The sequence below is a fragment of the Sorex fumeus genome, unplaced genomic scaffold (genome assembly GCF_029834395.1).
Source record: "Sorex fumeus unplaced genomic scaffold, SorFum_2.1 ptg000012l, whole genome shotgun sequence".
In the NCBI taxonomy this organism is placed as follows: Eukaryota; Metazoa; Chordata; class Mammalia; order Eulipotyphla; family Soricidae; genus Sorex; species Sorex fumeus.
In genome coordinates, this window is record NW_026606069.1 from 2,818,178 (window position 1) to 2,890,266 (window position 72,089).

The 72,089-nt window shown below is 44.5% G+C and overlaps 3 protein-coding genes and 1 pseudogene across 3 annotated transcripts; 3 read left to right on the forward strand and 1 right to left on the reverse strand.

Moving 5' to 3' along the window:
- The first annotated feature begins 14,580 nt into the window (after positions 1–14,580).
- On the forward strand, positions 14,581–15,141 carry LOC130020509 (collagen alpha-3(VI) chain-like). The gene has a single exon (XM_056111107.1). The coding sequence runs from the start codon at positions 14,581–14,583 to the stop codon at positions 15,139–15,141; it is 561 nt and encodes a 186-aa protein (XP_055967082.1).
- Positions 15,142–18,040: 2,899 nt separating this feature from the next.
- On the forward strand, positions 18,041–29,433 carry LOC130020510 (collagen alpha-3(VI) chain-like). Its single transcript, XM_056111108.1, has 7 exons — positions 18,041–18,106; positions 18,413–19,061; positions 19,722–19,925; positions 20,006–20,628; positions 23,448–23,638; positions 25,149–25,323; positions 29,371–29,433. Exons 1-7 carry the CDS (start codon positions 18,041–18,043, stop codon positions 29,431–29,433), a joined length of 1,971 nt encoding a protein of 656 aa, XP_055967083.1.
- A 3,360-nt stretch (positions 29,434–32,793) lies between these two features.
- LOC130020511 (tripartite motif-containing protein 75-like) lies at positions 32,794–34,215 on the forward strand. The gene has a single exon (XM_056111109.1). The coding sequence runs from the start codon at positions 32,794–32,796 to the stop codon at positions 34,213–34,215; it is 1,422 nt and encodes a 473-aa protein (XP_055967084.1).
- Positions 34,216–48,807: 14,592 nt separating this feature from the next.
- On the reverse strand, positions 48,808–49,917 carry LOC130020512 (ribosome biogenesis protein NSA2 homolog; annotated as a pseudogene).
- Between the last annotated feature and the right edge of the window lie 22,172 nt (positions 49,918–72,089).

Genomic DNA, 72,089 nt, shown 5'->3' on the forward strand with positions numbered 1-72,089 from the left:
GCATAGCTTTTTCGGTTCCTCTTTGGGTGACCCAAATAGAGTTCTCATCCTGTTTTCATATGGCCCAGGTCTCTGAGGCATATGTTAGTGCAGGAAGAATGATGGAGTTGAAGAGATGTGCCCAGAGCCGGAGGTTCTTCGTTCTCTTAGCTATTTCTGCGATGCTCTTGAAGACATTCCATGCTGCTCTCTTCCTCCTGTGTAGCTCAGGTACCAGGTAGTTCGTCATGTTGACTTCTCGACCTAGGTACATATAACTGCTGCATTTGGAGATGTTCATTCTGTTGAGAGAAAATGAAACAACAGGAACTTGTCCATTTTTCATAAACATTGTCTTCATGAGATTCAGCTGCAGTCTGTTCCACACTCACAGCTGAAATTGGCCAGCATTTGTGTCGCTTGGATAATGTTTGGTGTTATTAGAACGATGTCATCAGAGAAGTGGAGGTGGTGTATTTGCTAACCATCTATCTTTACTCCCATTCCTTCCCATTCCAGTCATCACATGATGTTCTCACTGTTGCTCTTCTCTATTTGAGGTATTCCTTTACTGCTTCTCTGCAGTTTTGTGGGCTTGGACATTAGCTTGTGGTAACCTGAGGCGCGCGCCAAATGACATTGGATAATGAGATCGAGAGTTTTCGAAGACAGGAATCTTTTTGTGGTTCTTTCTTCTCGTCATTCCTCGCACAAACATGGAGGTGCTGGACCAGTTGATTGTATTCCTTGTTGATGTTTTCAAAACCAACCTGGCCGTGAGCATTGTTTCATACAAATACCTAACATCCTGAACGAGATGCTTATGCTTGAATAGATGTGGTTTACTGCCGGCAGTTTCTATCTTTGTCTATGCACCAACATCCAACAATGATCAACAGGAAATTGAGAAATTCTGCATGATGCTGGAGAAGTTCTATAAAGAAGACCACACCTTCTACAAGATCATTGTTGATGATTTTAATACCAAGATAGGACCTCGAAGATCGCCCAAGGAACTCCACATTGGGACCCAATGTCTAGAATGGAACGAACAGGGTGAGAGACTGTTTGAGTTCATCATGTCGACCAAGACCATCCATGGTAACTCACAGTTCCAGAAGGCTGAATCTAAATGTTGGACATGGGAGTCTCCTGGTGACAATTTCACAACAAAATTAACCATATCATATTCAATCAATGGTGTTGCTTGAGTCTCCTGTCCCCGCGCCTTGCTGTTCTCTCTGGGGCCCCTTGGAGGGGAATGGATTGAGTTTCCCTCCCTGCTACGAGCAGGGCTCCGGCAGCGGACGACCTCCAGAACCAGCCACCACCAGGCTGAGACCACTCTCCACATGCATGAAGGTACCAGCAGAGGAATAAAGTCATGCGGGTTCCGGGGCTGAGATCTCCAAGCCTGCTCAGACTGGGGCTGAGCATCCTCCACCCAGATCCTCCATATTCCAGTAGGCAGGGGTCACACTCAGCTCCCGGGAGAGAACAAGGCAGAATCTCCTACCCTGTGCCTGAATGTCTGCACCAGGGCCCAACAGCTGAAGACCTCCGGACCCCAGCCAAGGCCATGCTGGGACCACTCTCCACACACTTGGATGAGACTCATGCATAAAAGAACTGGCAGAGGAACCCAGGTGTGTGGGACCCGGGGCTGAGATCTCCAAGTCTGCATGGTTTGGGACTGGACCTGCCAGTAACTAGACAGTTACACCCACCAACTGCCGTGTAACCCCAACAATGGCCAGGATCCAGAAATTATCACACTCAGCTCCCGGAAGCCAAATACCAGTAACAATGATGGGTCTCATTCTCCTAACCCTGAAAGAGCCTTGAATATGGCACTTTAAAAAAAAAATCTCAGGTCTAGGAAGGAGACGTTACTGGGGCCTGTTCGAGGCAATCGACGAACAACAGGATGGCCGTGATCGTGATCGTGAAGGGTTACACCCACCAACTGGCCCCCTGGCGTCGTATAATCCTATCAAGGGCCAAGACCCAGAAAACCCAGCTCCCAGAAGCACACGGCCACATTTGCGACTACATGACATCTTATTATCTCATTCCTACTTTGGACAAAATGACAGGCTACTGAATGTAACATGCCCACAGGGTAGAGTCTGGCAAACTCCCTGTGGTGTACCCAATATGCCAAATACCAGTAATAATGATGGGTCTTCGGAGAGCCCGGCAAGCTACCGAGAGTATTCAATATGCCAGACACAGTAACAACAGAGTCTCCAATGGAGACGTTACTGGGCCCGCTCGAGCAAATCGACGATCAACGGGAGGGCCTTTACCTTTACCTTTACCTTTACCTCATTCTCTTAACACTGAAAGAGCCTTTAATATGGCACTTTTTAAAAAAAAATCTCAGGGCTAGGACGAAGGAGACATTACTGGGGCCTGCTTGAGGCAACCAACAAACAACAGGATGGTCATGATCGTAATCAGTTTTGTCTGACCAATGTTGCTGTTGTCCCAAAATTCCAAACAGGATCGGACCACCGTCTTTTATTCAAAATTCTACTTCATGGCGTGGGGAGAAAGGACATCAAAGTTTAAGAAGAGAACTGCCAGAATGAACACCAACTGGGAGCACTTTGGCACTATTGCAGCAACATAGGAAGATGCCGTCATTGACAACATTGATGAGGAAATACTTTTTTATTTTTTTAATTTTGATTTACTTGTTTTTTGAGGTTTTTTGTCACACCCAGTTATGATCAGGGGTTACTCCTGGCTCTTCACTCTGGAATTATTCCTGGTGGTAATTGGGGGACCATATGGGATGCTGGGAATCAAACCTGGTGCGGCCGTGTGCAAGGCAAATGCTCTACCCACTGTCCTATCACTCCAGCCCCCTCAAATACTTTTTGATGGAGGTAAAAACTGGAAAGGCTGCTTTCCAGAGGAAATCCAAGAATGCTCTACCCAGCTACATGATCATTCAGATTGGAAGGAAGGATAGGAAGTTTCAAGGACAGGCAATAGCTTAGGGAATTCATAGCCTTGAAACCAGTTTTACAAGAAACCTTAAAGGAGCTTCTTTATTTTTAATTTATTTTTTTCTCTTTTAAATTTAATTTAATTTTTTATAAAGTTGTTCACAATATTTGTTGCACTTAATATTTCAACAAAAGGGAGTTTCTTTAAAGGACAAGATAAACTAGCACATAGCACTGTGTTGGCACTCATGATGCTGATGGCTGTCCTTACTAGATTCTGAGATATGTTCACTTGGAGCTGGTTAGGGGATTTTATTCATTTTCAATAATTAACTAACATCTTGTTCATTATGAATGTTCTATATCATAGTACTCTTTTCAATATTCATTTTTTCAGAAATACTTCATACATGCATAGGCCTATTCAGATATTCTTCAAATGTTTGTACTTTCATATTTTTTTAAATTTAAAAAACAAGAATAATTAAGTCAATATATTTTCATATTTCTATTCACTTTTACTAAATGTTATCATTATAGGCATTGTCTGTTTCATATAAAATCTAAAATGTATTTTGATGAGTTAAAAAATAGTTTAAGGGACTGTAGGGATAGTACAGTGATAGGGCACTTACCATTCATACTTCTCACCCTATTTCTATCCCAGATCTCCCATATGGTCACCAGCCTGCCAGGAGAGATCCTGGAGAGCAAAGGCAGGAGTAAGCCCTGAGCACTGCAGGGAGTGGCCTAAAAATGGATATGTCTGTATTATATACATATGCATGTTATATATATATATTTGTGTGTGTTATATACATTAATAGCAAACATTTTTTATTTTAAAGTAACGCATATTTAACATTGTGAATACATTCATAAAATAGTGGTAGTGTGTTCATTAGTTTGGAAGATTCTTCTGTGTAAATAGTATATACATGTTAATCTCATATTTCCAATCAAAAAAGAGGAATAATATGGGAAATTATAGACATGAAGAGCAAAACTGCTCTCTTTCATGGTTGATAAAATAATAATTTTTAGAATTAAAATATAAAATCACAGTGTTGGTATCTTATAATGTGTCGCATGGCCGTGCAGTCCAGAAAGGGTTCTGGAGTGTGGCGGTGGCTGGGTGTGGAGTTAGTGGAGATAGTAGAGGTCTGCCGATGAGGAATTTATGTGGTACTGGTGGTAGGGTCGGTCTTCTGTGTGTAACCCCGGGGTGGCCGGCGGTTGGTGGAAGCAGACAGGGCAGGTTAGGGCGGGGCTTCTGATTTTAATCCCTTGGTCTCTGGAGATTGGTGGGAGCAGGCAGAGGTTCTCTGTTCCCGGATCCTGTTCTGTGGGGCTTCACTCATGCGTGAGTCTTAGCCCAACCGTCCGAGTGTGTTAGCAGCTGGGTAGTGGAGATAGTGCAGGTACACATCATAAGACACTTAATACCCATCTTCCAAGATTACCACACCATATTTGAGAGGGTTCAAATATGGTTTGAAAAATGGAAACACCTGCAGGGGTGATTAGAGGCCACCCTAAAAGCCTCTATCATTCTCAGAGAGCCTGGCAAGCTACTGAGTCTATCCCGCCCGCACAGCAGAGCCTGGCAAGGAATCATTATGTGTATTCGATATACCCAAATCAGTAAATACAATGGGTCTCATTCCCCTGACCCTGAAAGAGTCACCAATATGGCAGCGTTAAGAGGATGAGGAAGGAGAGGCTGATAAAATCTCAAGGCCGAACTAGTCTGCCAAAATGAAGAAGACAAAAATGACTGTACTTTCAATGCACTTATGCTGGCATTGGATGCACCCATCGAGGACCTGATGGTACAAGTGTGAAAGATCAAGTACATCATCAATGGTCTGATTGAGACGAGAAGGCATCAATCACATCACGCTGTTTTTGACAGTGGCGAAGAACTGTTCCTCGGATCGTGCAACAAAGGAGGCGTCGATGATGTTGGTGTCCTTATGAACCCAAACTTGGCCATGAGCATTGATTCATTTAAATGCCTAACAACACGATTGGGAAGATTACACTTGAATAGATGTGGCTCACTGCCAGCAGTTTCTATCTTAGTTGTCTACCCACCAACATCCAATTATGATGAAGGAGAAATTGAGAAGTTCTATATGGAGTTGGAGAAGTTCTATAAAGAAGACCACGCCTCCTACAAGATCATTGTCGGTGATTTTATTGCCAAGATAAGACCGAGAAGATCAGCTGAAGATCTCCACATTGGGACCCAGGGCATAGAATGGAAGCAACAGTGTGAGAGACAGTCTGAGTTCATCATGTCAACCAAGACCACCCATGGTAACTCACAGTTCCAGAAGGCCGAATCTAAATGTTGGACATGGGAGTCTCCCGGTGGACAGTTCCACAATGAAATTGACCACATCATGTTCAGTCGAAGGTTTTGCTTGACCAATGTTGCTGTTGTCCCAAAATTCCCAATGGGCTCAGAACACCGTCTCCTTCATGAAAAATTCTACTTCAAGGAGCGAGGAGAAAGGGCTGCAAAGTTAAGGAGACTTCCCTGAAGGACCACCAATGGGAGCTCTTTGGCACTATTGCAGCAACATGGGAAGATGCTGTCATTGACAACATTGATGAGAAATACGATCGACTAACACAGTCATAGCACCTTCCTCATTGTGTGAGGAATGCCGAGAGAGAGAGATAGCCACAAAAAGACGCCTGTCTTTGAAAACTCTTGAGCTCATTCACCAACGTGGCTTGTCGCAAGCCTCAGGCAGCCACAAGCGAATGTCTGAGCTTGCAAAGCAGTGCAGAGAAGCAATAAACGAAGAGCTCAAAGCAACAAGAGCAGCAGTGCTGGCAGATGAGCAGAAGCTGGGAAAAGCATTCACAACGCCTTCCTGTCCTTCGCCAACTACAAGGCCAAAATGAATGCCCTCTGACGTCCTGAAGGATCTATCACATCTTCCAGAAGGGCAATGGAGAAGATTATCCATGACTTCTACTCAGATCTCTTCAATAGCAGTGTCCACCTGCCCACATACCAATTCTGCAGGATGGATCTGTCATTCCCAATGTTTGCCCTTCCAAAATCCGACATGTCATTTCATTGGTAAAGAAGTGAAGAGCATCTGGCACATACAAGGTCAGAACTGAACACCTGAACAACCTGCCATCAGTATTCATCAATACACTGGCTCAGTTCTTCACATGCTACCTGTCTGAATGCAAGGTTTATTCCAGTGGAGAACAGAAACGACTGTACTACTGTCCAAGAAGGGAGGCATCCACGACATTCACAACTATTGCCTGATCTGCCTGTTGTCTGTCGTCTACAAACTGTTCATTCAAGTCATCCTGAATAGGATTGGCAGAACACTAGATGAAGAAAAACCATGCGAGCAAGCTGGGTTCAGCAAAAGATTCAGCACAATTGACCATATCCACACAATAACCAAGCTCATTGAGTTCAAGATTCCACTACGTCTAATGTTCATTGATTTAAAGAAGGCCTTTGATTCTGTTGAGACTGAAGCGGTCATTGAAACCCTAGCCAAACAGGGCGTTCAAACTCAATACATCAGGGTCCCCCATGAGCTGTATTAAAGATTCACTACCAGGATGTCACCATTCTACAAGGAAGTGATCATCAACTTCAAGAGAGGGGTTTGGCAGGGTGATACCATTTCACTGAAACTATTCAGTGCCACCCTCGAGAACATCATGTGACAACTGGAATGGGAAGTAATTGGAGTGAAGATAGATGGTTGGCAACTACACCACTTCTACTTCGCTGATGACGTCATTCTAATAACACCAAACATTAGCCAAGCAGCAGAAATGCTGGCCAAACTCAACTGTGAGTGTGGAAATGTCGGACTACAGCTGAATCTCATGAAGATAATGTTTATGAGAAACAGGTTTTTTTTTTCTGACGTTCCATTTGCTCTCAATGGAATGAACATCTCTAAAAGCAAGAGTTATGTATACCTAGGTCAAGAAGTCAACATGACGAATGACCTGGCACCTGAGTTGCGCAGGAGGAAGAGAGTGTCTTGGAACACCTTCAAGAGTGTCAAAGAAATAGCTAAGAGGATGAAGAACCACCGGCTCTGGGCACATTCTTTCTATTCCACTGTTCTTCCTGCATTAACATACACCCTAGAGAACTGGGCCCTACAAAAACTGAATGAGAATGCTATTCAGGTCTCCCAAAGAGGAATTTAAAGAGCTATGCTTGGAGTATCACAGTTCACTCAAATGAGAGAAAGAATCCAGCTTTCCAACCTCCATTGACGGTCAAGAATCAGGGATGCTGTCTTGTTTGCCAAGGTGTCAAAAAGCAGACGGGCTGGATACATAATGAGATTTGGAGATGACTGCTGGACTAGAGTCATTACCGACTGGATTCCAAGTGACATTAAAAGATAGCGTGGAAACCCACCGACAAGATGTTCAGACTTCTCTGTCAAGACCCTGAACAATTGGTTTGAGGCTCTTCGTGTTCCTAGAACAAGCAGACGCCATTGGGCTACACTAGCATGCCACAGGGATGAATGGAGATGTTACGGTGCCCACTTGAGCAAAATCAATGAGTAATGGGATGTCAAGTGATCAAGTGATCAAGTGATAGGGTTGGGGCAATAGCACAGCACGTAGGGTGTTTGCCTTGCACCTTTTACTTTCAGGAATCACTCGTGGCAGTGTGCAAAGCAAATGCCCTACCAGTTGGAGCAATAGCACAGCGGATAAGGCATTTGCCTTGCACACAACTGTCCTGGGTTCGATTCCTTTGCCCCTCTCGGAGAGCCCAGCAAGCTACTGAGAGTATCTCACCCGCATGGCAAAGCCTGGCAAGCTCCCCATGATGTATCCAATATGCCAAAAACAGTAACAGCAAGTCTCACAATTTGTTTTGAGATGTTACTGGTGCCCACTCAAGCAAATCGATGAACAACAGGATGACAGTTCTACAGTGCTACCTGGCGATTCTCAATATTATTCCAGGCTTTGCATTAAGGAATCACTCGTGACAGTGCTCAGGGACTATTTGGGATGCTAGGGATCAAACCTGGGTTGGCTGCATGCAATGTTAGCACCCTCACAGCTGTGGACATGGACAGGGACATGGCCAAAGCAGGAGCAGTTTCATGCTACTGAGAGCATGGTTTGCTCTTGGTGGACTGGGTGAAGTTTAGGAATGAGAAAATTCAAAGACAATATTAAGACTTTCACATAGGCAAAGAGGTAAATAAATGGTGGCACAATCACAGAGTGGTGAGGACTAATCAACGTCATTTTAAAAAACAGTTTACTTCATTTATTGGGCTGGAGCCATGGAACAGCGGGTAGGGCATTTGCCTTGCATGCGGCCAACCCAGCCGACCTGGGTTCGATGTCTCTGTCCCTCTCAGAGAGCCTGGAAGCTACTGAGAGTATCTTGCCCACACGACAAAGCCTGGCAAGCTACCCGGGACCGTATTCGATATGTCAAATGCAGTAACAACAAGTCTCACAATGGACATGTTACTGGGCCTGCTTGAGCAAATCAATGAACAAGGGGAGGACAGTGCTATAGTACTAATTCGTTTACTTTTTTTTATTATGACACCACAATATACAAAGGTATTCGTAGTAGAAATTGTGGCTATGCCATTCTGACACCAGTCCCACCACAAATTTTATTAGCTGCACCCAGAAGTAAAGTATGCATTTTCGAGGAAAATTATTTTCAAAGTACTACAGACTCTGAAAAGGGGAAATTCTGGGCTTAGTGACCCTTCCCTAGGGAGAGAATGAACCCACAGAATAGCATGATACTTTGGTATTTTCTTTGTTTAGCACAGCAGAGAGGGCGTTTGCCTTGCAAGCAGCCAACGTGGCTAACCTGAGTTCGATTCCTCTGCCCCTCTCGGAGAGCCCGGCATGCTACCAAGAGTATCTCACCCGCATGGCAAAGCCTGGCAAGCTACCCGTGGCGTATTCGATATGCCGAACACAGTAACAAGTCTCACAATGCTACTGGGCCCACTCAAGCTAATCGATGAATAACGGGAGGATCATGACCATGACCGTCACATGATAACACTACATTGCTGAGGCCATTTTCCTGGCTCTGGGTTGAGGGATCACAGCTGGCTGTCACTTTACGTGCTCCACTGTCTCTCTGCCTCCAACACTGCTTTCTTTCTAGTTTATGGAACATTTCTACTTTCAGTCAAGAAAGGATGAAATTCAGTGCATGTAAACAAAGAGGAAGGGCTTGATACACAGTTAAATTAGGCTCCTGAAATAAAGACAGTTTCCCTCCACACATAGTTCTGTGGACTCAGAATAGAGCTATGAGGAACCCATCATCAACCAATCATTCAACCAACCAATCAAATTGATGAAATCTCTTCATCAATTCAACCTCTCCCTTAAACTCCATTAGTCATTCCTGGATGAGTCTCTCCAGCTCCACCACTGATGTATATAAACACACTGCTGGTTGAAGAACAAACAGTGCCCAGTCCAAGGCTGAAGTCTGCATCCTGCAAGGAGAGTAGTTCTCCACTAGCCTCAGGCACTGTACTAGGCCAGTCAGAACCAAGCTGAGTAGGGATCAATTAGGTGTTATGGGGGACCCGTGTGGGTATTGAGATTAACCAGATAATATTTTATACTAAATCCTAGAATTGAGTGATCACTCCTCTGATGTGAATGTGGTTCTTTCCTCATCACAGAGAGTGATGATGTGAAATAGTATCACGTGAGACAGGGGATCCTAATGTATGAAGCCCCAGAAGTTGATTGGCTTATTGGTAAATACTGTTTGGAGGGCGTTGAGTCCAGACATACATTGGATTCTCAGAGACCATCCCTGAGAAAACCATATTGAATGTAGAACTTCATTCAGGAGGTGAGAATGCATAACAGTCAGTTGCCCTCGCAATTTGAGCAGCTCACCCAGTGTGTGGAGCGTGAGCAAGAGGCCACACTCTGCAGGCTGGCACAAGAGGACAAGAGCCTGCATACAAGAGAATGCCACACACAGCACCAGGGAAGCAGCATGCTCAGAAAAGCTTGGCATATTACAGGAGGGAAGTTTTCACATAAAGCAGAATTCTAGATGGAAAGAATTTCTACTTTATCATTGAAGTCCATTGGCAGAGAGCCAGTCTGATAATGGAGACAGGGCAATTTTTCCAAATACATGTTACATCCAACAGTGACAATAATAAAGCCAGAATACATATAAAGAAATGAGGAAAGTGCTCTGGAATAAGAAAACAACTCAGTGTCCAGAGAAATTGCAGAAAGGCTGGAGTGCCTGCTTAGAACGGGGCTCTGGATGTAAGTCAGTGCCTTGTTTCACCGTGTGTGGGGCAGACCACCTGGGCAGCTTCCCAGCTATGGGGCAGCCACGGGCCAGGAGGAGAGGTGACCGCGTCCTTCCCACAGGGGCCACCAAACATCTCTCTTCTCTCTCCGGGGCCAGCCTGGGTGTCCACAGGGACGGCTTGGCATCTTTTATTAATTGGAATGGACATAATTTCCTGTGGTGTCCGGGTTCTCCTGGGCACGGTCAACAGCAGAACTGATTTAATGGCAAAGAGAGTACCAGGGAGTGTCCATCCGCCTGGTCAGGGTCCAGCACAGGGCAGGGCAGCGTGGGGAGCCCCTGAGGCCCCCAGCAGGATGGGGCGCAGGCCTTCCTGGGCACACCCCCCAAGGGGAGCCTCTGGCTTCTCCTCCCACTGCCCAGGGAGGCTCTTCCTCCGGAGATGGAACACGGCCACATACACTTTGAGCCAGCTAGGAGTCCTTGCCTTGGAGGATGGTTGGAGCGAGGATGCCCGAGAGAGGCCTGGGTCTCCTTCCCTCCCCGTCCACACCTTACGGTGCTTCAGGGAGGCTAGGGAGTGAATCGGCCATTCCTCCACGGAGCAGACCCCCGGGCTAGCTGGGGAGTGCCCTGGGCACCAGCCTGGCCTGGGCACAGGGACGCCGTGAGACCACAGTGCCGTGCGCGGGGGAACGCCCTGGGTGTCGCGTCCATCTGTCGGAGACACACACACTCATCCCACAGGTCGAGCAGAGGGCCTGTGCCTGGCAGCTCTGCTGGGCGTCCTCAGAAGGAAATGCTTCTCAGGGACCCTGGGAGCACAGGCAGCGAGACCCTGGGCATCTCTCCTGAGCTGTGTCAGCGAGGGTCCTCGATCCATTCCGTTGTCATCATCACCGTCATTGTTAGTGTCTTCATGCTGGGCCCCACCTGGCGGTGCTCAGGGCCTTCTCCTGCTTCTGCGTCCCGGCTCACACCACGTGGGACTCAGGGGACCACAAGGGACGCTGGGAATCCATCCCAGCTTGGCCAAGTGCAGAGCAGTGCCCTGCCCACTGGACTACCTTTCTGGCCCTCCGCTTCCTCAGTTCTGGCTTCGTCTCCTCTTTCCCAGCAGCTCACTTGGACCCCCTCCCTCATGGCCAGGCCACGGGGTGGGATGCCCCCTGCTCTGCGCGGACATGGGCTGGAGGATTTCGTGACCCAGCCACGGGGCTGGGTGATGGCTCTCTGCCCGGGTCGCCCTGTGCTCAGGGTGCTTTGCTCTCCTCCATGGTCCCAACGCGCCCATCCCCTGCAGGCCAAGGCCGCTCTGCTGATGGGACAGACGATGCCCCCCGGGTGCTGGACAGGGTGTGGGGGAGACTGAGGTTGGAGCCGGGGGACTGCAGGCCCCGTCCCAAGCAGACACCCCTGCTCGCGCCTCGCGTTCTCTGGAGACTCTCATGCCGCCATGTTCGCTGCTGGTGATTCTCCTTTCCAAATGTTACTCTGGAACAGGTGCCAAGTGTGTGCCACATAAAAGCTTACATGTGCTCCAAAAGCCTCAACTGCCTCAGTTTCCCCTTGGAGCTCTTAAACGCCCTCACGTTCAGTCGGCCCCTCCGAAGGTGATACCTCTGATCATTCCTACTAATCCACGGTGCTCCCGACGGGATAGTGGCCAGACCCTCAGCCACGGGAGGCGGCATCTCCTGTTCCCTTCTCGGGGCCGTAGGACACAGCACAGAGAAGCGACCGAACTCCCCTCAGAAGCGGGCCATTGTCTGGTTCCACTGGGCAGTGCTGCGACCGTCAGCACTGTTCTGTGTCCATCCCTGATGACCCGGCTGCTCTGGTTTCATGAATAAGGGGACACTGCGGTCCGCTGTGGGCTGTCTTTTGTGGCTCACCGTGGACCAGAAAGTTCACCCGTGTCCTGGAACATGTCAGGATTTTTCCTCAAGGGTGAACACGTGCCCTAATGTGGACACACTGCTGGGCACACCCCACGCTCTTCAGCCAGAGAACGGACACTTCTGCTGTCCACGGAAGATGGACGTTTATGCGGTGGCTCCGGGGGCTATGGTCTCCCTCCCCAGTCCTGATGTTTGTTACTAGGGATACCTACCCTGGTAGTTGCTGAGTTATGTGGCAGCCGGGTCCCCTGGTGTTCAGTGGGGCTGCCCCACTCCACTGTGGACCCCCCAGCAGCCCGCAGCAGTTTGATTTCTCTGCATCCTCTCCCCTGCTCAGCCCGTCATGTCCTGTCCCGGGGACCGTGGCCGTCTCCCTGGGTGGGGTGGGTAACTGCACGTTGGCTCTGTCCCCGTTTCTGAGATGAAGCCGTTCAGTGTCTCCCACAGGCCGGCTTTCCACCTCTGTGTCTTTGGAGAAAAGCACTTTTTATTTCTGCAGCGATGCCTTAGCCGAGCCCTCTAGAGTCGACCAGTCATCTTAAAGTCAGATTATTTAGGGGGTCAGAGACCTGGTACAGGAGTCAGACGCTTGCCTTGCCCGTGGCCAAGCCGGGTTCGATTCCTGAGCCCCCTCCGGTCCCCTGAGCCCACCAGGACTGGTGCCCCGGCAGGAGGGTGGCCGAGCCGAGTAAGCCCCGCGCCTGCCGGGGTGGCCCCAAACCAAACCCAGAATCAGACTATTTTGTTGCTGGGTCACAGGGGGCGTCTGGGCGGATGTGAGGCTTCCTTGGCGCGGGGTCTGCGGCATCCCCCCTCTCCGACACTGCCTCCTTCGCGGGCGTTTCCTTGCGCGAGCCCCCTCTCTTCTTCATGACCTGAGATGTGCTAGCGATTTTGGAGTCCCTACAGAGCCCAGTGGCAGCGAGCGGCCCTCTTGGGCTTTATTCTTGGCCTATAGTCCAGGCTTTACGTGAGGACCTTTGATGGCTATGACGGTTCGATCCAACCCGTGTCTTTTCTGTGTGGGTTCCCGGTTTTTGTCTCCGAGTCTGTGCAATCTCCCCGTCGGCTTCCGTCCAGGGGCGTCTCTCGGGCTCTCTCCTGCCCCCGCGGCCTCAGCCCGTCTGAGTCCAGCTCCGCCCTCTGCTCACGGCGGGCTCCGAGTCACTCGTTTGATTTTCTTCCTGACAGTTTCCACGAGGCTCTGAGCTCCTGGGGCTGAGGCTGGCAAGAGAGAGACTCTTCCTTATTTTGCTCCCACATTGCTGGGGAGGAAACAGGGGCTCAGGGCCCTGGAGTCCCGTCCCGGGCGGGCACGGGGGTGGGGCAGGGGGTGCGGTGGCCCCAGTGGGGGTTGGACCACCCCAGCGCTGACGGCTCTGCCTGCTTCTCTCCCCAGGTCCCTTCCCTCCGAGCTGCAGCCATGAGGTGTCAGCGGTGCTGGCCAGCCACGGCCCTGTTCTGCCTCCTCCTCACAGGCGTCCCCCCCGCGCGGGCCCAGCAGGGGCCAGCAGGTAAGAAGGAGCCGCCGGGCTCTGGCCCGCCCGGTCCCCGGCTATGGGAGGCGTGTTGGTCCCCACGACTTGGGGCCTTGTCTGGACAGTGGCGAGAGTGGAACGTTTGTGCTGAAAATGTTTCACCCTCCCCAGGGCTCTCTGGCGGCCTGACGCAGGGCAGGGCCTGCAGGCGCCACGGAACGGGGGTCCCAGCTCAGGGCCGCCCCACCGCCCAGGCGCAGGAGGATGCGTGTCCGGGTGACAGAGTTGCAGAAACATGAACCTTTACAGAGTCCGCCCTGGGCTCTACAGGGAGGTTCTGGCGGGCCCGCTGGCCGGTGCTGGCCAGGCGTGGGCAGTGAGCCTGCCTTGCACGTCAGAGCAAGACCTGCCTCCCGCTTCCTGCCCGGTGAGCAGACGCTTCTCTGCAGCTCTCAGACATGGGGCATGGGGGTCTCGCCTCTGGGGGTGTGTTTCTGGGGGGTCTCTGAGTAGACAGACAGCCTGGGCCCGGCCAGGCGCACTGAGGGACAGCGTGTCCACCTCGATCCCCGGCCCTGTCCCAGAGGGTCCCTGGTTCTGAGAGATGGACGTGGGGGAGCTTCTTCTCCAGCCAGAGTTGGGGGCACGGCTGTCCCGGCCTTGGGCCAAGGGTCCTCAGAGTTCTGCCACCCAGCCCCAAGCTCAGGATGAGAATCTGACCTGACGGCTGTGATTCGGACCGACGGACTCTGGGTCCGAGCAGGTGGGCTTGGGTGTGCTGAGGGTGACTAAGGGGCATGTTTGGGTCGAAGGACTCCGGGAATGAGTTCTCGGTCCTATGGGAGCCGCCTGATGCCCGGGTGGGGCCACGCGCCATGCTCCTGCCCGCCAGGTAAGTCCATCCGTGCACCTGGACGCAGGTGGGGCCAGAGAAGTCCAGGGCATGGCGGGGGATGCCAGAGCCGGAGAGCCTGAAACCTTCGTCTCTCTTTGAAGCTGCGGGCAGCGGCGCGGCGGCCGATGTAGTTTTCCTGGTGGATCCGGCCTGGAGCGTGGGGAAGGAGCACTTCCAGCTGGTCCGCGAGTTTCTCTGTGACGTGGTGCGGGCCTTGGCCGCGGGCCTGCAGGACTTCCGCTTTGCCCTGGTCCAGTTCGACGGCAACCCCCAAACCGAGTTCCTGTTGAACACCTACCGCTCCCCGCAAGAAGTCCTGTCCCACCTCTCCAACCTGTCCTACACGGGGGGCCGCAGCCCGGCCCCCGACGGCATGGAGAGCGCGGTGCGGGCCCATCTGTCGCGGGCGGCCGGGAGCCTGGCCGCCGACGGGGTCCCACAGCTGATCCTGGTTCTGGGCGACGGTCAGGGCCTGCCCTCTGCTGGGCTCCTGTCGGCCGATGCCGGCAAGGGCACCTTGGCCGGGTCAGCACTGTCACCACTCAGAATGCGCATGTCCCGCCTAGAGAACCTGATGGCCTTCCCCAGGCCGGTGGGCGACTTGGTGTCCTGGGTGTGAGCTGTGGTGGCTCTGCAGGAGGTCCCAAGAGACCTCATAAGTAATGCCCCCGCACCCTGCTGTCCTGCTGTGCTGCGGACAGAAGCCGTCACCGGCTTAAAAACAAAGGTTTGGCTCTTCCCTGCCCCTCCGAGAGGGACCCGGCACGTCTGCCGAGACCTGAGCTCTGATATCCCCGTGCCGGGGCCCCAGTTCCCTCCACACCTTTCACTTCCTGAGAAAAAGAACTGTCAGGGCCTGAGAGATGGCACAGCAGTGGGGAGCCCTCCCGGGCTCCATCCTGGCACCACACAGGGTCCCCCGAGCTCACCGGGAGTAACCCTTGAGCACCGCTAGGTGGGGCCCCAAAACCAAAAAGTGAGAACGAAAAACAAGTTTAGGACAATGCAAGGCTGCACGCAAACCTGGCCCCCATGGGAGATACAGGGGGGCTGGTAGCAGCACCCCCAAAACACGCAGATGGTGACCCCCAAAACAAATAGACGGTGACCCCAAAAACATGCAGACAGTGATCTGCCTAACATGACAGGAGAGGAAAATGCTTAGAAAGCAGACGGATGGCGCCCAGAAGGAGAGAGCGTTTGCGCCCCTGGGCAGACCCTGCTGGCCCCACCGGGGAGCCTGAGACTCAGTAGGACTTCGCCCCAAGTCGTGGGCAGAGCTGGGTCTCGCCCAGGCAGGCAGCCAACCGTGGGGGCTCTGGGCCTCGCCTCTCCCTCCAAGGGTCTCACAGTGTTGCCGGGACCCCCTGCGGCCGCCCAGGGCTGACCACATGCCCTCCGGCCGATGTTGTCATGGGCTGCCAAGTCCCTTAACCGCTGAGGCCAGCAGCCGTTTCCCGCGTGGAGTGCCCACAGACACACAGAGGTGACTGTCCTCTGGCCAGGTCTCGGCACTGCCCACCATACAGCGAGGGCAGGAGACAGGCTGGGTGGCCGCTGGACAGCTGACCGGCATTTCCTGGGGGTGTGCAGGGTGGGGGCACAGCCGGGGCCCGGAGGAGACTTGGGCCTTCTGAGACAGGGACATAGTGGGGGGACGTGGTGTCTCCGTAGTGGATGGCCTCGGCATCCCCACGAGCAGGGAGGCCTCTGGAAAGAAGATACAAAACCAAGACTGAAACCTTTCTTGGGCTACACGCATTTGGGTTTGCATCCCAAAGACTAGTCTGCTAGAGCCTGGAATCTACATCCCAAAGATCAGGCCTGGCTAGCACCTGAGATCTGCATGTCTGAGACCAGCCAGGTTTCTGTGAGAAAAGGAAAACTGCCTCTTACAATGTACTGAAATGACTTACTGAAGGCAGTTGGAAGGGGGGAAATGTTCAGCCTCGTCCAAGCTAGTCAGGACACACGGGAAAGCCGCTTCTAGGACAGATACTCATTTAGCAGAACAACCCACCCTAGAACGGAATTCCCTGGGCGTGCTTCTCCTCTCCTTGTCCAACAAGCATATAAGCATACATAATAGAAATCATTTTGTATGGACACAGTAAGAAATTCTTTAAGCTTATAGAATTGCTCTCCTAGGGCCATCTCAATCTCAGACTACCGTGCTCAGGCCAGATAGTCTTTCCTATCCCTAGCAGGGTCCTAGTCTTGCTGTTACTTTTGGATCATGAAAGCATTTGTCTATGATCAAACTCCTAACTTCTAGTTAAAAATCGTGGCACTTTGGCCTGGCCCATCTCGATGCCAGGGTAGCACATAGCTCACCACCTGCCCTGGTTCCATCCAGTCCCTCGTCAGGACCTTGCTCTTGGGATTCTGGGAAGTGAGGGCAACTGAGGCTTAAGTTAAGAAAGCAGATGCCCAGGAATGAATAATATTCGAAGCCAATTAAGTCCCAAGCTACAAAAGCACAATATGAATTATCTTCTTGTGTCTCTACAAAAAGGACATTGCCTTAAAGTAAACTATTCAAAAGATAGAAGGAGAGGAGAAAGGCGATATCAACTTACAAGTCCAGTGTCCTAAAAGACTCTGACCTTACAGATTAGCAGATTCTGATTAGGGGAAAAGCTGATTAACTGGTTGGGGAGGAGAGCATAGAGAAATGGTTACAGACAAACAAAGGAATGGGAGTGACTCAGGAGCACTGTGATGGGTGCAAACCGACCAACCTAAGCTCCCTGTGGCAAGGGAGAAAGGACAAAGCAAGTATCCTACACTCACACACACACACACACACACACACACACACACAGCACTCACCTATTCTCACACTCAGCCGTGTGCGGGTTGAGGAAGCAGATGAGGAAGGGGCCGCGACCCTTGCCCCCCCTTCTCCCTTTGCCCGGGGCTTCCTCTCCTGCAGGGACCTTTGTTTATCCTTGGGATGACCTTGCAGCTGGCAGGGGGGCACACTCTGCCTAGGACCCCAGTGGCGGCGGGCAGGGAAGCAGGAGTGCCCCCTGCAGGCAGGGCGGGGTGGCGGCCAGCCTCTGTCCTCTACTCTTGTCCCTTGTGGCCGGGCTGCCCATGTTGGGGAGCGTGAGCGGGGCGTCCCTGCAAGGCGTAGGGGTCCCGTGTCCCTCGTGCCCAGCCGCATATGTGTGTCCCGTGTGGGGACAGGACATGCTGGGGGGAGGTGCCTGAGACCCCCGCCTCGTGCCCAGGAGCCTCTGCCCAGCCCACCGCTCTAGTTAAAGGCTGGACGGTGGCAGCAGTGAGTGGATGCCACCGGGCTCTGCGTGAGGGCTCCTTGCTGCTGACGGCCCCTAAGTGCTGCCTGCCTGCATGTGCAATGCCCTCAGAGCATTGTTTTGGGAGCACTCAGTCCTGGCTCCCATGCCCAACTCAGGCGGTCACCTGTGCTTGGACAGTGGACAGCAGGCACGACTCACGGCCACCCAGGCTGTGCCCTGGCCTGACCGCTGTGCCCTGCTCAGGGTGCTGGGATGCCACAACCCCAAGAGCTAACGGGGCCAGCACGACTGCCCCCGTTGGACCCGGGCTTCCTGCTCGTGAGATTCAGGGGCCCCGTCACTGTGTCCCAGTGGAAGAGGGTGCTGTGGGGTCAGCCCTGCCGTGTCAGGGACTCGTGACCCCTAGGCCAGAGCCAGGGCCGCTGGGAGACGTGACCCGTCACCCAAACTGAGATTCGGAGGCCACAGTCCGGCTGGGTCTAGGGGACGGGCGGGGACGAGATGGATTTCTGTGCCAGGGTCGCACAGGGGGACCCGGGAGGTGGGCCGGCTGCAGTCTGTGGGGCGCGTGTGCCGTGGCCAGAGCCCCCTGCTCTGCGCCCACATTGCCTGCTCTTGTGGTAGGTGGCGGGGCCGCGGGACAGTGGGCGGGTCGGGCCACCACTGACTCCGCCCGTTGCACCCGCAGCCGTCGAGGTCAACAAGAGGGACATCGTGTTCCTGGTGGACGGCTCCTCACCGCTGGGCCAGGCCAGCTTCAACGCTGCCCGTGAGTTCCTCGTCAAGGTCATCCAGACGCTGGAGGTCGGCCAGGACCTCGTCCAGGTGGTCGTGGCCCAGTACGCGGACACAGTCCGGCCCGGGTTCTACTTCAACACTCACCCGGGCCGCAGGGAGGTGGTGGCCGCCCTGCGCAGGATGAAGCCCATGGACGGCACCGCCCGCTACACGGGCTCCGCCCTCGACTTCGTCCGCGACCGCCTCTTCTCCAGCACCAACGGCCACCGGGCCTCCGAGGGCGTCCCCAAGCTGCTGGTGCTGATCACAGGTGGGCGGTCGCTGGATGATGTAAGCCGGCCGGCCCAGCGGCTCCGTCGCGCTGGCATCATGGCCTTCGCCGTGGGCAGCAAGGCGGCCGAGGAGGCTGAGCTGCGGGAGGTGGCCTTCAACGCCTCCCTGGTCTTTGTGCCGGCCGAGTTCCGCACGGCCCCCCTGCACGCACTGCTCCCCCGCCTGGTGGCCCCGCTCAGGACCTTCTCGGGGATCACGGAAGGTGAGGGGCTGTCGGGGGCTGTGGGGGCACTGACGTGGGCGTGGGGAAGGGGCTTCTGGGGCCACAGGAAGTCGGGGGTCTGGAACCACAGGAGGCTCCGGGGGTGCGGGGTGTTGGGCCACGGGTGGTGGGCTTCCCTGGACTGTGAGAGGGGCAGGGCTGCTCTCTGGGGAGACGGAAGCCGGCCACCCTCTGCCCGCCCCTGGATCGGGGAGGGGGGTGCGGCGAGGCGTAAGTCTGAGCCCGGGTGCAGGGAGGGGCGCGGCGTGCAGGCGGGAGAGGCGCGGCCTGTGGGCAGGGGTCTGTGGCCAGGGCTGGGACACGCCCTCTGGCTGCTCAGGCCGCCAGTTCTCATCTGCTTGGGGCCTCACTGGGCTGCTCCTGGCCACAGTGCTCAGCAATACTGTGGGGCGGGGCCACACTCAGGCCCTGAGCCGCCGCCCCGGCTGCTGGTTTGCTGGTGTCTCAGGCCATGGGGCGAGCACTGTCCGCTGAGCACCGCCCGGGCCTGGCCTCCTGGTCCCCGGCTGTCCTGCCAGACTCACAGCCCTCAGGTCTGCGGAAGGTTGCGCATATCCGCGGGGTTGTCCCAGGCCGGGTCCGGGGCGGTCGGCAGCGCCGCCCCTCCGGCCCTCACTGGACGTGCCCTGTCCCTCGCAGAGAGCAAGCAGGACATCCTGTTCCTGCTGGACGGCTTGGCCAACCTGGTGGGCCAGTTCCCCGCCGTGCACGGCTTCCTCTACAAGGTCGTCGAGGAGCTGGACGTGCGTCCGGGCAGCACGCGAGTGGCCGTGGCGCAGTTCAGCGACCGAGAGGCCCACGAGAGGAGCCCTCAGGCCTGGGTGGACCGGACTCCTCCAGGGGGTCCGGGGCGCCTCAGAGACAAGTGCATTCCCGTCCCGAGTCACCCGCGCCACCCGCGCTGACGTGTCTCTCCCCGGCAGACGTGCCCAGCGACGCGGCCGACATCGTCTTCCTGATCGACAGCTCGGACGGCGTGAGGCCCGAAGGCCTGGCCCACATCCGGGACTTCGTGGGCAAGATCGTGCGGAAGCTCAGCATCGGGCCCAGCCGGGTGAGGGTGGGCGTAGTGCAGTTCAGCGACGAGGTGCACCTCGAGTTCTACCTGAAGACCCACAAGGCGCAGGGGCCCATGCTGGAGGCCATCCGCCGCCTGCGCTTCAAGGGCGGCGCCCCCCTCAACACCGGCAAGGCGCTGGAGTTCGTGGCCAGGAACCTCTTCGTCAAGTCGGCCGGGAGCCACATCGAGGAGGGCGTCCCCCAGTTCCTGGTGCTCATCTCCTCGGGGAGGTCCAGTGACGAGGTGGACGAGCCGGCCGCCGAGCTCAAGCGGGCAGGCGTGGCCTCAGTCACTGTGGCCAGGAACGTGGACTGCGAGGAGCTGCTCAAGATCTCCCTGAGCCCCGAGTACGTGTTCTCCCTGAGCACCTTCCGGGAGCTGCCCACCCTGGAGCAGAAGCTGCTCACGCCCATCACCACGCTGATGACCCAGCAGATCCAGCACCTGCTGGACGCCTCGACCCACCCGCCCCCAGGTGAGATGAGGGTGGGGGGGGGGCGGCGGGCAGGGCTGCACCTTCAGTCACTCTCCCAGGCCCAGGGCGTTTAGGGTCTAGGGAGCTGCCTCACTGCTCCAGCTGTGGCTAAATACTGGCCACGGGGGCTCCTGACCAGCCCTCAAGGGCCCTCGAGTGCAGGCTGCTGTTTGCTGAGTCGATTCCCTCAGGAAAGCGTCTCACTTCCTGTCCTCCTCCACTCAGCAGCGTCACCTCACTGAGGGGTCCCCAGATGCTGCCTTCCTGTTCCTAACTTCTGTCCACAGAGCACAGGGACATGGTCATTTTTCTGGGTCCTGTGGCACTTGGGTTGACGACTGTGAATGGTGCAGCTGGTGGCTCAGGGACTAAACAACCTGAAAAATGACAGTTGACGAGCATTTTCCTGGCCCGAGAGGTCTCCTTCCACCCTGTGGATTCCCACTTTGGGGCCTTCTCTCACCTCGTACCACTTTCCCCAGAGACTGCAGTGATTCCCACTGCTGCCAGCGGTGTCAGAATCTCCCCCCTGGGCCAGCCCTCTCCCTGTGCTGCCCTCGCTGTTGACCGTCTTTTGGAAACCGCCACTCTCACAGGTGCAGGCACTGGCTCTGGGGCGATGGCCCACGTGTCTCTTAGTCAGTCCTGCTGAGCGCCTCCTTGACGTGCGACTGTGCTGTTTCCGTGTCATGTTTTGTGATGGCTGGTGTCTTGTGCTTGAAGTTTTGGCTCTACAGTGCACAGTCTGGTCGCTGGGCCTCTCTGGGTTGAGCCAGACATTCCTACCAGCAGTGAATGAGTTATTTTTCCTTTTTTAAAAATTTTTATTAGTGAAACACCATGAGGTACAGTTGAGACTTATAAATTTTTGTGCTTGGGTTTCAGTTATACAATGATCGAGTACCCATTCCTCCACCAGTGCCCATTCTCCACCACCACTAATCCCAGTATCCCTCCCACCCACCCCCATCCCCCCATCCCACCCTGCCTCTGTGGTTATTTTGTTCTCTCTCTCCTTTTGGGTGCTGTGGTTTGCAAAAGAGGAATTGAGTGGCAATAATGTTCGGTCTATCATCTACTTTCAGCATGCATCTCCCATCCTGGGTGGATCTTCCCAACACCCTTTATTTAGTGCTGCCTTCTCTATCTGAGCTGCGTTTACCCCTAGAGTGTGCGGCTGGCCTCCGAGCTATGGAATAAAACCTCCTGGGAGAGTTCTTTTCTCACTATTCTCTCCACCAGCAGATTTTGACTACTATTTCTGATATGTGCCATTATCACTGATGTGAAATGCTATCTCACTGTCTTCTTGATTTGTATTTCCTAAATGATAAGTGATGCTGAGAAATTTTTCACGTGCCTATTGACCATCTACTTGTCTTCCTCTGAGACATCTGCTCATTTCCCTCCCTTAAAATGAAACTACTCATTTCCCATACATTCCTGTCCTATCCATTCTGCTATACCTATCACCATCTCATTAGTAGCCCTGCCATTTATTCTGCTGCTCAGGACAACAACTGTGATCAACCCTTTACTCAACCAGCCTTTTTGTCTAGAAGAATTCTCACAAAAATATCTATGCCTGAGAAAATTATATGGTGAAAAATGTCATTTTCTTCCTTATTAATGACAGTTTGGGAACTTCTATGGTTATTTTGAAGTAAGCAGAGCTTTAGTTCACAGTGATGCAAACTCTATTGTAAAGCGCTCTGGGTTTATTAGCAGTGAAAGTAATGGGGGAAGCACCAGTGCAGGTTAAGGCAAAGTCTCTACTGTGAAAAACACTACTCTGGCAGCTAAGTGACTACATTGATTTTGCTTTGCCCTGCTTTCCCTCCATCCCCCCCTTCTCTCCTACTCTCCCTCCTCTATTGCCTCCTCCTCCTCCTCCTCCTCCTCCTCTTCCTCTTCCTCCACTTCTTTTCCTTTAATTTGGCTTTTGGGCTTGTTGCCTACTGACCAAGTAAAAGAATGCTTGATTTTTCATTCCCCCTTTGTCCTGCTCAAAGTTGGGCAACTTCCCAGTAAGGAGGTTTCAGATTGGGGAAAATGCACCCTCGTTAATGATTTGTAAATGATGTATGAGGAACAGCACAATCTTTGCAGATACGTCAAAGCTATATCAAAGCAGGTCGTTCTCACCAATAGCATTATGTTGAAAGGGTCACCAGGTGGCTGACCAATGGTGCATGGCTCTGTTCATTGTCCCATCCACTTTCCCACGTCCCACCCACTTTTCTTTCTTTTCGGTGGGCTGTGGAAACATACTGAAGTCTGTACCTGTGCTCTGAATAAACGCACGCACGCATTCATGCCACCTCCTGAATGACGGAACCCTGTGTGACTCGAGCGCTGATTTCACCCTGACGACCCTCCCTTGGCTCGGCCCCGCAGCGTTGGACGCGGCAAGTGGAGGTTCCACCGAGATCAGGTACGAGGGAGAACCGGACAGGGCTCACCTGCGCATAGGCAGGGGGAGAGCCTGCGTATAGGCAGGGGAAAAACCGCATATAAGCGGGGGATTAAACAGTTTATGGTGCACCATGGGATATTCTGACTCAAAAACTCGGCTGGCCACCGAGTTGACTGAGTTACTGAAACAGCAGGGAACTGCTATTAAGTTTAGTACCGCACTCGAGTTCATTACAGTAATAGGGGAAGTCAGCCCTTGGTTCCTGATAGGGGGAGAATTCAAAATCTGTGACTGGGAACAGGTTAAGATCGACCTACAGAGAGCCCTCAGAGATAGGGGGTCAGATAGGGTTCCCGTGCTACATTCTCCCTCTGGAGATTGGTTAAAAAAGTGCTGTCAACCACCCGTGTCCAGGTGCAGGAACAGCTGTGTGACCTCCAAAAAACCTGCCGGGAAATCCAGGAGGAGGAAACAGGGCGCTCTCTGCAGGGGGACGCTGGCGATGATATAGCTGAACTAAAATATGCCGAAGTCCCCGTGATTTCTGAATGTGGGAGCCAGACTCCTCTTGCCCCCGATCTAGACACAGAAGAAAAGCAGCTACTGTCTGGTTCCAGACCTCCCCACCAATCTTTGGGGGCGAGATATATTCTCGGCCATGGGCGCAGTTCTAGTCACACTGCCTGGCCACCTCCAGACCCCCCTGGTTTCTTTCCAGACTGTAGCCCATATTACTAGTGATTACCCAGCCCCGGGGCAAGGGTTCCCCATAACTCTCATGCCCGTGGAAGAACTGGAAGGGGCCACAAACCCTGGGCTGGAACATAAGCCTTTTTAATCGGGGCCACTGTCGAGCATCCTCCCCCCACCCCCATTACCTGGAAATCAGATGATCCAATCTGGGTGGAGCAGTGGCCCCTACCTAAAGAGAAATTACAGGCCGCATATGCCCTAGTGTCCAAGCAATTAGAAAAGGGGCACATTACCCCATTCACATCTCCCTGGAATATCCCAATCTTTGTTATAAAGAAAAGGACAGGCGGGTGGGGATTATTGCAAGATCTCAGAGCAGTCAATGACACCATGCATCCAATGGGGGCCCTGCAGCCAGGGCTCCCCCATCCCTCCGCTATACCAAAGTCCTGGCAATTGTTAGTGATAGATCTTAAAGACTGTATTTTCAATATTCCATTAGCTCCTAAAGATTGTCAAAGATTTGCCTTCTCTCTACCTTCCCCCAATTTTCAGGAGCCCTATCAGCACTACCAATGGGTAGTCCTTCCCCAGGGCATGACTAATAGTCCCACTATGTGTCAGATATATGTTGCAGCAGTTTTAGCTACAGTCCGGGCTCGTTTCCCCAACGCACTTTTGATTCATTATATGGATGACATCTTAGCCGCCTGCCCCACCAAAGACCTGTTACTTCAACTCTATGATCATGTCCGTGTCACCCTGGAGTCAGCAGGACTTGTAATCTCCCCGGACAAGGTACAGCTCTCTCACCCATACAGATACTTAGGATACACCATAAACAAGGTGGGAATAGCGCCTCAAAAAATACAGTTTGCCACCTCCCATTTAAAGACTCTACAACAAAGGCAACAGTTTTTGGGAGAACTCCAATGGCTCCGACCATCCTTCTCCCTGCCCACGGGAGAGCTCAAACCTCCTTTTGAACTACTGAAGGGGGATTCTGACCCCTCCTCACCTCATCATTTGACCCCTGAGGCACAATTGGCTCTTAGAAAACCAGAGGATGCCTTAGAAGAAATGCAAATACACCATATTGATTACAATCTACCACTACAATTTATAGTGCTTCCTTCAGAGTTTGCCACAACTGAAGTTTTCTGGCAGACTGGTCCATTATATTGGGTCCACCTCTCGGCTTCCCCCACCCGAACGGTGATTCTCTATCCCACATTAGTTTCTCAATTACTCTGGAAGGCCAGAACCATAGGGTGTGCACTCTTTGCTAAGGATATGGACATATTGCTCGTTCCCTATTCCAAAGAAATGATTAATAATCTGATACAATATGATGATTCCTGGTGCCTTTTTGTCTGCTCCTTTAAAGGCCAAATTATATCCCAAACATAAACTCCCGCAAAGCTTCAAGATTTACCCTATTATCTTCCCCCGAATCATTAAGACCACCCCCCTTCCGGGCGCACGGACCCTCTTTACCGATGGCTCTAAAAGCGGTCTAGCCGTAGTGGTTGATGGGCAGGATGTTCACGCCATACAGTTTGCTGAAACCTCGGCGCAATTTGCAGAAGTATCTGCTGTATTTTTGGCCTTGCAGACATTCCCTAATGAGCCCCTCAATATTTACACTGATAGTGTGTATGTTGCCAATATCTTCCCCCCAATTAGAAACAGCACTCCACATAGGTGAGGGCTCAAAAATTTTATCTCAATTACAAACATTGCAACTGTTGATTTGGGCTAGAAAGGACCCCCTCTTTGTGGGTCATATTAGAGGACACTCTGGCCTCCCGAGACCCCTTGCAGAAGGTAATGAACAAGCAGATAAAGCTACCTGCTTAATAATGACATTCCTAGAATATGATAAGGCCATACAGCTACATAAAAAATTCCACCTTAATGCCCAGTCTCTTCGTTTTCATATGGGTTGTTCCAAAGCCGAAGCTCTCTCCATAACCACTGTCTGTCCCGCTTGCGCTCCTTATATACATTCCCCATCCCTAGGAGTCAATCCTAGAGGACTGAGAGCAAATGATATTTGGCAAATGGATGTGACCCACACTAATTCATTGGGTAACCGGCATTATCTCCATGTCTCAATAGACACACACTCGGCATGATTTTTGCCTCACTACATGCCGGGGAAAAAACGAAACATGTTATAGATCACCTTACCACCGCTTTCTCATAGATGGGAAATCCCAGGCAAATTAAAACTGACAATGGACCGGCCTATACAAGCCGCGCCTTTCATTTCTTTTGTGAAACCTGGGATATTGCACATACAACAGGCATTCCCTATAACCCCCAAGGACAGGCTATCATAGAGCGAGCGCACCGACATCTCAAAACTTATATTTCTAAAACAAAAGAGGGTGAGATCTACCAAGGCTGTCAAGGGCCACAAGCACTCCTATCCACAACCTTATTCATTTTAAATTTTTTGCTCCTCGATGATTCGGGCCGCAGTGCAGCCCAACGTCACTTCGCTACTCCGGCTCCCCTTAAAGCAATGGTGAAATGGAAGGATCTGTCCTCAGGAACCTGGCAACCACCGGCAGCGATACTTGCCAGAGTCAGAGGTGCAGTCTGTGTATATCCAACTAATGCATAAAAACCCATTTGGGAACCAGAGCGCCTGGTCAGGTCAATACACAAACCCCCCTCTTAAGCCCATCCATCCCAAAACCCAGTCTTGGCCCAATCATTAACCCCCTCAGGAGTCTTATCGAAGCCACATATCAGACTCTGAATGTTACTGCCCCAAACCTGACTGAAGCCTGCTGGCTGTGCTATAGCCCCATGCCACCGATTTATGAGGCCATGGGTATTAACGCCTCATACAATGTTAATTACAGAGCCCCTGGGGAGTGGAAGGCCCGCCCCCAGGGACTGACCATGACCCAGATTAGCGGCCAAGGACATGTGTAGGTACAGTCCCTCAAAACAAGAAGGAGTTGTGTGCACAGAATGTGGAGTCCCCAGGGTGGAGTAACTCCGCCTGGATCTCACCAACAATTGGAGCTTGGTGGGCCTGTTCACATTCAGGATTAACTCCCCACTTGGCAGGCTCAGTATTTAATGCCTCCCAAGAATTTTGTCTTATGGTTATTGTTATCCCAAAAATTATATAACACCCTGCTGAGGTACTCCTTGACTACTGGTCCAATTCCCCTGATGTCCTGCGTAGGAACTGCAGGGAACCCATATCCGCACTAACCATCACCACTCTGTTTGGCATAGGCCTGGCAGGTGCCGGCACTGGCATCGCTGCTCTGGCAACCCAACATTCTGGCCTATCTTCTCTAAGAGCAGCTATTGATGAGGACCTGGACCGTATAGAAAAATCTATTAGCCATCTTGAAAAGTCCTTGACCTCCCTGTCCGAGGTAGTCTTGCAAAATAGGAGGGGGCTCGACTTGCTCTTCCTTAAAAACGGAGGGCTGTGCGCAGCGCTGGGAGAAGAGTGCTGCTTTTACGCCGACCACATGGGGGTAGTCCGAGATTCCATGGCTAAGCTGAGAGAAGGCCTGGAACGGCGTAAAAAGGAGAGAGAGGCTCAGGAAGGGTGGTTCGAGTCTTGGTTCAATCAATCCCCCTGGTTCACCACCCTGATATCTACTATAGCAGGCCCTCTGATCATACTATTACTGATGCTTACATTTGGGCCCTGCATCCTGAGTCGACTTGTCTGATTTGTCAGAGACCAGATTGGCAGCGTGATCGGCAGATCACTCAAATTACTTTATGCAGCTGAGAGAAACTAGCAAAGAGCAGTCCTATTCAGAGAGGTATTTCTAATGGGCCTGGGAAGCCTCTTTCTTTATCTGTTGCAGTGACCTGATCCCGTGACTGGTACCGGAAAATGCAGGAGAAGAAGGAGTGCGGACCGGACCCATACAGAAACCCCGGATCACTGAACGAAGAGATCCCCATCACCCCTCTACCCTACCCCTGCCCCTCTTTTCTGAGCCACGCTCCATTCTGGTCAAGCCACACTGGGTCCTGCATGGTCTGGTAGAAATGTCACGAACCTTCCCCTGTGCCTCCTCACGGTTAAGGAAATATGTCCTTGCCCAGGATACCCAATGACGGGCAACTTCCGTCACCGTCGCGCACACCCAAGACAGGGGCTAAGGCATTCTCCCAAAGGACGGGTACCATGGCGGGGCGACGGACGACCTAAGACAGGGGTCCTGGCATGCCATAATTGGAAAAAAGGGGTGAGATGTTGCCTACTGACCAAGTAAAAGAATGCTTGATTTTTCATTCCCCCTTTGTCCTGCTCAAAGCTGGGCAACTTCCCAGTACAGGAGGTTTCAGTTTGGGGAAAATGCACCCTTGTAAATGATTTGTAAATGATGTATGAGGAACAGCACAATCTTTGCAGATATGACAAACCTATATCAAAGCAGGTCGTTCTGACCAATAGCATTATGTCGAAAGGGTCACCAGGTGGCTGACCAACTGGTGCATGGCTCTGTTCATTGTCCCATCCACTTTCCCACGTCCCATCCACTTTCCTTTCTTTTGGGTGGGCTGTGGAAACATACTGAATGTACCTGTATTCTGAATAAACGCACGCACGCATTCATGCCATCTCCTGAATGACGGAACCCTGTGTGACTCGAGTGCTGATTTCACCCTGACAGCCCTCCCCTGGCTCGGCCCCACAGCGCCGGTTGCAGCAGGGGCCCCATCTGGTGATGGTCTGGGATTACTAATGATTCTAGGCTTAAGGATTCCACTGGTGTTGCTATGTGTGGAGCCAGGGATTGACCAGGTTAGCTAGGTGGAGTGTCTCACCCTCTGTACTATCTCTTAGAAAGCCCCAGAGTCTGCTTTCCTAGTTATAATATAACAGTGTGAGCACTTGAGCTTTATGTGTTTGTGAGCTTCAGAGTAATATTCCTTGCAGGCAGAAAAAACGGGGCTTTCAAAACACTGTCTTGTGTGTAGGTCTGCAAGTATTTGAAAATTACTTGTCACCATCCTACCCATCCACTCTAACGATAGCGCAGGGATATATATATATATATGTACATACATATATTTCATTATGATAACAAGAAAATAATCTCCCTATCTTTAGAATTGTTTCACTTTAAGCTTGATCCATGAGGAATCTAGAAAACTCTCCTGAACATTTTGTACTTCATAGGCATTTTATAAATGTTGAAAGTTTAATTCAATGCACTCAACAGAGAACTCTTATATTTAGAATGGATATTTCAACCTGGATATCTAACACGCAGGACAAACACAAAACAAATCTAATGTAATATGAATCTTCTAAAAACAGATAAAAATGCCAAATCAAGTACAGAATATTTTGACTGAAATTTCCTTAAGAGTTCTCACTGGCCATTTACAACTAAGACATAACCTGAATATCAGCAGAACTAGCCTTGACCTACCCTTTTGCATTTCTGTGATTGTGTTCAACATCCAATTTCCTTGCTAGAAGCTCTTCATCATTATTCCCACCTCATTAGTCATACTGCCCGTCAAATTTCCTGCTTACCTGACTGCTCTACCCACCCCTTTAAATTCTGAGGGTTTTTCTTTTAATATTGTTGTAACTTTTTCTGACATCCTATAGGCTTCTCTGTCCTCGTAATTGCAGAAATCAGAAGAACTCCCGTACCCATTCCTGTTCCCCACCCCCTCAGCAGTGGTTGAAGCCTAAAGTGCTTACTTTTCTGTGGTCCATGCACAGTCTCCAGAACATTCCCCAGGACAGCATTAACCCTTCCTTTGTGAACCTGGCCTTAGTCCCTAGGACATCTTCAGTTCTATTTTGAATGTGAAAATGAATTTATGTTCATCTTGTATATCTTTTTTCTTCATGTTGTAACAAAAAGGAAAAACAAGAAAAAATAAGAACTTTCTTTTCAATGTGAGAAAAGCACGGAGCTTGTAACATACTAAACTCAAGAATTTCTAAGAAAGGAAACTAGTAGGAAAATTATAGACGCTAAGAGCACATTTGTGAAGCCTGAAAATTACTTTAGGAAATAACTTGTAAAGGTAAAGGTAAAGGCCCTCCCGTTGATCGTCGATTTGCTCGAGCGGGCCCAGTAACGTCTCCATTGGAGACTTTGTTGTTACTGTGTTTGGCATATCGAATACTCTCGGTAGCTTGCCGGGCTCTCCGAGAGGGGCGGAGGAATCGAACTCGGGTCGGCCATGTTGGCCGCTTGTAAGGCGAACGCCCTACCCTCTGTGGAATTTCAAAAGAACTTTGTTTTGTTTCCTGAACATTTTCTATGTAAACTGCCTTTTTTTTAGGAAAGTATGATTCTTTTTAATTTCTTGCCTGATATGGAAACCAAACAGAATTGAATGCACAGTAAAATTATTTTGGAAAAATAATGCACACAGCTTAACTAAAGGTTGGATATAAAACACAAAGTATATTTATTTGAATATTGGATGATTATCTTTTAGTGACTACACATTTATAATTTGTTATTTCCCTAGTTGTAATATTATTTCCTATAGGGAGAAGTTATTTTTATTTTTTCCCATAATTTTATTTATTTTTCTTCTTATATTTATTTATTGAATCACTGTGGGAAAAGTTACAAAGCTTTCAGGTTTAAGTCTAAGTAATACAATGATCAAACACCTTTCCCTTCACCAGTACTCACTTTTCACCACCAAGAAGCCCAATATACCCCCTCCCAATGCCTGTAAGGCAGATGATTTCTACTTAATTCTTCTCTACATTGATTACATTCATTATTTCGACAAAAGATGCACCATATTGTTTAGAATTCCTCCCCCCGCACAATCAGAACTGCTGAAAAGGCATTGTGAAATACTTTGTGTAAACTGCCTTTTAATAGAAATGTCAAAATGTCAGAAGAAGCTGAAGAGAAACCAAATAATCATCAATTTTGTGATAACCAAAAAGCTCTATGTGCCCATGGAATGCTGCAAGTCTAAATAAAATCTCTGGAAAGCCGAACCTGATATCTGAGACCAAAGATCACCCTTGAAAGGCCAGGGATAATGGACATGGTACCATGCATGGGACCGCTGGACTAGAGCCGTTACCAAATGGATTCCACAGGACTTCAAAAGATGGAGTGGCCACTCACCTATGAGATGGTCAAATCGGTTTGAGGCTCTTCATATTCCTGGAGCGAGCAGATGCCATTGGGCTACACTAGCACGCGATATTTTTTTTTATTTTTATTAATTGGGAATGCTAATTAGAATTGCAGATTACCAAGGAAATTGTTGAAAATATTTGCATTGTTTATTAGCAGTTATTCAACAGATATTTTTTATTTTTATTAATTGTGAATGCTAATTAGAATTGCAGATTACCAAGGAAATTGTTAAAAATATTTGCATTGTTTATTAGCAGTAATTCAACAAGTTACTCATGTATCAGACAACTCATTTTTTCCCTCTTTCAAGAATCTATTTATTTAAATTTATTTCCTTAGTTTTTCCAAATTTCCTCTTATATTTTAGATAAACACTGTGATTTACAAAGATCTTCATGAGGGAAAACTTTTTTACGTAAATGAGTGTTAAAAAATTATTGATCCAGAAGAAATGCAAAGCATTATGACTGTAAAATATTGGTGACTTACTGGAAAAAATAAAAAAAATCACTAGGAAGGACTGATAATACTTGTCATGCATGTGACCTACCCAGATTGAATCTTGGGACCTCAAAGAGTTCCCCAAGTCCACGAGGACTGATAAATGAAGAATAAGCAATGAGCATTGCTAGATGTGGCAGAAAAAAAAAAACAGCACAAAAGTCTCTGGGATGATGTTTAACACATTGAATTTCAGGACAAAACAAAATTAAATAAAAATTCTGAGGTCAGCAATATAATAGAGACTAAGGTTCCTGTCTTCCCCACAGCTGATCCAGTTTACTCTGCTGGAAAACAATTGGTAGGTACTTCAAACCCTGCCAGGAGTAACCCCTGAGCATAGAGCCCAAGGTAAGTCTGATCCCAGCTCTTTGTGACCCCAAACTAAGCAAAACAAACAAGCCTGCTGTGCAGTCTGGCACTTCAGTATTTGTTTATTTGCCTCTTTGTTTATTTGTTTTATGGTGGGAGCACACACCCTACAGTGCTTGGGGGTACTTGCCTGCCTCTGGGCTCAAGGATCACACCTGGCAAACACCTTACAGCCTCCACTATCTCTCTGATGCCAACAGCGCTCAGTTTCTAGTTTATTTATCATTTCTACTTTTCCTCAACAAGGATGGGATGTGGAAAATGAAGACAATTGAAGAAGGGCTTGCTTCCCTTGAAAGCTAGTTCCCTGAACATGGCATTCCTTGTGACAAAATACAGGTCTGGGAAATAACTCAGCCCTCTGAGAATCCCGTGAGTTGAGCCCCACCCTATTGCAGGGTGGTTCTCCTGAGCCCTACCCTAGGATGTATATAAATGCTGTGCTGAGTGCAGGGCAAGCAGTGCCAGCCTGAAGTCTGTATCCTGCAAGGAGAGCAGCTCACCAACAGCACCGAGCACTGTGCAGGGCTAGTATCAGGACCAAGGTGAGTAGTGATCATCACAATTGTTGCCTTATGTGGGGCAGAGGTGGGGCAGAGAGATGAAACAGTGGGTGGGGGGATGTGCTTCTTGCTGGGCCAGAGCTTAATTAACTTCACAGCATCCTTCGTGCGCACTTGGTGCAGGTTCTAGGGGGCACCTATTTGACTATCTGGTATCTATTTTTTTTTTTTACTGAGTCCCAGAATTAAGTTCCCTTTTCTCTGATGTGAATGGGGTCATTTTCCCATTCACAGAGAGTTGGCATCTATGAAGCAATATTATTTGAAAAGGGAACCCTAATGCATTAGGCTCCAGCAGTTCGATTGGTCTTAGGAGAGTACACTTGGAGAAGCCCTTGAGTCTAGAAGTGTGCTGGTCATCAGAGAGACACATCCATAGAGGAGATCAGAACAAATGACTGAGTGTGTAACTGTTTTCCTGGCAGGAGAGAGCCTGAGGGTTTCAACTGTCTGAGGAAAATCACTCCCGACCTGCCCTTCCCACATCCGAGGATGGAGGAGGTGTCAGCAGCCCTGGCCCAAATGCAGCCAGACCTCATCTGTCGCATCTGCCTGGAATACATCAATGACCCCGTCACCATCGACTGCGGCCACAGCTTCTGTGACTCCTGCATCCGCATGTCATGGAAGGACCTGAAGGACACATTCCCTTGTCCCGTGTGCCGGCAGTCCCGCCAGGAGATGCGCGTCAGTGCCAACGCCCAGCTGGGCAGGCTGGTGGACCTGGCGATGCTACTGCACAGCTCTGGGAGCAGCGAGATGGCACCGGCAGAGGAGGGCAGTTGTGAGGAGCACAGGCAGGGAGTGAGCCTCTTCTGCGAGGATGACCAGGAGCTGGTGTGTCCTCTGTGTGCCCAGGGCCCTGCCCACCAGGGCCACCACATCAGGTCCGTGGCTGAGGCAGCGGCTCATCACAGACAGAGGCTCAGCGACTGCATCGAGTCCCTGAAGAAGCAGCTGGCAGAGGTGCAGAAGCGAGATGTCGCCCAAGACAGAAACCTCCTGGAGCTGAGAGCGGACGGGGAAAAGCACAGGAGTCAGCTGGCCTCGGAATTTGAGCAGCTCACCCAGTTTGTGGAGCGTGAGCAGGAGGCCGCGCTCTGCAGGCTGACAGAAGAGGACAAACGCCTGCAGCAGCAGCTCAGGGACAACCTGGAGGCCTACTCGGACCACATCTGGGAGCTGGAAGACCTCAGACGGGATGTGGCGGAGCAGAGCGTGATGTCCGAGGAGATGGTGCTGAGGGGCGTGAGGGGCCTGCAGCAGCGCTGTGCGGGCCTGCAGCTCCCGGCCGTGCAGCCCCTGCGCTTTAGGCCCGTGGCCTACAGCCTCCCTCCTCTGCACTCGGCGCTCAACAGCATCATCCGGAGATTCCGAGAGAGCATCAGCCTGGACCCCGACACGGCCCACCCCAGCCTGCGAGTGTCCCAGGACCTCCAGTCGGTGACCTGCGTGAGGAAGAGGTACAAAGGGGATGGGGGCACCAAATCCTGTGATGACACCGGCCAGCTGGTGGTCCTGGGCCGGGAGGGCTTCGCTTCTGGCCGCCACTACTGGGAGGTGCAGGTGGGCGCCAATCCCGAGTGGGCCGTGGGCGTGTGCAGCGTCGCGCCTTCGGCCCAGACCTCGCGTCCCCTGGCGGGTCCCAAGAGATGCTGGACACTGCAGCTGCAGGATAGCGACTACCTGGCCGTGAGTGCGGGGGCGGTGCCTCTGGCTCTCAGGGACCAACCCACGGCCATCGGCGTTTACCTGGATTGGGAGCTGGGCCAGCTTTCCTTCTACAACGCCGCCGACAGGTCTCACCTGCACTTGTTCACCGAGTCCTTTGCTGAAGAGCTCAAGCCGTACTTCCGCGTGGGGCCGGACTGCGCCCCTCTCTCTGTGGGCTCGGGGAGGGCAGAGGAGGGGTGAGCACACTCTGGGCTTACCCCCTTCCTTCATGTGGACAGCTGGTGGTTTTCTAAATTTGGAATTCTTTGCATCAGATGTTGATACTTAAGGAAGATGGCGGAAGAAATGTTCCCATTTTGTAACACTTTATAATGCAAAACCAATTATTTTGTATCTTTATGTCTATTTTTAATAAGAAAATTTTAAGTACAGACATTTTTAGTTTCATATTTTCTTTCGTCATAAAGTTATTTTCTAAGACATTGCAAAATATTCATGTGCGGGCTCACTAGTTGCTTTTCACTAGTGCCGAAATGTTCTGCTTGTTCCTGGACACTGTTTGTATATTCTTAGCGATTATGTATGTTCAACCAATTTTCCTCGATTTTGTAACCCTTTCGGGGTTTTCTCTGAGCATGAAGCAAGCATTATCCCCTAAGGCCAGCTAGGTGAGGCCCAAATACTAAAATAAAGGAGCACTGCATTGCAGTGTCCTCCCATTGTTCATCGATTTACTCGAGTGGGCCCAGTAACGTCTCCATTTTGAGACTTGATGTTACTGTTTTTGGCATATTGAAGAGGTCACAGGGAGCTTGCCAGGCTTTGCTCTATGGGTGAGATACTCTGGGTAGCTTGCCGAGCTCTCCAAGAGGGGCGAAGGAATAGATCCTGGGCCGACCAAAAATAAAGTAAATAAATAAAAGATAAAACAAAAGAAGTTCTGAATTTTTTATGAATATATTGTTACAATTACAGACATAATTAGGAAGCAGATAACACTCACTTTTATATATCCCCCACTCAAGATTGCACCCCTCTGACTGTAGGCACAAGAAAGGTTCAGGGGGATGATCCCTTCCTTCTTCCTTCCTTGGCTTCTCTGACTCTCACCCTTCCCCCACCCTCCCAGTGTGGAAAGCTGGTGGTCTTTTAGATTTCGGGGTGACTGCATAGGTGTTCACTTTCCGTGAACATGGGGGAGAAATGATCTCTTTCTCATAATTCTTTTTTTTGGGGGGGGATCACACCCGGCAATGCAAAGGGGTTACTCCTGGCTCTGCGCTCAGGAATCACTCCTGGTGGTACTCGGGGGACCACATGGGATGCTGGGAATCGAACCCGGGTTGGCCGAGTGCAAGGCAAACGCCCCACTCACTGTGCTTTTACACCAGCCCTTCTTTTTCACAATTCTACAAATTTGTAGAATTTGTAGAACTGTTACTGTTACTGTGTCTGGCATATCGAATACATCACGGGTGGCTTGCCAGGCTCTGCCGTGTGAGCAAGATACTCTCGGTAGCTTGCCAGGCTCTCCCAGAGGGGCGGAGGGATCGAACTTGGGTCAGCCATGTTGGCTGCGTGCAAGGCAAACGCCCTACCGCTGTGCTATTGCTCCAGCCTGTAGTAAAAGTACTACAAATTTGGTCATTGTGTATCCTTATTTCTATTTCTAATAAAATAAAATTTTATTTCAAACTTTTTCTCCCTTTCAATAGAAAGATGTGCTAAATGTCATTTCAAATGCCTCATGTCCACTCCTGCTAATTAGTTTGTTATCTCTAGAGTGTAAAGGTTTCACTTGCACACAGGTTTGTATTGTCTTAGAGCATATGTAAGTTTAACCAATTTCTCTCAATTATGTAACACTCCAGGATGGAACTTCTGAGCATGGAACAAGGACTATCCCCTAAGCCCTTCTCAGCCTGGTTCAAATACTAAAATAAATAAAAGATAAAAGACAGAAAGTTTTAATTTCAATATAATTGCTCATAATAGGAGACTAACACCTAAGGATAGTAGAGATAAGGGCCAAGAGGATCGCTCCACAGCTTGGAAGCTGATCTTATGTGCTGGGGGAAAAGGCAGCTGGGATAGAGAAGGGACCAGTAAGTAAATGATGCTTGGAGGGCTCGCTCATGATGGGAGATTTGTGTGGAAATTGGACTATGGATCAAACATGATGGCTGCTTACTAACTCTATTGCAAACCATAACACCCGAGAGAGGATAGAGGAGAGAAAGAGAGAGAGAGAAAGAGAGAGAGAGAGAGAGAGAGAGAGAGAGAGAGAGAGAGAATGCACCTGCCACAGAGACATAGGGTGGGGGTGGTGGGAGGGACACGTCTGTTATTTGTAGGTTTAGGTGCTCTCATTAGTTTTTCTAATAATTCATAATATTTTATTTATCATATAGCCTCATTTCAAATCTGTTTTTAAAGAAACCCACAAATGCTGATTTAACTTCGACATGTGATGGTCATTCCTTTTTTAAATTTATTGTATTTTTACATTGGTGATAGAGAATGGACACTGGTGGAGGGTACTCAAACATTGCATGACTGAAACACACTGTAGCCCTGTCCTCCCATTGTTCATCAATTTGCTTGAGCAGGCCCAGTAACGTGTCCATTGTGAGACTTGTTGTTACTGTGTTTGGCATGTAGAATACATACCGGGTAGCTTGCCAGGATTTCCTGTATGGGCAAGATATTCTTGGTAGCTTGCCAGGCTCTCTGAGAAGGGCAGAGGAATCGAACCCAGGTTGGCCTGATCAGCCACATGCAAGGAAAATGCCCTACCTTCTGTGCTATTGCTCCAGCCCAAGAAAATTCCTAAGTCTGTTAAAAAATATATAAAAATAAAAAATATGTATTTGCTGTATATACATAGAGAATTTGGACTAAAATAACTTACACTGTTTGAGTTCTACCATTCAGAACTGATTGGTCAAAGAACAGTCTAAGTAATCATTCTTCCTCTGATGGACATGTCTGTCATTTGTAGGTTTAGGTGCTCTCATTAGTTTTTCTAATAATTCATAAGTATTTTATTTATCATTTAGCCTCATTTCAAATCTGTTTAAAAAAAAACCACAAATGGTGATTTAACTTCAACATGTGGAGATCATTCCTTTTTTAATTTAATTTTATTTATTGCTTTTTTACATTTTTTAATTATTGACTCACTGTGAGGTACAGTTACATACTTACAAACTTTTGTAGTTAACGTTTCAGTCATACAATGATCGAGTACCCATCCCTCCACCAGTGCCCATTCTCCACCACCAATGGTCCCAGGATCCCTGTCACCACCCCCACCCCACCCCCACTTCCCCACCCTGCCTCTGTGGCAGGGCATTCGCTTTTGTTCTCTCTTTCCTTTTGGTTGTTGTTGTAGTTTGCAATAGAGACAATGAGTGACCATTGTGTTTGATCTATAGTCTACATTGGGCACGCATCTCCCAACCCGCATTTACTTGGTGCTCCCTTCTCTATCTGAGCTGCCTTCCCCCCCAGCATTTGAGGCCAGCTTCCAAGCTGTGGAGTAAACCTCCTGGTCCTTGTCTCTACGATTCTTGGGTGTTAGTCTCCCATTCTGTTACTTTATATTCCACAGATGAGTGCAGTTTGCTTCATTATTTTCATTTCCCTTTAGTAAGGATGGCCGATAGGGGGCTCCCAGGGATTGAGTTCTTCAGAATTAATACAACCAAGATGAGATTGAAGAAGTTACTGTTACTGGCCCTAGAGTGGCAAGACTCAATACTGCCTGATCCACTTTTTTGAACATAGGAAGTGAGGTCTGATGAGGCTTTAATTGGCCCCAGCAAAAGCCCAGAGGAGCTTGGAGCCCTTGCAGAGAAGCTCCTCCATGAGCAATGGTTGTGGTGAGCACATGAGGGAGAGTCATCAAAAGTCTCAGGTTCTTTTTTGACAATAGTGTAGTAGTGAACAGACTTATCTAGGTAGAAAAAGCTGCCTTGGGGAAGCCTAGGAGAAAACCTATAAAATTACTACAAAATTGTGAAGACAAGTTCGTGCCTCCTCTCATCTTCACCTCAGGTGTTGCTCTCAGCTCTCCTCAGAGAAGTCAGGTTCTGTCTCCTCTTTTTATTTCTCACGATCTCTAAATAAAACTATTGTACTACCAAAATGGTGATTTGAAGGAAATGATATAAATATAACTTGAAAGTGGCTTGGAAAATTATATAAATGTAAATTGAAACTTGTTGTTGTTGGCTTAGTCCTGGATTCTGTTCTTAGGGATACTTCCTGTCATTTAGAGTGATGGGGTCAACCCCAGGTTGTCAGTGTGCAAGACCAGTACTTTACCCACCATTCACTCTTTCTAGCTCCTAAAGCGTTTCTTAGTGCTACCATGTAGTCTATGAAATTAATGTTTTGTAAATCCAGGCATTGTCTACGTTTACCTATTCCTCGCTGTCACTGTCACTCTCCTCCCGTTGTTCATCAATTTGCGCGAGCGGGCCCAGTAACATTGTGAGTCTTGTTGTTACTGTGTTTGGCGTATAGAATATGTCACAGGTAGCTTGCCAGGCTTTGTCATGCAGGTGAGATACTCTCAGTAGCTTGTCAGGCTTCCCGCGACAGGCGGAGAAATCAAACTCAGGTAGGCCAGGTTGGCTGCGTGCAAGGCAAACACCCTACCCTCTGTGCTATCACTCCAACCCACCTATTCCTCATATATTGTTGGGTCGGGAGTTCCCTGACCCTGGGCGGCACGGAGAGACCAGACAGACAACGTTCCTGCAGGAATTCAAGCGGGGTTTTATTCAGACCAGCATGCTGGGGGTCCACAACGTACCCATGAGCGGGCAGCGTCTGAGAGCCTCGAACTCAGAAACAGGTCATCTTTTATACAGTTTGAGAACAAAGGCCACATATTTTGAACATACATGTTTTGCTAGGTTCCTTGCGGTTTTTCTTGCAGTATCTCAACTCAAACACCTTGACCCGGTCACATAGTTTCAGTTTCCAGAATGGTCAAAACACTCTATCAATTTAAATAGTTATGACTAACCCATACCTTACACATCTACTGGATTCAATCCAATTTTGTAACCTCAAGGCTGCTGAACTGTTTACAGAAAGCAATTTTCCAAGTTAATTAACTCCTTCCTAGCCTTCCTAGCTCCTTTCATTCCCCACTTCTTTTGTGCATATCGCTAATCCTAGAGATATTCTTAGGTGGTACTTTCTTCCTCATGGAGTAAAGTCTGATACTGCTGTCTCAGCACTAGCAATTGGATATAATTAATTTGTTCCTTAACAAACGTAACTAATTTATTGAGGATACAGGGTCCCAAGGTAAACAGAATTAGAAGTATCAAGAGTGGTGCAGGTAGGGTCGAAAGGAGAGTTGCTAACCAGGGTGACTGATTAAACCAGGATTCAAACCACCCTTCTCGGGACTCCCTGTCTTTCCTTCGTTGTTCCAATCCTTCCCTTAATTTGGTCATGGAGTCCCGAACCACTCCTGAATGGTCAGCATAAAAGCAACACTCTTCACCTAGGGCGGCACACAGCCCCCCATTCTTAAGAAATAATAGGTCAAGGCCTTCCCGTAGCTTGGCCATAGAGTCTCTGACAACCTCAGGGTGATCAGAGTAGAAACAGCATTCCTCCGCCAGAGCAGCACAGAGCCCTTGGTTCTTGAGAACAGCAGGTCAAAGGTTGAGTCCTCTCCAATTTTGAAAGACTATCTTGGACAGGGATGTTAGAGATTTCTCCATGCAGTCTTAAAAAGAGTTAAAGCAACAGAAACCAAAGCAACATTGGCCAATTCACACATTTACCCAATCACCTCTGTAGAATTAGAATCTGATTCTTACAAGAAACAAGTTACAGAAACATGATTTTCTCTCCACCTTCATTTTAAAACTTTGCAAGAATCGGAAACAAGACTGAAAAAACAGCCAGGGCCCAAGAAGTATGTGATATATAACTAATGAGAATCAGCACATTACTCAGTCCCAAATAATAAGGCAGCAGTGTGATTGTATCACAATTTTCACTCCTTCCATGATTTAATGAATTTCTTAATAGTCTCAGGAAACTGAATGAAAGGCAAGTAAAATTGACCAAAAATTTCCAACTTGCATGCGATCATGTCCACCAAAGTCAATGGTTTCTAATATGTTACCTGAAAAAAATGTGATCACTTAAAATAGCATTATTTATTTTAGTTCACCTTGAGAATCTAGCCATTCATTATTAGACAGTTTTAACAGAAATTCTAAGACAATCCACAGAGGTACAGTTAAATAAGTAGGTCATACTGGAGATATATTGTAAATGACATTATTTCTAAAACAACCAAAGACCATTTATAACATTTTTTACAGAAGATACATATACTGACTTTCACCCATATATCAAAAAATTTTAAAAAATGACTATTTATTGGGCTGGAGCGAAAGCACAGCGGGTAGGGCGTTCGCCTTACACGCGGCCAACATGGTCGACCCGAGTTCGATTCCTCCGCCCCTCTCGGAGAGCCCGGCAAGCTACCGAGAGTATTCGATATGCCAGACACAGTAACAACAAAGTCTCCAATGGAGACGTTACTGGGCCCGCTCGAGCAAATCGACGATCAACGGGAGGGCCTTTACCTTTACCTTACTATTTATTAACCCATTACCTCTAAAATATACATATAACAAATTGTCTGGTATATCAGTTGCTTTTCAGAGTAAAATTTTGTGAAACAAAGGGAAGTTATTTCTAAGAGGGGGTTTACATATTGTATCCACTCCTTATGTGTAGCATTGCTTTACAAATGAAATGATTTGGAAAACATAAGCTACTTAGATTCAGAAGGTTGTTATTTGTATGTGTGTATTTTATATGTGTGTACATCACTCCTAGGATCAAAAAAGATTTTTGTCAATTTATTATGTTTCTTGTCATGAATTTGAATTTACTGTTTGAATCACTGGCTTTCAGCATTGACAAGTCCCACCTGCCCAAACAGAGGGGTAGACACACATTTCAGGACCCCAGAATGCAGAGTTGTTTACACCCTGTAGTGCTGGGAATTATTTGGGCTATATCCGTGATGAACTGATCTTGGTCACAGGTATGACATGCATCTGAACCTTCATACTACCTTCATATGAACCTTCATACTACCTCTCCATCCCTGTCAATCTGGTAACATTTGAAAATCAAACTTGGACTACCCTTGTGATAAACTGAGGCTCATTGCATGCATGACGTGCACCTTAATTTTCATACTATCTCTGCATCCCTGAGAATTTAGTAACACTTTAACATCAAATGGATTTAGAATTCACTGTTTCTTAGGACACTGTAGACTGGAACCACTTCAGCTCATGGTTATGCTGAAATAATTCACAGTAGACCTACTGTACCACTAAGAACAACTAAAAGAGTAAGAATATGGGAAAAAAGCTTCTGGAGTAATAGTAGAGTGGTTAAGGCACTTTTGTTGTATGTGAGGACCCTGAGCACTGCCAGGAATGAGCCCTAAGCAATTCGAGGTGTGGCCCAACTCTTCCATCCCGCCTTTAAATCAAAATTAAGGGGAAAAAAAAGTCTGTTAAAAATACTTGTGGAGGGGTTGTAGCTATAGCAGAGCGGGTAGGGTTTTTGCCTTGCAAGTTGCTGACCCCGGTTTGATTCCCAGCATCCCATTTGGTCCCTTGAGCACTTCCAGGAGTTATTCCTGAGTGCAGAGCCAGGAGTAAACCCTGTGTATCACCAGGTATGACCCAAAAAGGGAAAACAAAACAACAAACTTGTGGAGCTTCTGAACAAACCATAACTAGAGAGTTCAAAATTCCAGATAGAGGGAGCTAAAAAGATAATACAGTGAGTTGGGCCTACATGCAGCCAAGCTGTGTTTAATTCTGGCATCCCATAAGGTTCCACAGAGCTCCACCAGAAGTGATCACTGAATGCAGAAGCAGAGATAGCCCTTAGCACAGTCAGGCAAGCCCCGCAACCCCTGCAAAAAAAATAATATCACAAAGCAAAAAACACAAGACAAAGCAAAATTCCAGTTGAAAGATGTGTTGAAAAAATAAGCTGAATTTAGCATGCCTTCCCTCACCTACCATGGGGAGTGACGATGACATTTGTCAACTTAGACACATAGCCAGAGAATGAAAATAGGGACTTTGCTAAAGCAGAGGACTTCTGTTATGAGAGATGAAATCCAGTAAAAAATTGGCAGTCTTGTACAGCTGGAGATGAACAAAGTTAGAAATGTTATAATCCCAGTGAGAAATAATAAATGGTGAAGCTATACTTGACTGGTTTCATCCATATGACACTGGGGCTGTTGTGTCAAAGTGCACATATAATTGGAGACAAAGAAAGAAAGAGTGAGACTTCTAAAAAGAGGAACACAATTTTCAAAGTCTTACACTGAATTCAAAGCGGAATGAACCAGGGAAAGATCAAGATACCTATACCTTAGCAGCTGGATTTTCTGGCAGGGGAAGTTGATTAGCACAGAATCAGTTCAAGTTACTTAGAGAGCGTTATAGTATAAGCTATCTCCGTTTATATGTATGCCAACAGGAAACTCTGACAACTTTATGGTTTTCATTAGGAGTTAAGAGTAAGAAGACAGTGAAAAACAAACTTATTATATTTCATTTATCAACATTAGCAAGAACAAAACAAAGACTTCTAAAATAATTTTGATTATATTGTTCAAAAGAACAGAAGAAAAAAAGGCAAGTCACAATTTAGCATTTATGGAAAAGAACATAGAACGCACATTCAAAAATAAGAAAATGCAATGGAGAGTCTAAAATAATGGAAAATAATAAAAGAAGTTCAAGAGTCAAACGTATTTCTTCTTTGGAAAAAGAATGGAAGAGAGCTGAAGGCCATGAATTTATCACATGAAAGACATTAACCCATATCTCAATAAAACTAAGGCAGGTCAGTCTGAAAAAGTAAAGACTATATATATATATATATATATATATATATATATATATATATATATATCACGGACCATCCATGAAGAAAAACTAAGACAAATGCAAAACAAATCAGTTAGAGATGAAGACATATTATTTCCAAGGAAAGAAGTAGAGATATTTAATGGAAGTCAAAATCCAAAGAATAACAACAAAAGACAATACCTAGCAAAAATTCTATACTCAATTATGTATCATCATGTTCCTAATTATTTTCAACTATCCCATAACTGTTGGTTTACAGTCCTAACCTGTAGTTCCAGAAAAAGCTGTCATGCCCGAACCTTTAAGGCAAGACTTCTGTTTTATTAATCAGTTTGATGAACATTTGACTGGAAGCAAAAAATAAAATAATAATATTTTGTAATTCATAAGGCATGCTTTGACTAGAATTCAAATTACACCATAGGAAAACCCCCATAAAACAAACTGCTGATTTAGGCTAAGGTAAATTTTGTCCCAAGAAAAGTGAAGAGAGCTTTACTGAATCATGGAGATCAACTATTAAATCAAATAATCGAAACAATGGAAGCAAGAGGCTACCGAATGGCAAAACTTCATTCCTCATAATCTTTACTTGGAAAGTTTCCAGCATTCTGACAAGATGCACTTTTCCATGACCTTGAAATATCACTATTGCTTAGCAATGAATTGTAGTATTCTTTATGTCTTTTAAAGAAAACCCTTTCTTCCTACTGCTATCTTTCCCAATTGAGTTCTACGTAACAAAATAAGAAATACTTTAAAGAATGTTTTGAGAAGGGCTGGAGCGGTAGCAGAGCGGGTAGGGCGTTCGCCTTACAAGCGGCCAACATGGCCGGACCCGAGTTCGATTCCTCCGCCCCTCTCGGAGAGCCCGGCAAGCTACCGAGAGTATTCGATATGCCAGACACAGTAACAACAAAGTCTCCAATGGAGACGTTACTGGGCCCGCTCGAGCAAATCGACGATCAACGGTAGGGCCTTTACCTTTATTTAAAGGACGTAATTTTGATTCATGTATTTACAAATCAATGCTATAAACATATATGTATCATGCAAATCATAAATATTTATCATAGTATGCCTAAACTCTGAGGACTTCCTCACATATTCTAGTGTATCTATTTTGAAGTACTAGAACATTTTTCACCTTTTTGGATGAAAGACTTTCTAAATAAAATGAAAAATTTCATAAATAAAATATGGCCTGTTACCCTTAATAGCCATATAAAGAATACCCATATAAAGAAATAAAGTAATAATACCCACATAAAGAAAATAAAACATCTGATTATTAAAAGAAGTATTACTTGACAAAACTATGACCTAGTAACATATATTCTTCTTATGATTCTAGCAGACTCATCAGAATAAGATATGCATTTTATAAAAATCTCTATTTGGGGGGTATACTTCATCTTGTAGCACATCATCAGACAAAAAATTCATTTTCAAAAGAGATTTGGTATTATAGCATTTGTAGAGAACAGTCAACATAAGCAACAGGTTCTCAACAGCCTGCAATGCAATTCCTTAAACATCATTATAAAGAAATTAATGTAATAAAGTAAAAAAGAAAACACATAAATACCTTTGTGATAAAGATTCAAGAGAAAAAGAATGAGAAATTATCCTGAATTGCAAAAGAAAAATTTGCTGATAACCTTTTAAGTCCTAAATAAAGAGAAGCTCTCTTTAATCAGACCACTGCATTCTCAATGTAATATACAACATAATTTTAACAAGATTACAGCATATAACAACATACAACAATATAACAAAATCAAAGATGTAATCTTCTACTTCCTGGAAGAAGAGGCCAAGCCTGTAAAACTTAAAATGAACTATTCCCAAAACAAACTAATATGACCTCCACTTAACACATTTTAGACCTAACACTGACATTTAGTTAAACCACCGAATTTTCTTACCTACTTCCTTTTTCATATTTCACATTTCTTATTTCTCTAATTTTTCAACATGTGAGTTCTGAAAAGACCTCAAATTTTGTCAGAAAAACAGTGCCTAATCCCTGACCAGGGAAATTTACTTTCATATTTCTACTTTAGAAAAAAAATCATTAAGATTGTTGATCTTTAAGAAAAATAGAAAAAAATTGTTTTCTGTGGACAGAGAAATAATACATGGATAAGGGGATTGGCCAGCATTCAGCTGACCACGGTTTTATCCCAAGTATTACATATGGTGTCCCAGAGTTCTGCCAGGAGTGACCTCTAGTGCAAAGCCAGGACTAAGGCCCTAAGCACAACTGTGTGTACCCCCAAAACAAAATTAAACAAGTAAAAGAAACTTTTCTGTTTTTCTAAAATAAAGCACTCCTCTGAATTTATAACCGATTTCTGTGTCTCTCTTATTCTCTAGCATTGCTAGATACTGAACCGGCAGCATGATTTTACACCAAAAATCAGCTTAGCATTTAGATATGATTTATGAGACACTAAATTCATAATTATCATAATTATAAAGTACCTTAAAATTTAAATATTTTCAATTAAAGTAAATAAAAGCAAATAACGCAAAAAAGCAAACTTCAATTTAGCAAAGTTACATTTTCGTGCGTCTTTTTTTTTCATAAAATGTTTCTTTTGGAAATAAATCGATATTCAAACAAAACACTTCTATAAATATTGGCACTTCTCTGGGATCTTAGAGTAGAAAGAACTCTTTCCAGATAGCAGAAACTAAAGGAGGGTAGAAAGGGAGGAGCAGGAGTATCGGGTTCCTAACACTTACGAAGAATGAAACTCTAATAAGTAAGATGCTAGAGCAAGGTTTGAATCTCTTCTCTGTCCACAATGCTGCACAATAGACCACACACCCATCTCAGAAACGTTAAGCAAGCGAATCTCTTCTGAAATACTTAATTAAAAAGGGTTTACCAGGAAGACGCTAGTCTCCCTAACTCCATCCACCTGCCACAATAATCCTTAAAACCAAAGCTTCGAAAACAAGACTGAGAGTGAGTCTCGCTAAGCTGCCCCCTACCCATACCATTGGGTAACAGAACTTGGGTGCCTCTCTGCCTCCGTGGGTCATGTCACTTTCTGGAGTTTAAGAAGTTCGCTTTACACGGGGATAGCTGTCACACTCACCTTTGCGCGCAGCACCCTTCTCCTATTTTAAGTCCCCGGTTCTCAGTCCCTCCTGGAGCAGAAAACCAATTATCTCTCGCCCAAGCTTGCTTGAGCCTCAGTAAGATCCAACTCCACAGTTAAGAGAAAACCTGACTCAGGTTGGAGCGCAGAGGCGCTAAACCCAAGACAAAGGTTGCCCAGCTGGTTGACAGCGCCTCCCCCGCCCCCCAGCACCAGCCTGGACCATAGGTGCGGGTCCCCTTCCAGCCCGCACCAGTACCTCGCGAGCCTGTCCAAGGGGCTGTCACTGATGCCGCGCTTTCCGAGGGGTGCGGCTCTGTGACTAGTGTGGAGCTGGTGTAAACAGCGCGCCTCGCACTGGGCATCCACCAGAAAGGACTCGCGCGCGCGGAGCGGGCGCTGGGATGCAACAAAGGTAACTAGCCAGGGCAGGAGGCTCCCGGAGCATCCACTCTACCGAGCTGAGCCTGCCGCCCGCGAGTCGCTCCCAATCCCAGCTCAGAATCCCAGCCAGAGGCATCATCCACTCCTCTCTGGACCCGCCAGCAAAGGCACCTGCTGCGGGGTCTGGTGCTCCAGCAGCGCTCTAGAGCTCAAGCTTCGCTCGGGTTCGGGGACACACCTGCCGGGACACCCGGCCGGGGGTGCGGGCTCACTGCCAGGCCGGAAGGCGCAGGGCCATCACTCACCGGCGGAGGGCGAAGTCGCTCAGGCGGCCGCCTGCAGGCGTGCAGCCAGCAGCCCCGAGCGCTGGCATCTCCCCATCCTTTGTCAGTTGCGGGCGGAGCGCTCGTGCGAGCTCGCGGCCGTGCAGCTGGGTGGCAGGCAGCCCGGCTGGGGCTCAGCTTCCCAGCCCTCTCCCCTCCCCGCCTCCCCCTCCCCTTCTCAGTCCCGCTCTCGGAGCCCGCACTCACTCGGCTCCCATGATGTCATCTGGTGGAAATCTGCCATGCTCAAAGACTGGAATAATCCAGCGCTCACGCGGGGAACGCCGCGCGGGCGAGGCGGCGGCACAGCCTCCAGGTGGACCCCGCATCTCCTCGGCCAGATAACTGGAACCGAGCGCAGGACAGGGGAGGGCTCTGCGAATCCTGATGGCCTGGTGGGAGTGGTGGGGATCGCGCTGGGAGAAAGGTTGAGGGTCACTCTCAGCTGAGATTGCTAACTTCAAGGATACACTTGCTAGCAGAAGCCCAGAGGAAGGAGAAAGTTTTTTTTTTTTTTTTTTTTTTTTTTTGGTTTTTGGGTTTTTTTGTTTTTGTCTCTTTGGAAGCTCCAGAGCTCAAAGAAGGACATGGACACCTGTGCTGCAACCAGGAGGATAATTGAACTGCTGGTGGCCTGGAGTCCTTGCTTGCCAGGGAAAGTTTGGGATGGCAAACCGGGAAGTGCCAGTGCCAAGCAGCTTAAAAGGGTGGAGAAGGAAGGACCGCTATGGGAAAAAGACTGAACTGAAACAGTGAGAAATTTGCTGGTAATTGTGACCTCTGAAACTAACAAACGATTCCCATAAGATAGAACCCAATAGCTGAAATTCACCAGTATTTTAAGTATTGCACCCCCCTCTTCTTCTTCCCACCAAATATTACTGAGCATTCCAAAGAGAAACTTCTTTCTAAATCTTACCCAAATGGTGCTTTCTCTGATGAAACCGTTTAAATCACAAGAGGTTCCTTATGAACCATGAAAAATGTGATGTAAATTCTTCTGTTACTCAAGGTTGCTTATAACATCAATTGATGCTTTGTTAGAGATCTTGGCAAACAGTTTCAGTGCCTCTGAAGATTCTCCTGAATTAATGGCCATACGCGCATGCGTGCACTCACACATGCGCGTGCACACACACACACATACACACACAACCACAAGCACACATCCACGGAAAATCTTAGAGTCAGAAATACATCTATCTTGTGCGACTTGATGTTGAAAACTCCATTAAGAGAGGACCCCCAAAGAGGTCAGTGTGTGCTTTAATGTTTACAATAGTCTCTTAAAGTTCCCACTAACTACCTACCACTATTATTAGGAAGAAACTTAAGATTGCAGAAAACATCAACAGTCAGTGCAGGCTGGTTAGGAAGCTGAACCCAAAAGCAGCTGGGTAGGAATGTGTGGCTTTTCCACGAGAGTTCATGGAACATCATTCTTCCAAAGCATAAAAATTGAGTATAGCATTTATTAAAATGTGGGTAAAATTAGAGTTCCCTTAACCTCTATAAATAAAAGGGACTTATGATAATAATAACTTCAAGGCTAGTCCACTGGAAGTATTCTGAGGAAAAGATAATAAAATAAGTGTTAAAAAGTAGACTTAGAAATTAAAAAAGTGAAGACAATGGTACATGGAGTTTAGAATTAATTTAGAAAATCTGAAAGTACTAACTTGCGTTTATTGATTTTCAATGTTAAAATCTTAATATGCATCAAATTATTGATATATTACTAACATATGTTTTATATATTTCAGCATTCTATCAGTGCCCTTATTTTATTTTAGTTTTTGTACTTGGGCCATACCAGGCTGTACTCAGGGCTAACTCCTGATTCTGCTTTTAGGGATCACTCCTGGCTGGACTTCAGGGACTATATGAGGTGTGGGGAATCAAGCGAGGATCAGCAGCATGTAAGGCAAGAACCTTAACTACCTTACCATTAATGCTCTTTGGAAAAAAAAACACGATCACTTACTTTAATGTTTTGTGCAACATCATATGCATTTTTCTTGATGACTGCATACATATTAGGCATTTTGGTAGTCAATGGTGGCTCTCCTCAGTGGTATGCAGTCTTTCATAATTATAAGGAGTTATTTGTATGAAGTTACTGTCAAACCAGTAAGAGTGCGTTTTCAGAATTGTTGGTAACCTGGACATGTTTTTCCCAAATAGCCTTGCCTCCCTCTGTGACAAGGCCCTACTTGCTCATATTCACCTTCATGACTGTACCTTTGGTGAGAGCACCAAGGCAGCATAGAGTGAAGATGAAGGATCTTTTTTACACCAAGTGTTGGCAGGCAAAAGGTAACTTTCAGTTCAAGATGTGTTACAAAGCCTTTTTTGAAATGTAAACCCATTGGCCTAATGGTAAAGGTAAAGGTAAAGGCCCTCCCGTTGACCGTCGATTTGCTCGAGCGGGCCCAGTAACGTCTCCATTGGAGACTTTGTTGTTACTGTGTTTGGCATATCGAATACTCTCGTAGCTTGCAGGGCTCTCCAGAGGGGCGGAGGAATCAAACTCGGGTCGGCCATGTTGGCCACGTGTAAGGCGAACGCCCTACCCGCTGTGCTATCGCTCCAGCCCTTTGGCCTAATGAATTTTTCAAATTTATGTTTCTTGTGAAGCCATCAACAACAAAGTAAACTTTAGTAACCATCCTCATTCATGCTTTCTTCTTTCTCTTTCCTGTCTGAATAATGTTTAATACTTCTGTTTCTCCTTGGAGATGAACTTCCCAATTCCCTGCTATTTATTTGTTGTTCTTTTTGTTTATTCATATGGAAAAGGACTTTATCCCTCTTTCCACCCAGATATACAGGTATGGCTTCTTGTACTGTCTTTCCATCATTCTTTCCTTTGGGAATTCTCCTTTCATGCATCTTAACAGTCTTTTTCATTTGTATTTTTTCAGTACTACACTGTTTATGATAGAGCTTAGCCTTCAGGCCAATCATCATTTTTGCTTTTTTTTAAAGGCTCTTAAGCCTCTTGATCTTCTTTCTCTTTTTCTCATGGAAATTCAAATAATATCCATAGTGCTTAAGGTGTTACTCAATACATTCAGTTTGTGGCTTTGTTATGGCTTCAGGACTTTCTGGTAGAGCTGCCCAAGTATCCAAAGTACTGAACTTTTGGCATTTGAAACTCATGAGCAACTAATGTTCTTTTTAAAGTTTATATGTTTTGGATAGTCATTTATTCTTTTCTTTAAATCAAAATACAAAAGAACTTATAAAACTCAAAACATCTTTTAGAAAGAAATAATTGAATATATAAAATAATAAAGATTTTTTTAAAAATCAGGGTAACAAAAATAAACTATATAAAAAACTAAGGTAAGAATTTGATAATATAAGCAATGAGTATCTTTGAGAATAAAAAAAGATCTAAAAAATCTAATTGCTAGAAAAAAGGAATTAGGACAGCTAATGGTGCTGTTCTAAGTATATCAGAAGGTCAAGTTGTAAATCTTCTCTCCTAGATTGTTTCTCTAATGCTCCATCTATCTTCATTGCCCTGGATTATCATACCGTTCCTCTGCATTCTCTGGGCTTACAAGTTTGGAGACAAGAAGAAGGTCATGGGGAATTAGCAGGTCTGGCTACTTAGACAAAAATAAAAAGCATAATTGTTGGGTTTTAAAAATACATAATTTTGTTCTACAGAATTAAAGCAAATCCTTTATCTTTGACTTTATAGAAAATTAAATGCATTCCTAGGTACTCACTAATTTAATCCTATGGAAAAAAATCTTCAGTGATACGTAGAGGAATCTGACCTTCATGAAGAGCTCTAAGGTCCATGTTATGGCCTTCACTGTTGTTCTTGATTTTAGGAAAGTGAATTTACTACATCTCCACAAGACCTTCCTTCGCAGTACTTACTAACATACAAAGATCCTTTCTTATGTTAGTGACATTTCAACTTCTAAAGTCTGTTTTTAGCTTTGTTTGTAAGTTTTAAGCTATGCTGTTTGATTAGTTAAGATATTTTTATTCAAATGGATAAGAATTATAAATAATGAACTAAAGCATCTAATTTTGATAATTAAAATAACTGTCAGGCCTTAAGTAAAAATTTACATCTGTAATCAAATATTATACATTTGATACACTTTAATCTTGTTTAAGTGATGATGATATTAAAACTTGAATTCGAAGATTTACTGTAGAAATATAAGCTATGCTTATTTATTGATGGTTTGATGCACTGTTTTCATGTTTATACAAAATTTTCTTGGAAAGATAAATATTTTTGTGGTAAAAATAGACACTTTTTGCTGGAGATATAGTTTAAGTTGTAAAACACTTGGCTTGCATGTATGCCTTGCATTCACAGCTCATCAAAACATGAAACATTAAATTTCTGGATGCAAAGAGATAGCTTAATACGAGATAAAATCACATTATTCATTTATGTGAATTTACTAGATAATAAATATCAGCGATTGCTCTTTCATATACCTACTGATCCTCTCTACATCTTTTTAAGTGAAGTTTCTAGTTATATACTATCCCCATTCTTTGATGGAGTTATTAATTTGTTTTTTATTTTTATGAGTACTCTATCTTGGATATTAGTTCTTTATCTAATGTATTATTTGAAAATATTTTCTCATGACATGGAGAGTATCTTATTATGTTGCCTTGTGCACAAGACCAGGAGTAACATCTGAGCACCACCAAGTATGTTCCCCCCCACCACAACAAATCTCACATGCTCTGGACATATTCATTTCTAATTTATATTGATATTCATTGTTTCATTCACACAGATAAAATTTAAGGGATTCAATGGCTGGAGCAATAGTATAGTGGTCAGATCACTTACTTTGCATAAGGCTGACAAGTTTTCATTGTCATCACCATATCGTTGCCTCAAATATCCCCAGGAGTGATCTCTGAGCACATAACCAGAAGTTATCTGTGATGACTGCAGGGTGTGGCCCCAAACAAAAAGAAGGTAAGGAAGAAAGAAAAGGAGTGAGGGAGGGTGGGAAGAAGGGAGAAAGGGAGGAAGAAAGGAAGGAAGGGAGGAAGGGAGGGAGGGAGGGAGGAAGGGAGGAAGGGAAGGAGGAAGGAAGGAAGGAAGGAAGGAAGGAAGGAAGGAAGGAAGGAAGGAAGGAAGGAAGAAGTACAAAGCAGGAAGGAGGAAGAAAATGATAAACTTAAAGCAAAAAGTAATGACTTTTAATAAAAAATAGATCCAAAAGATTAATGAAACCAAGACCTGGTTCTCTGAAAAGATAAATAAGATCTACGAACACTACCAAGACTTTCACTGTCACTATTTCTGTCACTGTCCTCCTGTTGTTCATCGATTTGCTCCAGCAGACCCAGTAACATCTCCATTTTTGAGACTTGTTGTTACTGTGTTTTGCATATTGAATACATAACAAGTAGCCAGCCAGGCTTTGCCACCAGGACTCTACTCTTGGTAGCTTACTGGGCTCTACAAGGGGGGCGGAGGAATAGAACCTGGCTTGACTGGGCTGGCCAAATGCCCTACTGCTGTGCTCCCCTAATAGACTGAATTAGAAATCTAAGGGGAGACTTCACAACAGATACAGTAGAAATGCAAAGGATCATCAGGGAATACTTTGAAAATCTTGATGCGATGGAATGAGAGAATCTAGAAGAAATAGATACATTTTTGAACTCTTCTAACTTCTCCAGGCTAAAACAAGAAAATACAGAATACTCCAACAAGACAATTACTGTAGAGGATATCTACATGCTAACCAAAAGGTTCCCCAAAACAAAAGACCAGGACAAGCTTGGTTCACTAGTGAGTCCTTCCAAACTTGTAAAGAAGACCTACTGCCAATTCTCTTCAGGCTCTTTCAGAAGGTGAAAGAAACAGAACTCCTCCCAGTTTCTATGAGACAAACATAACCCTGATACCCAAAGCAGACAAAGACAGCACAAAAAGGAAAACTACAGATCAAGATCCCTGATGAGATTCAATGCAAAGATCCTCACAACATGCCAGCAGAGTGAAAATAACAACACATCCAGAAGATCACACAACTTGACTGAGTAGGCCCTTTCCTGAGAAATTTGCCTGAGCCTGAAAATCTCCACACTCAGGTCTGGAGATGCAGTGCTGCTTTTCAGTCAGTGCTGGGGGCTGGGTACCACCATGTCCACTCCAGTAGCGCTAGGGGCTCCCAAGGTCACACCTGATGATGAGGAAGCAGTCTGCAACACCAGGCCTCTAACTCAGGGCCACTTCATGCTAGTATCAGGCCTTTTGAATTATCCTCGCCACACCCACCTCTTCCCCACCCCAGGCCCACATTTTTGTGTGTGTGTGATATTTATGTCTCTTATCTGCTTCTGATCTTGGAGATTTGCTAATTTATATGGTCTCTTTATTACATATGTAAATTATATTTATTGTAAATATTTAATCCTTTTTATTTATTTTTATTTACTCATTAATATAAATACCTATCTAGGCAATCAATCCCCAATTCAATTTTTATAATGATTAATAAAAATACTTCCAAACTTATTTTGGTTCATAAACCAAACAAAGCAAGTAAGTTCACTTTCTTATTCAGCATGTTTATTTCACTCCTTATGGGGTAAAATTAAAGAACTCTTAAAACAAGGGGAGAACATAGAAGAAGATTTAGTGGTAGAATGAAAGAGACTGAAAATCACATCAGTGACCTTGAGGCCAAAGCACATGGCATCATGAATAAAGAAGAGGCAATAGAAAAGAGATTTTTGTAAAGAATGAATACAATCCAAGCATTTAATGGGCAATGGCCAGAGGAACAATCTCTGCATCATCAGAATTCCGAAAGGAGAGGAGATAAAGGGGAGAACAGGTGCATAAGATCTACTGGCTGGGAACTTCCGCCTGGAAGGGACTCTGCACTTATCTAGGAGATCCAGAAGTGTCAAGCAAAATAAATCCCAATAGAACACATACTATAATTTTAATATTATAATTGTAATAGTGAGAATTAGAGAGAAAGAGAGAGAGTCCTTAAAGTGATAAGAAAGAAGCAAAACTTCTAACACAAGGGAAAATTCACATCGGATTTCTCAAATGAAACACTCCAAGTGAGAAGAGACAGGGCTGGAGTCAGAGTTATGCAAGAAAAAGATCTTAACCCTGTCCTATCTCTCTGACCTTGCTAATGTTTTTTGTTTTGTTTTGTTTTGTTTTGCTTTCTTGCTGTGTACCTAAGTTACAATGTTTCATGCAGACAAAAGTAATCACAATATATAAGGCAAACCAAATAATGCCATTAAGAGTAAATTTTTTTATTATTGATATATGATAAATTTATTATTGTTAGACAATTAAAACTACAAAGAAGAGAGAAAATATTATTTGCAGTAGTGAGATGATCAGCTGAGATCACTACATTTAGTCAGTGCCTCACGTTAAATTAGGGATTTAAACAAAATGGACACTTTCAGAGTTTTTCAGTGCAACAAAGTCTAATAGGAGTTTCTTTTTAATATTAATACTTAATGTAGTCATATTTATAAATTTAATAGCAGTAAAATATTCATTTCAATATCCACATTCTCTGTTATGTGCTAGTATGCAATGGAAAAATCTAAGAAATGAGATAGTTAAGAAAATTTGAAGGCACAAAAGTTAAATAAAAATTCCATAGTCATGATTCAGAAAAATTAAAATTGTTACATGGTTCTATTTCCCAATTTATTTTACCTTCCAGACCAGCATTCTATTATAAAGCATAGTTTAGTTTTTGTTTTTCACTTTTGTGGTGCCTGGAGTCAAAGTCAGGCCTCACACACGTAAGGCAGGAATTCTACTACCTAGTCACATCCCCTACCCTAAAGCAGTTGAAATTTTAGAGCGTACATTTCAAAGTGTAGAAATTTCAGAGCTTACGTTTCATGAAGTCACATGATTTCAAGCCTTAATTTTAATTTACAGTTGTGTTAATTTGTAGAAATCTTCTAAGCCTCATCTCAGATATTGTAAGTATTAAGAGATACAATGATATAGAACATTAAAATCCTAGTATGCTATTTTTAATATAATGCTTTTGTTGTTAAATGTGAGAAAAGTTCTCCTAAAAATGTTACTATAAGGGGTTGGGCTAACGTTCAGAAATATGGTGGAGTTTACCTAAGCAAAGATAAGAAGAAATAAAAGCATGTGGGTGAACAGAAAAGAGTCGGAAAATTATACACCTAAAACAAACATAAGAGTGTAGATGAATATTTGATCAATTAAAAGAACAACCCCCAGATAAGTAGCATCTGGTAATTTCCCCTAGAATAAATTTTATTTTGATTATGAGGATTCTTTCAATATGCATTTAATTGCCTAGAGAAACACATACCAGTATGAAGTCTATCATATTTTTTTTAATCGGGGGCCACACCACACAGTTCTCAAGGCTTACTCTGGCTCTGTACTCAGGAATCACTTCTTGGAGGTATTCGGGGACCATATATGGCATCAGCATTTGAATCAAGGTTGGCTACATGGTATTATTTTAGTCCCCCATGCTCACTATTTTTAAGTTTACATAAGAGTCTGAGGACTGAAATCATACGAGAAGCTGTAATCATGAAGCAAAGTAGCACTATCAGGAACATCCTAAAGTATAGAGAGAATGGGTAAATGATAGACCAAACTCTCTCTTATAATTTTCCATTTTTTGGTGCCTTTAAAAATCCAGTAAGAAATTATAAGACAACAAAAATGTTTCATAGAGCTCAATCTTATAGAATAGAGAAAGAAAAAAATTATAAAATAGGACACAGAGGACAAAACAAGTAGAAAGAATGGGATGAAAAGAAATTAAATGGAGCTGGTGTCAATGAGTCTGGAAGTGGGAATCAATACTAGAAGTTTTTACAGAATCACAAACAGATGATTTAATGAATATGTCAGAAGACTCTACCAATACATGACTGAATATTTGACTGGAAATCAATGTCACTGAGTTGTTTGCTAGTCATGTTATAAAAGAACTGAAAATAATTTGTCAAAATATTATAATACAATTTAAAAATTATATGTGTATAAAGAATATTAAATATTTCAGTGATATACACATGAGAGATACATTATAATAAATTAATATAAATATTAGAAATTAATATTTCTAATCTTGAAAACAAAGGTGAATGACAAAATTATTTACCAAAGAACAGTATGACAAGAGTAGAGAGAAAGACTGGAGATAAATGTAAGAGTCAGTAAGTTATATCATTTATTTTTATATGACCGTTAGACTCTAGTTTGCTAAACTCTCTGCAATGACTTGAAGTAATTCTCCTCTAAATTTACAGTATTATCAGGTTATATGGAAAAAGTGACAGTATACAGGTCCACTGTGGATCATCATAATTTCAGACTAGTGACCACTTTCCATGGGAAAAAATAAATCTCTGCAGTAATAGTTGATGCCTGAGAGGAATGACTACAGAGAAAACACTCCTGTACACACACACACAGGAACACACACAAACATACACACACACACACATTATTCCAATGTCTCAGGTTTGGTAACAACAACTTCAAAGAACTTTTTAATGTCATATCATTAGATATGATTTTATAACATTTGACAGCTATGTTGCATTCAGCAATATGATAAAAATAGCAAATTAGTCAGGTCAAATAATGTTTCTATTCATATGTTTGAAGTTTCTGTATCATTTCTGTGACTATCTTATGCCTTAGAGCTATGTTTTCCATTTTATATAATAAAATATCTTTAATATACTTGCATATATTTCCCATATCTATGGATACTTAATTATCATTTTGGTTTCTAGCACCATACATATAGGTGCTCAAGACTTACTTGCATTTGGCAGGGATGGTGGGTCCCAAGCTGGGAATGAATCCTACTTGGTCATGGTGTATAAATTCAAGGGTCTTGACAATGTAAGAGTGGTTCAACATATGCAAGGCAATCAATGTAATACACCATATAAGGAAAAACAAAAAAATTATATGATTCCTTCAATAGATGCACGGTAAGCACCCATTCATAATAATAACTGTTAATAAAATATGAAAATATTCCCAGGAACCAGGTGAGACAGAAGAAGCTGCACGGACACTGGGCAAATTAATAGGAGGCAATTGCACAGGATTTAAATCCATGGATCTCTTCTAAACCTCACCCACAGGTTACAAAGGTGAAAGTTGTGTTTTTTTTTTCAGTAGGTAGCCTCTAACGTGGCCACACTTATACTCCCTCCGTATAACTCATAAGATTCATCTCCAAAGTAACTCCACATAGTTACAAAGGAATGAAAGGAAAATCCTAGATCACTACCCTCAGACTTCACTAGGCACTAAGGGAAGACAGCTCAGGAACCCACCCCAAGGTAGGGAGGAAGATAGGAGTCCTGAAGTCTCAACATGGAATATCCACATACACAATTTCTCTGATAAAGAATTCAGAGATGATATGGTGAGGATGTCCAATGAGCTCACAGTGGAACAGACATCCGATAAAATACAGGAAGATGTGAGGGCAACAGTGGAATGAATAGTCAATAAGATACAGGAGGAAATGAGAGCAGAAATAAGAAAACTACAAACAGAAATGCCATCAGTTAAAAACTCAGTAGATGAAATAAAAAGCTCAATGGTTGCCCTCAACAGTAAAATGACAATAGTCAAAGACAGAATCAGTCAGCTTGAAGATGCAATCCAGTAAGTATACAGGCAACAAAAGAAGATGGAAAAAGACCTTAGAACAGCACAAGGTCAGGTAAGAGATGTAGCACTGCACTTTGCACTGACCTCCCATTGTTCATCGATTTGCTTGAGTGGGCACCAATAACATTTCCATTGTGAGACTTGTTGTTACTGTTTTTGACAGATAGAACACACTATGGGGAGCTTTCCAGGCTCTGCCATGCAGGTGGGATGCTCTCTGTAGCTTGCTGAGCTCTCCGAGATGGAGGCAGGAAATGAACCTGGGTCAGCCGCATGCAAAGCAAACGTCCTACCAGCTGTGCTATCACTCCAGCCCCAAGTAAGAAATGAATGGGATGAATTCAAGAGGAACAGCAAAAGAATCATTGGAGTCCCAGAGTAACAAGCAGGCAACTCCAATGAAGTAATAACAGTTCAAGAAATCATCGCTGTAAAGTTCCCAAAGCTGGAAAAGCCAGGAATCCAGATCCAAGAAGCCCAAAGGGTGCCACTTAAAAGAAATCCCAATGAAAAGATCTCAAGACATATCCTAATAAGAACATCAAATATCATAGATAGACACAACACTGAAAGCAGCAAGATCAAAGAAGGAAATTACATACAAATAATCATACCTTAGATTTACAGCAGATTTATCGTATGAAATTCTCCAGGCCTGAGGTCAGTGGTGGGATATAGTTAAAAATTTAATGAAATGAATGCCTCACTAAGAATACTTTACCTAGCCAGATTCTCATTCATATTTGAAGGAATCATACTTAACTTCATGGATGAACTTTCCTTACCATAGGTAAAGCCGTTTACCATAAGCCCATAGTGAACTTTATACTCTAATGAAGAACAGGTTTAAGATCAGTCACACGATAAGATTACCCACTCTTACCAGTAGTGCTCAGCTTAGTATTGGAAGTCCTCACCAGAGAAATTAGGCAAGAATAAAACAGGACACCCAGATAGAAAAAGAAGTCAAGCTCTCACAAATAACAAAAATAAACTATACTTAGAAAGCCCTAACGACTCTTAAAAAAAAACAAACAAAACTATACTTAGAAAGCCCTAACAACTCTTAAAAAAAAGTCCTGGAAATGATAAATTTGTATAGTAAAGTGGCAGATTATGAAATCAGCATGTAAAGTTCACACCTTTCCATATGCGAATAGAGAAACACAAAGGAGAGATTTTTTTCAAAATAATTTTTACAGTAAAGGCCCTCCCGTTGATCATCGATTTTCTCGAGCGGGCCCAGTAACGTCTCCATTGGAGACTTTGTTGTTACTGTGTCTGGCATATCGAATACTTCACGGGGAGCTTGCCAGGCTCTGCCCTGCGGGCGAGATACTCTCAGTAGCTGGCCAGGCTCTCCGAGAGGGGTGGAGGAATCGAACTCGGGTCGGCCATGTTGGCTGCGTGTAAGGCAAACGCCCTACCGCTGTGCTATCGCTCGTGTCTGAGAAAAATAAGTACTAAATACATAGGAATCAGCTTAAAAAGAGAGGTTAAAGACCTATTCAAAGAAAACGACATGACACAAGACGTTAGTTAGAGAAATAAAAGTATACTTGGAGAAATGGAAGCACACCCCCTGCTCTTGGATGGGGAGCAAAATGACAATAGTCCTCAAAACTTTGCATAAATTCAATATATATGACAATATATATACCACAATATCAAACTGTACTACAAATGGTAGTAATTAAAACAGTTTGGTACTGGAATAAAAACAGACTCTCAGATCAATGGAATAATATTTAAAATGTAGAGACAGATCCTCAGGTACAAAATCAGTTAATTTTTGAAAAAGGAGCGAAAAGCATAAAATAGAAGAAGGAAATCCTCTTCAATAAATGATTTTGGTAAAACTGGTCAGCCATATGCAAAAAAAAAAAGCCAGTAAACTCAGAATCCCTTTCTAACACTTTGCACAAAATTCAGATTCAAATGGATTAAAGACCTCATTATCAAACAATAGTCCATAAGGTACATAGAGGAACTGAAAGTAAATTATGAATAATTTTGTAAGACATGGTGATTTAATATATTTTAAGAAAAATAACTATGTGACAAAAATATTATGCAAAAGCTAAAGAGAAAATAACACTTAAATTTCATCAGTACTGTGGGACCAGACCAATAGTACAGCGAGTAGGGCATTTGCCTTGACATGGCTGACCTGAGTTTGATCCGTGGCATCCCATATGGTCTCCCCAGCACCACCAAGAGTAATTTCTGAATGCAGAGCCAGAAGTAACCCTGAGCATCACTGGGTGTGACACAAAAAGAAAAAAATCATCAATACTGCATTATTTCCATAAATTAAGTTGCATAAAAAATGTATACTGACTTTTTCTTAAGTTTTCTAAAAACAGTCTTGTTCTCGATATTTCATTCACTCTCAACAGAATGACCATCTCTGAATGCAACAGTTATATATACCTAGGTCGAGAAGTCAACATGATGAATCACCTGGCACCTGAGTTACACAGGAGGAAGAGAGCAGCTTGGAATGCCCTCAAGAGTGTTGAAGAAATAACTAAGAGGAGAAAGAACCTCCAGCTCTGAGCACATCTCTTCGATTGCACTGTTTTTCCTGCATTAACATATGCCTCAGAGACCTGGGCCCTCCGAAAACAGGATGAGAACACTATTCAGGTATCTCAAAGAAGAATCAAAAGAGCTATGTTTGGAGTATCATGCTTCACTCAAATGAGAGAATCTGGAGTTCTGATCTCCATCAACGCTCAAGAATCAGGGATGCTGTCTCATTTGCCATGGCATCAAAAATCAGATGGGCTGGACACATAATGAGGTTTGGAGACGACCTCTGGACTAGAGCCATTACTGACTGGATTCCATGGGACGTCAAAAGATCACGTGGATGCCCACCTACGAGATGATCAGACTTTTTCGTCAAGACCCTGAACGATCAGTTTGAGGCTCTTCATGTTCCTAGAACTGGCAGATGCCATTGGGCTATACTAGCATGCAACAGGGATGAATGGAGACGTTTCTGGCGCCTGCTCGAGCAAATTTATGAGTAACAGGGAATCAAGTGATCAAGTGATCAATAACTTTATTTTCTTAATTTTTATTGGAACCCATACACTTAAAGTGGCAGAATTTATGAGATTTATAAATGTTAGTGATAGACTTTCTTAATTTAATTGAGCAGGATACCTAGTCAAATGAGTGAGCAGTTCAATGTGTTGATCTATGGATGTGGGAATCTCAGACACTGACATGAAGGTGATTACCTGTATGACCCTAGTAGTAATGAAGACCTGCAGTTCCACACTTAGTGGACCTAGGTAGGCATCCAGAATTACACTCAGAGCTTCCTTTGGGACTTCAATTAGTGCTTAGGATCAAAATGTGCAAGAAATGCATCATAACGCCTGTACTTTCTCTCTGCCCCTGATTTCTATTCTTAAACTACATTTCTTGAATCCAGGGAAAGTCCAGGAACACAATGAGGCATATATAAAATAATTGGTACTTCTGTGTTACTTGTAAGTCCTTAAAAATGCACTTAACTTTTCTTACTTTTGTGGGCCTCATCTGTCAAGTCAAAGTGTTAATAACTGCACTATTTCTCTTATTAACATATCGTGAGGAGCAAATGACTATCAGAGATCGAGGTTTCATTCCAAAAGTGTCACGAACTGATTTTGTCAATACCATTTTTATTAAATATGGAAATTAGACTGAGTTTACATTTACACTGTGCCCTTTTAAAATGAGTTATTTTTAGAGGAAAATATCTGATCTTATATGTGGATTGTGCATTTTATCTTGAAAGTAAATATTATTGTATTGACCTACTTCTTTCAAATTTCCTTTTGTAATATCTGTTTCACCTGGGACTTTCAAAAGATAAAAGTGTTTCTTTGAAAAATCAAATCCTTGGAGAGGGGTGGATTAGCCCAGGACCCACCCAAACAGAGCCCTGGGAGCCACTTGCTCCCATGCTGCAAAATTGCTGCCGTTTCTCTGACCGGACTCCATCGTCTCTGGACCAAGTCTCACGCAGAAAAATCACCCTGCTGAAAATTTGGGTATGTGGGTATTTGTGACTGAAATCTCCTGACTTTCTCAGGGTCAGGATGGGCTACCTTCACTCATCCCCCTGTACTTCCAGAAGTCCAGGCAGTCAGGTCCACACTTCAAAGCTGCTGCCCAGTTAAAAACTTTAACTCCAGCTCTGTCGCCCAGTTAAAAATTCTGAACTTCCTAGAGTGACATCTCCAAACTCTCCGTTACTAATATTCCAGTAGTAGCTCTCCAGATTGGATAGACATAACATAGAAAGCAACCAATGTGGACTATCCAAACAGAAAGCTGTAACATTTTAGAAATCCCTCATACAAGAACTTAATGTCTCCATGGTGAATAATTACAATTTACACTGTCTTCTAAGGAAATATTTTTTGATCATTATGTTAGCAAATTATTGATAACAACCAATATAAAATGAATTATTGTGGGCCTCTTATGGAGGTAGGCTTGAGGGGTGGTTGCAAAAATTGGCAACAATGGTAGAGAGAAGAAGAAAATTGTGGTGAAAGTCTTTATGAAATCATCATGAACAAGTTTGTAAACTACAAACTTAAAGAAGATGTAGGGGGTGGAAGTTATGTAAGTAAGCCTTTCCTATTTCATGCAAACTCCAAAATGTATTAGCACAAAATTTCTTTAAAAGCTTTATTCATGATAGGTAAGGAATGATTATTACCATAATGTTATCCAAATACAAAATAAAATTTAATGCAATCTATCTTGATTTCAGAGTTGAAAACTTACTTATGCAAATGAGAAGAATAATTTTATTACATTGTATTAAAGGGTTTATTTTCTTTGCTTACATAATTTAAAATCATCTAGCAATCACAAATTTGGCTCTTACTGATATATTTTCGGATCATTCTAGTTGCCATTTCTTAAAGTTTTATTGGAACAAATAATATAAAGTCAATTTACTTTGTGTCTAAGAGGGCAAGTTGGAATTTGGAGGGAAAATGGGAACATTGGTGGAGGGAAGATCACATTGGTGGTGTTGAAACAGTAAATGACTGAAAAAACTGTATAATGAATAACATTGTAAATCATGGTGTTTTTAATAAAAGCAAAATGTTAGCGTAATTAATAAAAATCAAATCCTATTAGGAGAAAATATAGCATTTTATTCATTTAATATTTTGTAGACAGCAATTATCTCTTAAATAAAGTTCTGCTAATAACACCACTGATGTAGTTCTATAATTATTTTTGTATGTTTTTCACAAAATATTAGACATAGCATAGTAATTTCCTGTAACTTTATAATAATAGTTAAAAATATCTAGTTTTAAAACATATTGAAAATTGTTGAAAACATACTAACTAAAGAAACTAAAGCTAAAAAGTTTAAGTGCTCTTTTAACATTTCACACTTAATATTTGGCAGAACTAAAACTATAAATCATTCTTTAACATAACACATGACTTCACAAGGAACAAAGCTGAATTTAGTTTTAAAATCTAATATTCAAAAAGGTTCAAAAAGATCAAAATATCTTATGTATTGATTTTATTTGAGAAAAGTTAAGAAACAAAAAAAAATTCTAGGGACTGGAGTGATAGCACAGTAGGTAGGGCATTTGCCTTGCATGTGGCCAACCTGGGTTTGATTTCTCCATCTCTCTCGAAGAGCGAGGCAAGCTACCAAGAGTATCCCACCCTCAGGGCAAAGCCTGGCAAGCTCCCCATCACATATTTGATATGCCAAAAACAGTAACAACAAGTATCACAATAGAGACATTACTGGTGCCCACTTGAGCAAATCAATGAACAATAAAAAGACAGTGCTAATATTCAAAAAGATAACTAAATTGGTTAGTAGCAGATTTCAGTATTCAGATAGTATCAGTTTTCTCTAAGTTCTGCGAAGTAGCTGAGTGAAATCCTGTCTGATTTTAAAAGACAAAAATGGCATCAAAATTCTTTGAAATTGAAACTGTATAGTTTGTAATTTTTTTTTTTTGCTTTTTGGGTCACACCCGGCGATGCTCAGGGATTACTCCTGGCGGTGCTCAGGGTACCATATGGGATGCTGGGAATCGAACCTGTGTTGACCATGTTGGCTGTGTGCAAGGCAAACGCCCTACCCCCTGTGCTATTGCTCCAGCCCCATAGTTTGTAATATTTTCTACTATAATTTTAGCTTTTTCTTTTTTTGCTTTTTTATTACACCCAGCAATGCACAGGAGTTACTCCTGGCTCTGCACTAAGGAATTACTCTTGGCGGTACTTGGGGGACCATATGAGGTGCTGGGAATTGAACACGGGTCGGCCTTGTGCAAGGCAAAGGCCCTACCCGCTGTGCTATCACTCCAGCCGCTAAACTATTTTTGTTTCTTAACTTTTCTCAAATAGAATCAATATATGATATATTTTTATAGAGTACTTTTTCTTTTTCTTGTGGAAACCATTGTTCATATGCCATGAAATCGTGTTGGTAAAAACATGAACATCTAATAAAAAAATATCTAAAAAGGACTTGCGTTTAATCTTCCAAAATAAGAATTATGTACTTATGTATCAAACTATATTGGATAACTACTAGATAGTGTATATAAATATAGTGTGAAAGTAAGCAAAAAAAGGGGGGGGGGGGGAAATAAACCTTTAATTTTTATACCTTGCCTTTGATAGATGAGAAAAAATCTCAACAAAAGTACAAAATATTTTAAGTTGACTTTATTTTGTTATAAGAAGGCATAAAACTGAGCTAAGAATTCTGAGCAATAAGATAGTGAGTTGGGCATTTTCCTTGCATGTGGACAACTGGGTTTGATTTCCTGCACCATGTACAGTCCCTGGAGCCCTGCTGGAAGCAATTCCTGAGCACAGAGCCAGAAAGAACCCCTGAGCACTGCTAAATGTGTCCCCTCTCCTCAAACAAGAAGGAACAACCCCCCCCCCCCAATAAACTCTGAACTAAAATGTATCATTAGTTTCTAGCAAATAAAATAGCACAGTGGTAGGGCGTTTGCCTTTCCACAGCCAGCCTGGACGAGCCAGGTTCGATTCCTCCACCCGTCTCAGACAGCCCCGCAAGCTTCCCCGTGACGTATTCGATATGCCAAACACAGTAACAACAAGTTTCATAATGGAAATGTTACTGGGCCCGCTCGAGCAAATCGATGAAGAACGGGAGGACTCTCTTCTCTCTCTCTTCATTATCAGATCTATATTTAATGACCAACAAATTGGAAATCATGTAAGAACTACCATGTCCTATGAGGAAATGGTGTCAGCAACTTTAGTAAGGACTTGATCCCTAAGGTAAATGAAAGCCCCGAGAGCTTGAAAAGCCAAATTTCTTGCATGAAACATTATGTCTGGTATCATAGCTGTCTTTCCTCCTACCAAACATGTAAACCACTAGATTTTACTCTAAAAAAGAGTGCAAAATATGTGCATGCTGAGGAGTTCTCACTGGGTTTAAGCAAAAAAAAAAAAAAGATTTTCAACATCTTTAAAAAATCCTTTATGAAACTAGATATTTAAGTTCTATTTTGTAAGATTGTAATCATCCACTTATTCGAGAAATGCCATGTGCTAGATTGCTTTGAGCATGACCACTCAAAGCAAAGTTTCTGCATAACTTTATCTATTTTCCTTACATCTTTGTTTTGGCTTATTTTCAATTCAGTGTCAAGCCCTATATTTTTACGGAGAATTGATTTCTTTAAAAATAGATTGCTCGGGCTTTCCTTACTGATTTTAAGACTGTGCTTAAGGATACTGTACCCTCTGTGGTTCAGTGTCCTTTACCCAAGGACACACTTGATCAATTTGTGATTTAGTTCTGTTCAACAAAGAAATAATCTTTATGGATGGAGGTGCATGCTTTCAGTTGTCACAAGATGAAAGCTGTGTTTCTTTCTTTCTTTTTAAAATCTTGGCTGAACAAAAACAGCATCAAATTTATTCACTGAACACTGTAATTCATTTCTGGTCCTGCAGCCATTTCACTTTTTTTCTACTGACTTTTCAGGCACCATCTAGTTTTATACTTAAAATAGACAATTTTGAGCTCTTATTAAATCTGTAAAATTCCTCAGGAGTTTCTTCTAAAACCATTTATCTGTCACTTTCTTTGCTTTTCATTGCAGGTCCAACACCAGATGGATAGTAAGCCTTCTTGATATAGAGAAAAAGGTAATGCATTAGGAGGTCCTAGAGAGTGTCTGGTATGAGATAAACTAGACTATGTTTAGTCCAGAATTCAGTAATCTTGGTACACCTTTCCCTTCTTCCTTTATTCTGACTGTAACGATTGATTCAGTTTCTGGAATTAGTGTACCATGTTTATTGCTTGCAATAGATACCTACTCTAAACAGAACAGTTGTTGTTAGAACTCTGATAACAGGTGTAATACCAAATCATCTTTTTGTACGATGAGTATTCTGTGCACCTACTTGGTATGGACACAAAGGTGCTAAGGTACACGTGAGACTCTACACAATCTGAGAGTTCATCCAGATTTTTGAGAAGTTGAGGTTTTCAGGCTGAGATAAAAACCTCATAGGTTATGTTATTTGCAGAGAAAAAAAGTTAGACCCCACCTCCAGCCATGGCATAGTTCCTTGTCTTTACCACAGAAAGAAAATAAAAATGAAAGCATTCAAGCAGAAGAAAGTGGAATAAAGGGTAGAGAATATTCAAGGAAGAACATGGACTTCTCTAGAAAAAGGAAAACAATAACTCAAAAGAGTCGTATTAAAAGAATATAGTACACACAGAAATAGGAATTGTAGATATTTCTAAGATAGAATGCCCTGAGTTGTTTTGGATAGCTGATTATATAAGATTTTATTTTTCCTAAGATGCTCCAGGAACTCTGGATTTCTTTTCATCAAATCTATGCACAGTCAGGGATTAACTTTGTCCTGAGAATCTTTTCTCCTTTTCTGACTATATCTTGTCATTCCAAATATTTCTTAGTTTGGAAATAAATTTTGCCTAAAATTTGCCTCATGGTGACTGCCTATTTCATTGTCATCTCTATTGTTGCTATCCCTCCATTAAAAGCCCTCGTGGTACTAACTATAACATGGATAAATAATTATATCCAACATCTTGCTTCCGTCTTGTATTTCTTCCATAGAGAAGACATAGTAAAATCTATAATGCATTAAATCTGATATTTTCTCGTAAAAGAGAAAACTAAACTCTTGTTAGTCTTCTACCATGCTTAGAAAAAAATCAAACGTCCCCCTAAATTTATAAAATTATATAGTTATAGGATATGGCCGGGTTAAGTCTCCATCAAGATCTCTTAGCTTCTGTATACTATGAATAATTCATTCTAGTCACCTGACCTTTGGATATTTATTGAATTAGTCAGGCAAGCTCTTAGAGTATATTTGCACTGCATATTTCTTCTTCTTGGTGTTCGTATTCACAGAAGTCTTTTTGTTTTTCTGCTTTTAAGCATTAAGATCAAATGTTACCACCTCCAAGAAGTTGTCATGAAAAAAACATTGAAAATAACTCACATTAACAATCTATTTCCTTGAGTTCATTTGTTGCATGTTAATTATTATCACCTGTTAAAACAATCAGCAAACAACAAATAAGATGGATTTTGCTTAAAATACATCAGTTCACAAAAAGTTTAATCTTTCATTCCTGGCATTCTAAAATTAAAACCAAGAAATGGATACATTTCAAAAGTTTATATTGGCATTGAGAGGACACAAAATATTACCAACATGACCTACACATGTTTAGGTGGGGTTGTGTGAGAGTATTTAACATATGTAATATAAAATTCACTATCTGGGAAACTTTAGGTGATAACTTTGAAATAGAACAAAAAATATATCAAAGAGAATCCTGCTCACGACCTCAGCCCACTAATGTCTAAGGAGACCTAAATGACTACACTAACATAAATATCCTGAATTGAATCCTAGGTCAGAAAGAGGGTACTGGGGAAAAAAACAAGATTGAGGATGTAGGAGAAGTATATGGGATTTTAGTTGCCAGTCTCTTTTGGCTCATTTAATGAGTCCATATGACAAAACACTTAAATTTTGTATTGCAAAACATTGCAAATATTTTCTAAATTATTATGTGGATACTGCTAAGTATTTGCATACATAAGGTGTTGGTGTTAAGAGAGACTGGGTGTGATGTACGTGGCAAACCTACCACATACCTAGTTTCACAACTTTTCTGTACCTCTAAAAAAGTTTATATTTTAAAGTGATAGGAGCAAGGATGTAGCTCTATCAAAAAGTTCATGCTTTTTATGCAAGAGGAGTGGGCATGAATACCAGCACCACAAAAATAAGTAAGTAATAAAACGCCTGGGCTGGAGAGATAGTGCCGAGAGTGAGGTATTTTCACTGCATGTGATCAACCCAGGTTTCATCGCTAGCACCTAATAAGGTCCCCAGATCCCCACCGAAGTGATCCCTGAGCACTGAGCCAGGAGTAAAGTGATCCCCGAGCACTGCCAGGTGTGGCACAAAATACAAAAATAAAACATAAAGCTACTTTCTTGGAAAAATTTTATAAAGACAAGAAAATACCACGTTCACAGAACAGAAAATATGGGTGGTCTCTTTGTTCATCGAAAGTTCCCAGGTAGGTTCTTTTTTTTTTTCCTCCTGCAATATTTTTGTGGGTTGTTTTATTATTTTTTTTTAATTTTTATTAGCAATCACCATGAGGTACAGTTGTAGACTAACAAATTTTTGTGCTTGGGTTTCAATTATACAATGATCAAATACCCATCCCTCCACCAGTGCCCATTTTCCACCACCACGGGTCCCAGTATCCCTCCCACCCCCCCATCCCACCCCGCCCAGGTAGGTTCTTAAATGAAGATGAATAATAAAGGTGCTTAGATTCAGGGTTAGAAATGAGGGAATGGGGTGTGGGGGGAAGGAAAACAGAAGAGAGACTCCTCAGGCAAGAAGAAATGTAGTACAGGATTTTCAAGTACGGCTGAGTTTGTGGTGTTTTCATAGGAAAACTGGATTTTTGCATTTCTTTTTTGTTTTCCTTTCCTTTATTGTATTGTTGTTGTTGAATCACCCTGAGATACACAGTTGCAAACGCTGATCAGGTTTCATTCAGACAATGTTTCATCTCCCATCCCTCCACCAGTGTACATGTCCCAAGTTTTCCTGTTTCTTATCAAACAAAATCCCAGCAGTTTCCTGTTTCACACAGAGTTCTTGCTAATTTAGGGCTCATTTGTGGTGTTAAGATAAATTAACATCTTTTATTCAGACTTAGGCTGGTGGGGACTGTCTCTTTAGTTCATACAGTTTAGTTTATATATTTTACCATATGCCCAGGTATTGTTTCTTTTCTTGTCTTTCCAAGGTCTGGGTCAGAATTTATGGTCTTGGAAAATTATAAACTTCTCACTCTCAAAAGGAGTCCAGGAATTTGTGGGGATATTTAAAATGTAGAGTGAGGACAGCTAAAATGAAGACCTGGCAAGGGGAATCTGAGGTTTCCTCTTTCATTATTAAGATGTTGTTATTAAGACATCATTAAAATGACTATCAAAAGCTATCTCAATTCTAATAAGATTTGATCTACAAAAATTGTGAGACTGATTCTAAAATTCACTCTAACAGTCAGGGGACCTAGGGTAATCAAAACAACTTTGAAAAATAAGTGCAGAGATTGAGGAATCACCCTAAGTGATTTCAAAAGTTATTATCAAGACAATAGAATACTGTGTATTACTATACAAACATTTGGCTACATCTTGTAGCCAAATAAGTTGCAAGAGACTATGAAGTGCACAAATCCTATCGTCCTGTTATATCTGGTTGTAGCAGACCACTGATGCTGTAACTTTTATAGGACAATAAGCTCCATGTCAGGAAGATTGTCTTACTTAATGGAGTGGAGGAATCTGAGACGGAGTCATCAACACTTTTATTGGCTCTTGTTAAATCGACAATACCCAGTTTGCATTCATACTAACCCTCATAACCAGTTTTTCATTGGTCTCCTTACAGAAAGAAATGTGCTCACACCCCTATACTGCTTTCTGGGTGCCGTTGAAGGAATGGGGTGTTCACTGACTAGGATTCTGTGTTCTCTTTTGATACTCCGTTTCAAGGGTTAGGAACTTGCATTTACAGCCCATACACTACTGCTGTCTAGTGGGAACACTATGCAAGTAGCCAGAGCTCTGTTTTCATAGGCTTCATTCCAAATCCCTCCACAAACAGTTGGTCAACAACATAAATCAGATCTGGTAAGTATTGTAAACCATGGTGCCCACAATAATTTTTTTTTAATCAGGTTTGACATGTGGGAGGGAAAGGGCCTGTGGAGAGAAGGCAGAGTCTATATTAAAGTGGAATCAAGAACTTAGATGCAATCAGGAAAAGAGCAACTCTTTAAAATAAGAAGAGTTCTGAGGAAGGGGAAACAAAGAGTTTGGGGTGTTTGGAGATGAGGAACTGTAAATAGTGGAGAGCAAAAGTAATAATTACAAAGCTGTCATTCTTCGTGAAAAAGACGGCATTCCGAAAGTGGGCCTATTTCAGTTTCACAAATAAATCACAAAGAGTTGACAAAACCTTAATGACTTTAAAGTGAGACACAACACTCCTCACTAACATTCTCCTAAAGAAATATTTTTTAATCATTCTCTTAGCAAATCATTGATAGAAAGAAATATCAAATGAATGATTGAGGGCCTGCTATAGGGGCAGGCTTAAGGGGTGGTTGGAAAGATTGGAAACAATGGTGGAGGGAATATATAATGGTGGTGGGTTGGTGTTGGAATATTGAATGCCTCTGCCAGACCATCATGAACAAATCCGTAAACCACAGCACAAAGGCAAAATGAATTAATTAAATGGCAAAAATAATATTTTGAATTAAGAAAAAAAGAAATAAGAAGACCTTCTTGGACAATGACCAGAAGGGACAGAGAAACAGGAAGTTGTTCTAAGACAGTTAAATAAAAGTTCATGGCTGGAGCGATAGTACCACGGGCAAGGCATTTGCCTTTCACCAGGCCGACCTGGGTTTGATCCTGGGCATCCCATATGGTCCCCACCTCAGGAGTAATCCCTGAGAGTAAAGCCGAGACTAAACCCTAAGCACTGCCAACAAAACAAAACCTTAAATTAGAAGATCACCTGAGGATTATTCATAAGCAATACAAAATAAATTATTTAGTCCTGGTTTGGGGGCAGGGTTTGGGGGTCTGTGTGGAAACATTCAAAATATGGTGGTGGGTAGGTGTAATGGTGGTGGGATTGGTGTTGGAATATTACATGTATCAAATTATTGTGAACAACTTTACAAAAGTAAAATTAAATTTAAAAAATAGATGCATAAAATAAAACATTGTTAAGAAAAAAGAAAGATCAGCTGAGAACTCTCAGTAATAAACTGGGGGATCTGAAATGAAAATTCAAAGTGCCTATGGTTCATTTTTGGTTTTATTTTCAATTTTCAAAGCTCACTAGTAAGGAATTCTTTCCTAAATTAACTTAGGATCAGTCCTTTTCTCATCCTAAAAAAAGTTGGATAATTTAAAAGCCAACTTTCCAATTGCCTACATCTTCCAGGTTGTTTATAGTTCAGTCACAAAACTAATCAGATTCCTTTGCCTTTCATTCTGTTTGGACATTCCTTCCAATTCCTCGAGTTTTGTCGGGGGGTTTGTTGTTGGTAGTGATGGTGGTGTTTTGTTGAGGGGGCCACATCTGGCATTGCTCAGAGTTTGCTCCTGACTCTGCACTCAGGGATCAGTGGCTTTACTCAGGGAACCTTATGGTGTGCCAAGAATCAAACCCAGATCCTCTGGGTGCAAGGTAAAAGCTCTCGCTCCAGCCCAGTCCTGCAAGTTTTATAGAGATCATGCTCTCCACAAATTTAAGGCAGAGGAAGATTTGTGGAGATGTGGGCACAATATATGCCACTTTCCTTTGGAACAAGCAATACCTGAGAACATAACCAAGAGCCATGGGGTGCAGCTGGAATTGAGAGTCTGAAGTGGCTGACTCAAGTGCTTAAGAATCTTTACCTTTTGGGGATACTGAAAACATTAGTGGGGGAGAATGGGTACAGGTGGAAGGATGGGTACTCGATCATTGTATGACTGAAACGTAAGCAGAAAGTATGTAAGTCTGTAACTGCATCTCATGGTGATTCATGAAAAAATAAAACTTAATCAATTAATTAATTATTTTTTTTTAAAAAGGGAGCTCCTATATAAAATGGATGGTGAGGGGGGCTGGGAGGGGCATGGGGGGGGCGAACTCAACCTTTCTTGCTGACTAGGATCACTCCATAGCATAATTCCAAGTTACCAAAAGATCCTCTTCATACTGAGGATGAAAATGGTATGAAATGAAGAAAGTGAAGGAGACAGCATGTTTGGAAAACAATAGACACCATTCTCAGCAGGGATGTCATAAAGAATTTCATGGAGCACTCATGAAATTCTTTCACTTGGTCACTTGACATCCCGCTATTCAAACTTTAAGACCTGAAAAATATACTGTTCTTGAAATGAGCACAGGAGACCCAGGAAGAAGAAGCCATTTCATTATTATTATTATTATTATTATTATTAGTGAATCACCATGAGAT

Bases quoted from the DNA above. Each gene is read 5' to 3' on its own strand.
- LOC130020509 (XM_056111107.1), top strand. From the start codon at position 14,581: ATGCCAGAGCCGGAGAGCCTGAAACCTTCGTCTCTCTTTGAAGCTGCG.
- LOC130020510 (XM_056111108.1), top strand. From the start codon at position 18,041: ATGCCACAACCCCAAGAGCTAACGGGGCCAGCACGACTGCCCCCGTTG. The intron at 23,639-25,148 runs GTCTGGTTCCAG...ACTCCCGCAAAG, and splicing joins ACAGAAGAAAAGCAGCTACT to CTTCAAGATTTACCCTATTA. The intron at 25,324-29,370 runs GTATTTTTGGCC...TCGTAATTGCAG, and splicing joins AATTTGCAGAAGTATCTGCT to AAATCAGAAGAACTCCCGTA.
- LOC130020511 (XM_056111109.1), top strand. From the start codon at position 32,794: ATGGAGGAGGTGTCAGCAGCCCTGGCCCAAATGCAGCCAGACCTCATC.